Genomic DNA, 72089 nt, shown 5'->3' with positions numbered 1-72089 from the left:
CCATCCATGTCTCGGACAACACTGGTGTCATCCATGTCTCGGACAACACCAGTTCCTTTGGACATCAACAGCACATTTATACCTCGGACAACATTCCACCTCAGCTATCAACTATCTCGGACATCTGATCTCGAACTTCGGACATCGGATGTAACTTCGCTCGGCCAGACACAACTTAGATCGGACAGACATCCGTTAGCTCGGCCAGACACAACTTAGTTCTGAAAGACATCAGTTAGCTTGGCCAAACACAAGTTAGCTCGGAGTGACATCAGTTAGCTCGGATAGGCCATGAGTTAGCTCGGACATCAGGCAGACATAAGTTAGCTCGGTTGAAGATATAATTCCGCCTAGATGTCAAAGTCAACTCGTTACTTAATTTGCGATTGACTTTCTTTCTTTTTGGGTTTTATTTATTTATTTTCTGGACAAATAACTTTAGGAAGGTTTTTATTTTATTGTAAATTAATTAATTCCTAATTTAATATAAAGGAATTAATTAATCAAACTTAGATTGGGAAAGGAAGTATAGTTGTGGCCAACTAGGTTTCTTTATGTGTGTGGCCGGTTTTATCTAGGGTTTTTAGGGTTTATTTTGTTTTTTTCAAAGCCTATTTAAAGGCTTATTTTTCAATAAGAATACAACTTTGATTTGATTGAGAAAATACTTGTGAGATTAATTATCTCTTTGTTCTTTGAGAACACCTAAAACACCATTAGAGAATTGGTTGTTTTAGCTTGACTTATCAATAGGTTTTCCATCCCCTATTGTGGCGTCTACATTATACCAAGGTTTCTAACCACAGGTTGGTTAGGGGTTGAGGTCCATTCCATTAGAATTTGAACTTAATTAAAGATCCAGGCTAATATAATACGGGTTTAGGAGCAGGTCGTCCTAGGTTCGTATCATTTGGTATCAGAGCTAAATTTTGTTCAGGTTTGATCTATGTTTATTTGCTTTATTTGTTTTTGTGTTATTCTGCAATTTTAGCATTAGGTTAAGGTTGCATCCATCCCCCACACGTTCTGCACCTTTAAAAAAAAAAAAAATTCATTCCTAGTTTTACCGTATTGTTTTCTTTGTTTCCTAGTTTGTTGGTTGTCTTTCATTATTGTTCTTGTTAATTTTGGTTTTTGTTGATTTTTCTTTGCTGTTTTAGTCTTAAAAATTTGCATTCATATATTCCAAAAAAAAAAAAAAAAAAAAGAGTTTGCAGCAACATATATATATAAAAAAAAACTGCACATTGGTGTTTATTTAGAGATCATGGGTTTGGTGAATTTCTGGAGTTGGAATTGCAACTTTGGTAATTATTCTTGCTACTGCAGTTGTTTATGTTCTGTGAGTAAAAAAAAAAAAAAAAGAAGAGGTAAAGCCGAATAAAAATAATAATAATAATAGTAATAATATTTCGGTTTGTTGGAGTTTGACCTGTTTGCTGGAAATTTGTTGGAGCTGCTGGTTTTTTCATTATTTATTCAATATTTGAGTTGCTGGGGAGTTATCTTTGCTGCTGGATAATTGGATTTTGGGTGCTTAAATTATTTGGATTAAAATCAGTTAAAGGATTTGATACAAAACTTGAATTACAAAGAACAACAACCAACAACTATTCTATATTTTTGTTCAATTTGATTCGTGTTCGTATTTGAATTTCTTTTTCTGAAATTTTATTCTTGAACTCATCATCTGCTACCATCTCGTGCAGTTTTCAAAAATTCCAACGTTTTCCCATTATTTTATGTGTTTTCTTGTCTAGAAAGCCGAAAAATTAGGATTTGTTGGATTCTTTCGATATTGCCTACCTTTTGCTTTTTGTTTTGTTGATAAGTTTAATTAAAACATACTAGTGATCTAATTGCTGTTTTATGGGTGTTTAAATTAGAACTTTGAGATAATCCATTGAGTGGAAAAAGGCAAGAGTGTGTAAGCTTAAAAGAGGGTAAAAGCCGAAACAAGTGTGCAAACACGAGTGTCGAGTCCTTATTTGAGTGAAACACGTAAGGGAATGAAATTGGTAAGGTCCTATTTTATTTCTATTGCATTATTATACTAACATGGCAGATTCTAGAATAAGAAGAGGAGATCCGCCCTTGAGGATCAATGAGGAGGAGTCCGTAGCATTCCATGGTGATGCCCAAGCTACCGGGAGTGGAGATCAAGTGGACATGAGAGCTGTTTTGGAGTCAATACAACGGGTTAGTGCTCAAGTTGAGCATATGAATCAAAGAATGGGGAGGCTAGAAGTTTCCCAAGGAATTCCAAACACAAGAAATAGGCAAGAATTCCATGCAGGGCGAGGCCGAGGACGAGGAGGTCGCGAGAGACCGAGAGAGGAATTTGATGAGGAGCCATTCGGTGGAGACTTCGAAGAAGGTATGGATGAAACTTTTGCTGTCCAAGATAGAGCTGGCCATGGAAGATATAGGAGGGATGATACAGATGATGATTTGGGAAATATCAAGGTTAACATCCCACCTTTTATGGGTAAAAGTGATCCCGAAGCTTATTTGGAGTGGGAAGAAAAAATGGAGATGATTTTTGACTGCCACAACTATTCGGAAGGTAAGAAGGTGAAGTTGGCAGCAATGGAGTTTGGCCATTATGCACTCCAATGGTGGACAAATGAGCAAAGCACCCGAAGGAGAGTTGGTGATGACTTGATTACAACATGGCGACAAATGAAAGGAGCCATGAGAAAGCGGTTTGTTCCGTCCTATTACCATTGATTGCTGCTTCAAAGGCTTCAATCTTTGTCTCAAGGAAACAGGTCCATGGAGGATTATTACAAAGAGATGGAGATGTTAATGATGAGGCTGAATATGAATGAGGATAGAGAGGCAACAATGGCGAGATTTCTTGGTGGTTTGAACTATGACATTGCCAACCAACTTGAATTACAACAATACTTCGAATTGGAGGAGATGTTGCATGTAACAATTAAGCTTGAGAACCAATTCAAGAGGAGGGGTGTTAGCACACTGTTTGGAGGAGTTTCTAGCAATGGAAGGACAAGTTCAAGTGGCTGGGAAAACAATTCCACCTATGAAAGCAAGCTGAAGCCGAAACATGGTGAAGAAGCTACCAACCGGCCGAGGAAAGAATTTAAAATCGAATCTGTCCAAGCCATTAAGGGTGAGATAAAATCTGAACCTAAACCTCAAAAGTCAAGAGAAATTATTTGTTTCAAGTGCCAAAGAAGAGGACATATATCCAGCCAATGCCCAAATAGAAGGATAATGGTAATTAGGGGTAATGGAAAGGTGGAATCCGAAAGTGAGGCTAGTGAGGCTGAAATTGAACAAGAAGATGAAGGACTTGATGAAGAGGCCGAACCATTAAACACATCAAATGTTGAGCTAAATTTGGTCTCAAGGAGGGTATTTACTGTCTACAAGGATGAAGAACAAATTCAGCGTGAGAACATCTTCCACACTCGTTGTGAAATACAAGGTAAAATTTGTAGCATGATTATAGATATTAGGAGTTGTACTAATGTAATAAGTAACCTTGTGGTTGATAAATTGGGCTTAAAAACAATAAAACATCCTGAACCATATAGATTACAATGGCTTAATGATAGTGGTAAGATGAAAGTAAACAAACAAGCCAAAGTAAAATTTAATATAGGTAGATATGAGGATGTAGTTTTATGTGATATTGTACCCATGATTGCTGTACATATACTATTAGGTCGGCCATGGCAGTTTGATAAAGATGCTACTTATTTTGGTCGAGAAAATAGTGTTGTTTTCAGGTTTAAAGGGAAGAAAATCAAGCTGGAGCCATTATCTCCTAAAGAGGTTTACAAAGACCAATTACAAATGCAACAAAAGAGAGAAGCCGAAAAGCTCAAGGATAAAGCAAGTATGGTACCAACGACTTCACCATCCTTGTAAGAAGGTAAGATTGAGGTTGCTGATCAAGGTAAGCTTTCTAAAACCCAAATTGAGTCGAAGAACCAAGAAAAAGCTGAGAGAGGGGTGAGAAAAGAGAGCAAACCCGAGAGCACAAAAAATCTGGAAATTTCCGCCAATGAGAGCCAAACCGATGAAAGAAAAAGAAAAGAAAGAAAAGAGAGGAAAAACCAAAATTTTTATTTGAGTTTTAGGAATATTAATAAGGCTATTGAATGTACAAAACCCTTGCTGATCATGATTTATAAAGAAAATTATTTTAATGATCAAACTAACTTTGAAGAACTTGAATTGCCAAGTTCAATGATTTCTCTTTTAAAGGAATTTGGAGATGTCTTTCCAAATGAAAGTCCAAGTGGACTACCATCCAGTCAAGAGGGAAAAGGTGAGCTTGCTATCCAAGGTAAGTCTTCTAATACTCAGGTTGTGTGGGGAGATTTTAATAAAACCAAGAGTGAGAAATTTTGTGTAAAAGCCGAGAGTGAGGAAGGTGAGATGGCCATGAGTGAGAAAGGAAAAGGAAGACAAGAAACGAAAAATATAAATTTTTATCTTAGCTTTGGTGATGTTAATAAAGTGATTATGAATAAGCAATCATTACTGACCATGAATTTCAAAGATATTTATTTAAAGATGTCTTTATTGCTTAGAACTTTATCTGCATTGTTGAGAGCTTTACTTAGTAGCAATTTGAAAATTTGGAAAAGATTATTTGTTAACTTTAAAGAAAGTCATTTTTGCTATAATGAGCATGAATTTTTAGTCGTTGTTGTGATAGTGTTTGATCCAGGAGATTTGCACCTAAGAAAGGAAAGGTTTCCCGAGCAAGGGAAGTCCAAGCTTATGCTACGTCGAGATGGAAATTTGATTTGGTTTGATTTGCTGGGTGAGTCTAATGTTCGTACTACATTTAATGTTGCTGACTTATCTCTTTTTGCTATAGGTGATGCTCTTTATTTGAGGACAAATCCTTGTCAAGAGGAGGGGAATAATGTGATTCTGCCCGCGCCCATACATCCATCCATGTCTCGAAGGATATCCATACTTCGGAGGGCAACCATATCTCGGATACCTCTTCTGCCCGCACCCACACATCCATCCATGTCTCGAAGGATATCCATACTTCGGAGGGCAACCATATCTCGGATACCTCTTCTGCCCGCACCCACACATCCATCCATGTCTCGAAGGATATCCATACTTCGGAGGGCATCCATACGTCGGAGCACATCCACACCTCGGGGAGCATTTTTACCTCGGACAACATCAGTCCATCCATGTCTCGGACAACACCAGTTCCTTTGGACATCAACAGCACATTTATACCTCGGACAACATTCCACCTCTGCTATCAACTATCTCGGACATCTGATCTCGGACTTCGGACATCGGATGTAACTTAGCTCGGCCAAACACAACTTAGCTCGGACAGACATCCGTTAGCTCGGCCAGACACAGCTTAGCTCGGACAGACATCCGTTAGCTTGGCCAGACACAACTTAGTTCGGACAGACATCAATTAGCTTGGCCAAACACAAGTTAGCTCGGAGAGACATCAGTTAGCTCGGATAGGCCATAAGTTAGCTCGGACATCAGGCAGACATAAGTTAGCTCGGTTGAATAATTCCGCCTAGATGTCAAAGTCAACTCGTTACTTAATTTGCGATTGACTTTCTTTCTTTTTGGGTTTTTATTTATTTATTTTCTGGACAAATAACTTTAGGAAGGTTTTTATTTTATTGTAAATTAATTAATTCCTAATTTAATATAAAGGAATTAATTAATCAAACTTAGATTAGGAAAGGAAGTATAGTTGCGGCCAACTAGGTTTCTTTATGTGTGCGGCCGGTTTTATCTAGGGTTTTTAGGGTTTATTTTGTTTCTTTCAAAGCCTATTTAAAGGCTTATTTTTCAATAAGAATACAACTTTGATTTGATTGAAAAAATACTTGTGAGATTAATTATCTCTTTGTTCTTTGAGAACACCTAAAACACCATTAGAGAATTGGTTGTTTTAGCTTAACTTATCAATAGGTTTTTCATCCCCTATTGTGGTGTCTACATTATACCAAGGTTTCTAACCATAGGTTGGTTAGGGGTTGAGGTCCATTCCATTAGAACTTGAACTTAATTAAAGATCCAGACTAATATAATACGGGTTTAGGAGCAGGTCGTCCTAGGTTCGTATCAGAGAGAGAGGGGGAGAGAAAATCGTTGGCCATCAGAGTTGTGAAATTTTCCAGCCGATTCTTACCACACGCCCTGGCTAGACGGGAGCGCCTCCCCATTCCCGGCCAAACCCTAAAATTTCACGGCCAACCGACCAGCAACGCACCCGGATCGGGGGTTTTTCCTATGGCGGCACCGATTCCTTCAACCACCTAGATCTCCACATTCCGGCCTCCATTCTTGTCACCACTGGTACCGTTGAGACCCTCTCCCTTCAAGCTACAAAACCCCCAAAAATCTCAGCCACTAGCCACCGCATGCGCCGCCGGCAGCGACGGTTGCCGGTGACCGCGATGGCTCGTCTTTGGTCCCTCTCCACTAATTCCGACCCCCTGAATCCAAATCCAGTGTCCTTTTCCTCCAATTCGTGACGGGTTGAGAGAATCGAAGAGTTGAATCCCAAAAGCTTTCAGGCGAGATTCCGGCCACCTCGGGTCCGATCTCCGGGAAGTGAGACAGGATTTGTAATCCTCGTCACTCAAGCTTCGATTCGGTATATTACTCGTCAATTTTGGTTGTCGTTTGTGTTCGCTCCCCGGGTACCCATTTGGGTGTTACCTAATTAAAATATTAATATAATTGGTTTGGTGTATTGTGGATGTTTTAGGTGCACATGTGGGTAGTGGAGTTGATCCTGCGGAGGATCTTGATTGATATATGTGCTTAAGGTGAGTGACCCACCTTTAAAAATATTTTGGGGTAATTAATTATATTTATTTGGTGTTAAATTGATATCTGGAATTATGCTCATGTGGTGGAAATTTAATTATAATTGTGGAAAAATATTATTTTATAAGTACATATATGTTTGCTGGTGCTAAACGGAGTTTTGGGTTATTAAGAAATCCCCGATTTTTATTATTGCGATTTAATTTTATTTATTACGCATGCGCAAGGTATTTTCAGTAATAAATTGTATCTGGATTTTAATATTATTTTTGGGCATAATTGGTTTAAATATTTTAAGGAAATTATTTGTTTAAATTGGTGGTTTCAAATTTGATAATTATGCCCGTGGAATATTATTTGTTGAATCTCGCATTACGAGAAAAATTATTTGTATATCGTTATCGATGGTTTCGTACCGGAAATGTTAAAGGAAAATGTGGGATGGTGAATTTGAAGACTGGTATATTTCCCACGGTGATTTTTGGAAAATCGGTACGGTAATAAGAAATTTAATAATTATTTTAGACGCACTCATACAATATTGGTGTTCTGGTTGTATATGTGGTTAGCACGCAAGTTATTATGTCTCCCGTGAGTTGCCATTGGACTGAGGGCAGACAAGTTTTATATAGTGCACATAGCCGCCTCCCTCCGTGGCCTGGATGACGGTTTCAGCAGCGGTACTGTCGGGACGCCGAAGTACCGTATGCAAGTTTCTCTCTTTAACCTCCCCGCCAGTCGGTGCTCGGGACGCTGGGTATCGGAGGGCATCACTGGTATATGGTGTGGTGCGTCAAGTATAAATTTTCGATTAGAAATTTCAAACCCCAAAGTATTCAAAAATTATTTATTATATTTTATTACATTTTATTTATATTTGGGGTATTTATCTATTGTTTATTAAATTAATTGATCCATTGGTTTTCGGGAAATACAAATAACGGGTTTTGTGAAAATGTTTTAAAAATGGAACATTTCCAACAGAGTGAATAGTGAGGGTTTCGAGTGAAATTATTACTTTCAATTGTTTATTATTTTTTTATCTATTTAATTGTTGGTGTTAATTAAGTTCCTTTATTTGTTATATTATCAGTATTAAAAGTGTTCAGTAGATAGGGTCACTCACTAAGATGATTAGCATCTCACGTTTTTAAATTCCGTTCCCTTAGGTGCAAGGGGTGGTAGATGTTCTTCCGGAGCGAACCAAATCTTCGTCGCTGTCGTAGTTCAAGAAGTTACCTTTGTCTTCGTTTATTTCAATTGTAATATTTCTTTCATCCTTGTTGTATTCTATACTTAATAGTATTTCATGAAGCTCTATATACTGTCTTGGACACTTATGTATTAATTATGCACTGGATTACTGTTATTCATTTGAAGTGCTATAAATTTGTGGAAATCAATTTGTAGTATTGTGGGAGGAATAAGGGAATGAATATAGAAGTGTGTTTTCAGTGCAGGAATTTGTGGTAAATCCAACCCTTAGGGGAGGTTCTGCTGGATTTTCCATTGGAGGGTCCCGTAGGGTTTCCCTGGGATCAGGGCTTGTCTAGGGTTCCGGTGAGGAATTTTGGATGGGTCCTAACACAGTGGTATCAGAGCCAGTACCCGGATCGGTGTGCCAGCGAGGATGCTGGGCCCCAAGGGGGGAGGATTTTAACATCCCACATCGGTTGGAGAGGGACACGAAGCGGTCCTTATAAGGCTGTGGATACCTCTCCCTTTAAGATGCATTTTGACAAAACCTTGAGGCCAGGGGGGAGAGAGGGAGTGAACTCTAGGCTAAAGAGGACAATATCTTGATGCAGGTGGACTGGGCCGTTACAAATGGTGAGTCAACGGGACTGGCGGTGAGGCAAATGGAGATCAGAATGGAGAGAAATCTGGGTTTGAAGTAATTGGCGCTGCCGCCGGAAAATGTCTCGATCCGGGTACATTGGCGATCGGTTGGCCGTGATTTTTGGCTAGCCAGCCAATTTTCAGGTGGGCTTCAAGCTAGGATGATGCGTGTACTGTTCTGGTGGCCGGAAATGGGTGAAAGGCGGTTGGCCGGTTAGGTTTCTCTCTGTCTCTCCTCCTTCTCTTTCTCTCTCCTCCCTCTCCTTCTCAACCAATCAAAATGCCCGTGGGTGCCACCGTACACTCATGGGTGGGTCCACTTTTTTGACACGTGGCACCACTGTTCACACACATACAGATCCATGAATAGTAAATGATGTCTCGGAAATATTTCACAAGTCCACAACTTTCAAACCACATGTCCAAATCAGACGTGCTGATAGTCTATAAACTCATATCGATGAGTACTTCACAACCATGCATAAGTCAAAGCTCAATTTTGCATGAACAAAAAGTCAACTCGGGCACCCCTTGGACAGTTTGGACCTCAACTTGTTTTGCCCATAACTTTCAAACCGTAACTCCGTTTTCAACGTGATACTAGTCTATGGACTCGTGACAACTTCTACTTCGTAATGGTACCTCGGTCAATGTGAAATTCCATCAAAAGAAAAAAGTCAACATTTGATCTCTTATCAGTCAACGATGGTCAAACCTGATCAACCTTGGTCAAATTTAAGAAATTCCGATGTACTTCAGGACGGGGTGTTACAATCATTATCAGCAAAAACATTCTCTTTCTATTTTTTATGCTTTTCTTTGCTCATTGTATCTCTTTGGTCATTATTATTGAAGTTATGGCTTAGGATTCCATTGGTGAAAACTATTATGGCTTAGGATTCCATTGGTGAAAACTAAGGATGACTGCATATATGCATGCAAGCTTTGATCATTTGGCATGCAAATCTCCTTTCCAATTTATTATCCCTTTTATAGATTTCAACTTCTGCATGGATGTAAATCATGATAGTAGAGATTTGTAGTTCTTGGCCATTGAGATTTGAAGAAATTGATTCATGAGGAATGCTTCAAATGTTAATCTTAACCTTCCTTTTATGTATATTTGTATCAACTGTAAATATGGATTGTATCATTTCCCTACCTATAGGCTCAATTATCTCACTGTAATCTTGTGAGGTCCTTTGTAGCGTATGATACACGTCTATTCTCCTCAATGAGATAAGCATGGTATTTTACCAATCTCTCTATTTTACAATTTGGTTTTTGGCTCCTTTTCTTTTTATGTTTGGTAGGTTCACATTATCTAACCTTTGATTGAGATGCTTCAATATCGAGATGTACAATTTTGGAGTAGATTTCTTAAACCTACTATAAATTTCATTTTAGTGGGGTCAAATTTCCTTCTTGCTGTATGATCAAGTCTTGAAACATGCTGATCATGTTATTTATAGTTCTTAGGTTCCCTCCATTGAGATTTGAATAAATTGGTTGGAAAGGAATGCTCCAAATGTATTTGGATTTTGGCACCTTTTTCTTTTTTATTGATATGGCGAGATGTTTGGTAAGTTAAAATTGTATAACTTTGATTGAGACACTTCAATACTCAAATGTACAATTTTGGAGCAGGTTTCTTAAACTTGCATTAATCTCATTGCTGTGGGGTCAAAATCCCTTGTTATTGTATGATCAAGTGCTGAGATATACTGATAGTTTCAGAAATTTGACTTCACATATCTTTTTGTTCTCCAAGCTTGTTATAAAGGTAAATTTGTTCTCCTGATTGTCCTTAAATGTAATTGTCAGGACCCGTCCAAGATTCCTCCCTAGAACCCTAGACAAGCCCTGATCCCAAGGAAATACCACCGAACCTTCCAACGGAAAATCCGGCAGCACCTCCCCTAAAGGTAGGACTTACCACAAATTTTCTGCACTGAAAACGCACTTCTATAGTCATCCCCTTATTCCTCCCACAATACTACAATTTGATTCCACAAATTTACAGCACTTCAAAGAATAACAGCAACCCAGTGCATAAATAATAACTACATGTCCAATACAGTATACAGAGCATTATACAATAAATGTGGAATTTATACAATGACAGATAAAGAAGCAATACAAGATGGAGAGGAAAAAGGGAAGAAATACTTCTTGGACTTTCGGCAACGAACTGAGACGTTGGGCTCGCCCCGGACGATCAACGTCTCCCAACCTGGACCTAGGGGAACGGAATTTAAAAACGTGAGATGCTAATCATCTCAGTGAGTGAACCTCTCTACTGAACACCTTTAATATTAATCACATAACAAATAAAGGAATTTAATTAATACCAACAATTAGATAAATAAAATAATAATAAACAATTGAAGTAATATTTTCTCTCAAAACCCTCACTATTCACTCCGTTGGAAATGTTCCCCTTTGAAAACATTTTCACAAAACCCGATATTCGTACCTCCCGAAAACCAAGGGATCAATTAATTTAATAAACAATAAATAAATAAATACCCCAAATATAATTAAAATGTAATAAATTATAATACATAATTTTTGTACTCTTTGGGGTTTGAAATTTCTATCCGAAAAATTTGTACTTAACGCACCACACCATAAACCAGTGATGCTCTCCGATACCCAGAGTCCCGAGCACCGACTGGCGGGGAGATTAAATAGAGAAACTTACAAACGGCACTTCGGCGTCCCGACAGTACCACTACTGAAACCGTCATCCCGGCCAAGGAGGGGGGCGGCTATGTTCACTATATCAAACCTGCCTACCCACGGTCCTGAGAATAACACCCCGTCCGAAACTACATCGGAATTCTTGCACATTGACCGAGGTTGATCGTTGGCCGAGTGGGTCAAAAGTTAACTTTTTGTTCCAGTTGAAATTTCTAGTTGACTGTGGTACCGTAGTGAAGTACATGATGCCCCCGAGTTCGTAGACTAGTAGCACGTCAAAAATGGAGCTACGGTTTGAAAGTTATGGGCAAAATAAGTCGAGAGCCAAACTGTCCAAAAGGTTGTCGGGAGTTGACTTTTTATGGTTGTAGAATTTTGTTTTGACTTTTGTATGTTGTAAAATACTTATTGATACGAGTTCATAGACTAGCGGTACACTTAAATTGGACATCTGGTTAAAAAGTTATGGATATGTGAAGTTTTCCAAATACCGTAATATTTTAATATATTTGGCTTAAGTGAATAGTATGTGCCACGTGTTGCAATTTCGCGCTAGCCGATGGAAGGAGAGAGAAAGAGGGGAGGAGAGAGAGAGAGAGAGAGCTAGATAGAGAAATCGATCAGCCATCGCCACTTAGCCATTTTCCGGCCACCTTTTTCTCACACGTGCCACCCCACCTTGAAGACCACCTGAAAACCGGCCAGCCAGCCAAAAACCACTGCCAACTGACCGCCGACGCGCCCGGATCGAGGCTTTTTCTGACGGCGGCACCGATTCCTTCAAACCCCGATTTCTCCCTATTCCACCCCCGTTTGCTTCACTGCCAGTCCCATTGAGTTACCCATCACTAGATCTACCTTCCCACCAAAAATCACGGCCAGCAGCTATAGGATGCGCCGCTGGTGGTGACGGGTTCCCGTGACCACGGTGGGTCGCCAGGAAAATTGACTTTCTGGCCAGTTTTCGACTACACCGCCTCTCTTTTCCCATTAGTTCCGACCCTTTGAACTCAAATTCGGTGTCCCCTTTCCACAAATCTCAACGGATTGTGAGAATCGAGGGTCTAAAATCCGTGAGCTTTCTGGCGAGATTCCGGCCACCTCGGGTTCCATCTCCGAGAAGTAAGACCGGATTCGTAATCCTCGTCACTCAAGCTTCGATTCGGTATATTAGTCATCAATTTTGGTTGTTGTTTGTGTTTACTCCCCGGGTACCCATTTGGGAGTTACCTTATTAAAATATTAAAATAATTAGTTTTGTGTATTGTGGATATTTTAGGTGCACGTGTGGGTAGTGGAGTTGATCCTGCGGAGGATCTCGATTGATACACGTGCTGGAGGTGAGTGACCCACCTTCAAATTAATTTCGGGAATTAGATTTGCAAATATTTTGTGTGAATTGAATATTTGAAATTTATATTCTATGTGATAAATACTTAGTGGATTTATATGTGGAAATTTGATGCCCAATTGAGTGAATCAAAATATTTATATATTAAGAAATATTTTGATTTAAAGAATTTTATGAAATGGAAAAAAAAATATTTATTTTAATTATTGATAATTTCATCGATGGGTTTATTATGTGTTTGAAATGTATATTTATGAGAATTTTGATTATTGTGGATTTTATGAGGATTAAATGACATATTTGATTCAAATTGGTTTTTGAATATTTGAGAAAGAAATATTGATTTAATTGATTATGTTTCCAAAATATTTATGCCATTGGAAAATTTGAATGTTTAAATTGATGGAATTGAGAGATGGGGGATTTGAAATTGATGGAATTTATTCGATGAATTTATGACGATGATTTATAAAGGAATTGTGGAAAATTTATAGGTTTAATTGGATGGAATTAACCCGATGATATTATGAAATTTTGAGATAATAAAATTATTGATTTATGATTTACGAGTTTTAGATGCACCATACATGTACTGGTGTTCTTTATGCATGGGTATGATTAGCGCCCAGGTGGATGTGATGAATGCGCAGGTAGGTGTGAGTAGTGCATAGGTGATTATGAGGTTGTCCTGTGGTTGCCATCGGATGAGGGTAAGCCGCCCCTCCATGGTCGGGATGCCTATTTGCAGCGGCGTGATGGGACGCCACGCGACCGTATACCGGTTTCTCTCTTTAACCTCTTGTCTAGCGATACCTCGGGACGTTGGGTACCGTTGGCGCCACTGGTATATAGTGGGTGCATCAAGTGATTTTCAGAACTTGGATTTCAAAATAAATATTTTGAAATTGTATTTAAATTAAGAATATATTTAATGTTGTTTTTATTATTTATTTCAAATGGAGGTTTTAATTTGATTTAATTTTTCCTTTGCTTAATTATTCAATAAATTGATTTATTTTAATTATTTAATTATTTCCTGAATTGTCTTAATGTAAGTTTCATTAATATTTTTGTATTATTTGTTTATGACATTTATTAATCATTTAGTAATTGTTACGAAATTATTTTTTTATTTCTATTCCTATTTTATTTTCATTATAAATTTTGGAGGCTTGATTTATTATATTTTATTTCATATTTAGTTAACTAATTGATTCCTTGGTTTTCAGGGAATACAAATAACAGATGTTGCGAAAATGTTTTAAAAGTGGAACTTTTCCAACGGAGTGAATGGTGAGGGTTTTGAGAGAAAATATTATCTTCAATTAATTATTATTTATTTACTTATTTATTCTTAATTGACCAAATGTACTATAATTATCGTTACTTTATAATTGTACAGTAGATAGGGTCACTCACTGAGATGATTAGCATCTCAGATTTCTAAATTCCGTTCCCCTAGGTACAAGGATTGGGAGACGTTAATCGTCCGGGGCGAGCCCGACATCTCAGTTCATTGCCGAAAGTCCAAGAAGCATTCCCTCCCTTTTCCCTCTTCATCTTGTATTACTTCATCTGACATTGTATTAATTTCATATTTATTTGTATAATGCTCTGTATACTGTATTGGATACATTTTATTAAATACTGCATTAATTTCCTGTTATTATTTTGGAGTGCTGTAAATTTGTGGAAATAAATTGTAGTAAGATGGGAGGTATAAGGTGGTGTTTATAGAAGTGTGTTTTCAGTGCAGGAAATTTGTGGTAAGTCCAACCCTTAGGGGAGGCTCTGCCGGATTTTCCATTGGAAAGGCCAGTAGGATTTCCCTGAAATCAAAGCTTGTCTAGGGTTCCAGTGAGGAATTTTGGATGGGTCCCGACATTAAATGTTCATGTTTGATGAAATTTTCTTATCTTGAATGGTATGCATTCTTGAGATGCATCGAATTTGTTATTTTATAAGAAATTAACTTGTCCGTTTGATTGACATATTTTATTGACAGCACATTTTGACAACTGTGTCCTGTTGAGATTGTCAACATCTGCTGAATGCTTTCTAGGCTACATACAATGTAGAATAAGGTGCAAGACTGTGTAAATAAGAAAGTTTGTAATGATAACTCTATTTAATAATATATATATATATATATATGAAATTTTGGGTGTTTGGGTGAAGAGAAACGTTCGGGGATTGCCCAAGCCCTTCCTTCTTGTGTGGGTTGGTGTGCTATGTGTGTCTCTCTTCTTGTCTCTCATTTGCTTTTCTTACCTTTCAATTTTTTTTTCTCTTGCCAATTTCACTTTGTTTCTGTCTATGCATTTTGTTCTGCTTTTCTTCTCCTCTTTCTTTATGCTTTCTCGCTTGACTTTATTTTTCTGTTTGGTTTTTTTTCTTACTTTCTCTCTTTTTTGTTATATCTTTACTTTTTCTCATTGCTTTTTCTTTATACTATTTTTTTCCAGTTTTTTTTTTCTTTCTATTTTCTTTCTCAACAATACCATCTACTTTCTTTCTAGTTTTCTACGCTGTTTCCTTTTGACTTTCTCTTGCTGCATTTTTTCTCTCACTTTTTCTTCTACTTTTCTCTTATTAATTTCTTTCTGTAGTTTATGTCAAGTTTGCTTTCAAAAATTTTTTGTTCCATGTGCTACCGTTGTTTAGCTTTGATGTCCTTAAAAAATTGAAAATAGAAAAGGAACTATTATGATAATATGTGCAAAATAGAAAAGGATAAATTAAAAAAAAAAAAAGAGTAAACAAATAAGAAATTGTGAAGACAAGTAAAGAAACGATGCATTTGATAAAATTTTATAAGAAATTAAAATGATAGTTTTTTATTTTTTTTTCGTTTTTTTGGAAAAAGACAAGTCAAGAAATCTTTTTTTTTTTTTTTCAAAAGCTAAGAAAATGAATGCAAAAATAAAAAAACTGAAATCGAAGGGACAAGTGAAGAAACTAGTAAATGTTAAATAAGGTAAGAAACTAGTAGCTAAAGTAAGAAATCGACAAAATTTTGATATTGTGGTAGACTGAATAATGCTAAATTTTAATATATTTTTTTATGCTTTCATTAAAATTTTTTTCAAAGAAACTAGTAAGCCATAAAGTAGATGTTAAGGAAGTTCGAAAAGTTAAGAAATTAGATGCTAAAATAAGAAATCAACAAAATTTTGATATTTGTTTAACTGAATATTGCTAAATTTTAACATATATTGTTATTCTGTAATTAAAAATTTATATATTTTGTTTAATTTTTGAGGGAAAATACCTTGTATATTTAAAAACATATTCTAATTTATTATATATTTTAAATTTTCATATGACTAAAACTTGGGTAGATTCTTTCATTACATGTAGTAATAATTAAGAAAATAGCATTGAAAAAAACATTAAAACTAATAGATATATCATGTTCATTTTAGCTCATAAGTTTAAAAATAAATAGGAAACTAAAATTTAACTTAAAAAAAAAAATTGGATAGAAGACTTGCTAGATAATTATTTTTAATAATCATGAAAACAAATAGAAATTTACTGAAACATTAAAAAATTTAGTCCAGGAGAATACATAGCGGTAATTAATTGATGTAATTAAGGACATGAAGTAGGATTTTATAAGAAAATATTGATAGCGTGTAGAGTAAATTGTTTACTTTATGGCAATAGTCAAATGGAGAAAGCAACTAAAATAAGAACTTAATAGTAATTAGAAAGAGAATGTAGTAGATAAAGTGTAGAGAAAAAAACTAGAGATAGAGTTTAAAAGATAACAAGCGATTGAGGTCAATGGAAAAGGTTGTAGAATAGAGAAAGTATAGAGGAAGAAAGTAATGGAAGGTATAAGATAAAGTAAAGAGAAATGTAATAAGAGAAAAATTGAAAGAGTAAGTGGAGTTAAAATTTAGATGTAGAAGATGGTGCAAGGGAGAAAATAAAAGAGAAGGTAGAGACAAAAGTAGAGATAGAATGCTGAAAAGTAAAGAAATGGTGGAAAATAGAGAGAAAAATTGGGGAGAGTAAGTAGATAGAAGACAGAAAAAATAGAGTTAAAGAAAGGGAGGGGGAGTTTTTAATTTTTTTTTTTTTTAAGGATATATATAATTTACATTAATTGTAAATTCAATTGCGATAATATTATTTTATTATTCAAAAACAAAATTATTATTCTTCACCAGAATACACGATTTCATTTTTCGATAGTAAAAAATTAAACTACCAGTTAATTTTCTATATAAAATTAGACCTGGCAATTTGGATCATGACACGGCAACACGACTCGAAAACGACACGGAATAAATGGGTTTGGGTTTATTATAAATGGGTTCGGGTCATAATCGGGTCAACCCGTTTAACACGATTATTAATTGTATCATTTTCGGGTTGACCTGTTTAACTCGAAATTGACCCGTTACAACCCATTTATTAAACGTGTCAGTTTCAACCCGACACGATTATATACCTATTACAACCCATTTAAATTTAATTTTAAATTAATATTTTATCATTAATATAATATTTAATAACTAAAAAATATTATAAATTAAAAATTTTATAAAAATAATTTTCTATTACTAATTTTTTAAAAACAAAAAATACATCTTTAATAAAACAAAAACATAAAAATAAAAAATAAATAAAAAAAAATTTCGGATTAATAGGTTAATTTTCGGGTTAACGGGTTAATTTTCGGGTTAACGGGTTAATAGGTTAGTTTTCGGATTAATAGGTCAATTTCAGGTTAACGGGTTAATAGGTCAACACGATCCGTTAAAATAATCGTGTTAAACGGGTCGTGTCGTGTTGACCTGTTTATAAACAGGTCGGGTTAGTGTTTTAGGTACCTGACACGATTAATAAATGGGTCGTGTTCGGGTTAGGCATTTTTGACACGATTATTAAACGGGTTGACACGAACACGACCTACCAACCCGAATTGCCAGGTATATATAAAATATATGTAGAAGACCTTGATCGGGTGGCTATCATATACTTAAATAAATTGGGGCCACTACTTCAAGGACGATGATTCTTTTCTTTTCTTTTTATAATTAATAACTCCAAGCATGATATGATGAATTCGATGAACAACCACCAATTTTATCAATAAGAAGTGCATTGTCAAAAAAGGGAAAAGGCCTCTTTTTGTCTGAATTCAATTTTTTTTAAAAGCCAAATTTAAAAGAGGACTAATGCGCTGTTTGACACAGTTTAATGTTATGCTTTTGCTTCTTCTTTCACTTCTCCAAAGTTGCTTTTTAAAAAAGCTATTTTTTGTTGGCTTTGGTCAGAAATGCTTTTGAAGGTTAAAAATATTTCTAAATAATTATCCAAACACTTTCATAAGTAGTTTTTGAATTTCAGAAATTACTTTTAACTTCTTGAAGGCTATGCCAAACAGGCTCTAAATCTTTAAGTGATAACCATCAATTGAATTTCAATATAGGCTGCATTTCTAGTGAAGTAAAAGGTTTTACTTCCAACCAACAAAAAAATAAAAAAATAAAAGTTATTCAATGAAAAAGCCAAGCATCGACTCATTTAATGACTTTGAGGAAGAAATTCATGATAATTTAAAGATTTGTTTACACTTTGGAGTATTACATGTAACTTGAACCATATGTATGTTGATATTTAAGAAAGACCTTCGAATTTTAATTTAAAATCCCACTATTAAATTATAATAACATTATGAACTGTACTAATGAAAACAGGTTCTATGTTGTATGTGAAACCTATCATTCATAAAATTGGTAAAAAAATAAAAATAAAATAAAATAAAATAATCTAGAACTTTAGACAAAATAATATAGCTTTGTGATTCTAGGAGTTGATTGTTTGGAGTTCTACATTCTTCAAAATCCTTATGAAAAGGTTGTCATTCTTATAAGGTGGATATGTCCCTCCTCAAACACTATGGTTTCCATTTAAAATGCTCCACATAATATTTTTGGAACCATTACATAATGGACAAATGAAAGGCAATGTTTTGCAGTTTCTAATGCTCTGGTGCAGGAGATTGTTGAGCATTAGAAAATTCTATTTCCTCTATTGTCTGAGCTTCTTTATTTTATTTTCTTTTTTTTTTTTCCATTTATATTTCCATGGTTTGATAAGGTAAAAATGAATTATGAATACAAAAACATAATGACTTTACACCTTATTCGTTCACATCACCTCTATGATTTAATTAGTGTATGGATTCTCAATCTTGTCTTGTTGGATTGCAATATAGATGATTGTTTGGGATAGATCAGGTTGCAAATATATTAGGAATGAGCTAAGCACCTAAAATGAGTTAAATGGTTATCCATTTTTTCTTTTCTTTTCTACTTCTGACTGTAAGTTTGTTTGCATTTGTTTTATGGGTTTGGGTTGCATTGGCATTATAAATTCCACTTTGGAAGTTTCCTAGAAAAATTCCGATGCCTTTGCTAAACGGAAGTGGGGCAAAGGGAAACAACAAACTGCAAAATTTCATTTCTTTCATGACTTCATATAAAAAAAAATGTAGAACAGAGGGATATTGTTATTTTTCACTTTCCATGTTCACAGTTGAGTACTTGGCTCATATGAAAAACCAAATACTGAAGAGGAATGATATACAAGGCACGCATATAATTAAATTAATTAATATTATTAAGTTATTTCTCAAACTTTGATTTTTAGTGAATGTGCATATAAGATGTAGAAAGCTTGCAAACTTCCTTTCCCTCAATATTTCTTTCTCTTTCCAGTGTTGACGTTAGTGCCTTGCATGTTAATTTGGAATTATTTCAGGTCCTAGACAGCAAAATGTTCATCTCCGAGATTTACATTAAACTATCTTTCCAATTTTCAGGGGTTATTCAATTGTAGATTGGGAAATTAAGCAAAATAACAACAAACTAAAATTGAACCACTAACCTTATTGACAAGAAAGACGAACTTATTTGGCCACTAAAAGCACATAGGCATTGCTAACCGTTATAAACAGAATACATAACCACTGTCCTGGGAGATTCACTACGAATAAATTGTTTTTAAAAATAAATCATTTATATCATATTCTTTAGTTTTAAGAAAATAAAATCGTTAAAGTGTTGAGACTTTTTTTTAGGTCATCCATCAATTTTTATTTTTTATTTTTTTACTGACTTTCAATTACTTTGATGCTCTCTTTATTGAATATATGTAATCGCTATTTAATTTTTTCAAAGTCCATAACTACAAAACACATTTTTAATTTTGTAAATCACCGCAAACAATCTTATTTATAAGACAACTTGTTTTATAAATTTAATATTTCTTCATGGAGGCACCACATAGCCCATGTGATCACATGACTTCTTCGTCAACTCTGGCTGCTAGTGCAGACAAGTTCAATTTTTAAATACTTGAAATCCTGCAAAAATTAAATTAAATAAAGATTAGAACCTAGATGTTATCACCAAAAAAAAAAAAAAAAAAAAATTAATTAGATATAATCTAAGACAATGACGGAGTATGCAGCCAACTAATTAAGCCAGTAACAAACAGACATGTGAATTTAACTACTAGAAATAATTAAAGGAATAAAATAAAGATCTACTTGGTAGATCTTTCCAAGTCTTATTAGAGTTTAAGACATTGAGTATCCATTATCAATTTTCCAAGACTATTTCATTATGCTTATCAAATTGGTTTCATTTTAACTGGGTAAAAACTTTTCATTTCTGTATCAAAATCCAAAAGACGTAATTGAGAACATAAAGGGTTATCTGGTTTATTTGAGCATCATTCGAAAATGACTCCACTTTTTCCTCAATATATATAGCATAATAAAAATAAAAATGCAGCTACATCAATAACCCTGAATGAATTCTTTGTTAAATTAAGGAGAAGTTTATTGGATTTGAATTAATAAAAGGGTATTTAGTCATTTCAATTATTGACTCAACAAAATTTCAACACCATTCAAGCTAAAAATAAAAAGATAAAAGAACGTTCCTCTACATTTCTCAATACATGATCTTAATCTTTTCATTTGGGTTGAGAGTAGTAAAACTTCAAACTAGAAAAAAGCAGCAACAGATAGTGGGATTAGTACTGTAAATGTGGTTGACAAAGGATTATTATATATTAGACTTGCAAAAAAAAAAAAAAAAAAGTCAAAATTTGTTCAAAAAATTATTATTCATTTTCTTGTTATAAAAAATAAATCAATGAAAAAATAATGATATATTTTCTTAGTTTTAGAATCATTTAAAAAAAAATGATTGTTCTATTCATGCTATGAAATTTAATACGCACACTACATGTTACATACTCTTAGTTTTATTTCAATTTTAATAACTTACACCATTTCAGTAATCCCTAATTTATCCTTAAATATAATTAAATACATATACTACATATAATTACCCCTAATTCCTTTAAATTAAGTACACATACTACATACGCTACACTATATCCCTAACTTCTAAATCCTTGTTATTTCATCTTCAACAATCTTTTTCGATCCAAATTAATTCATCCAAATGAAATAGGATACATCTCATATACAAAATTCAAACAAGTTCAAATCGTCTAGATTATGTTTATCGAATAACTATTTTACATAATGTTCATTTTTGTCTGAATTATACTAGATTAAACAAGATATATTTAGTACTTATCCAGAACTTGGATGGTTTCAAATTATTCTGGTTATATATGTCACATGAATACTTCACGTATCATCTATTTACTTCTAGATTACATAATCCGAATGAAATAAGATGTTTTGATATATAGAATTCAAACAATTTCAAATCATCAAAATTATGTATACCAAATAAGTACTTCACGTATTGTTTATTTTCATCATGATTATATAATTTGGATAACATTACTGAAACTCACCAATTCAACCTCATTCATACTTTTACCAACTTTTAATTACTTGATCCTCTTTTTATTAATTTACTAACTAATTTTTTTTACAAATTCTATAATCACTAAACACATATATTTTTTGATTTTTTAAATCATCATACATCAATATTAATTCATAACAAAAGTGATCTTAGGATATTAATTTTATATCCCTTTAAATTTCTTGGCCCACTGCATAAAGCATGTGCTCTTCATAAACTTTTTTTTCTTTCTTTCTTTTTTTTTTTTGGGTAACTTGCTCTTCATCAACTCTTGCTACTATCTGGAGTAGACAAGTTCAATTTTCAATTGCGGGAGTCTAACAAAAAATTAGTAAAATAAAATAAAGTTTCAAGATGGCTATAAGAAAGAAAGTCAAAAAAATCATGCCTATTTGTGTCTTTTAATTTTATTTTTCTAAGAATTTATTTGTCTTCTTATACATTGGAGCACTAATTTAATAAGCCCGCATGCTATTGCTCTGATTAAGGAAGGCATCTAAACTTTATCAAAAAAGCAAGGCATCTAAACCTTTTATCAAAAAAAAAAAAAAAAGGAAGGCATCTGAACCCAGCCTAAAATTTCCACCCGGAATAAAATATATGTTAAGATCTAACACCAAAGCTATTGCTCTAACACATTGCATTCAACAAACCACAAACTCTCTGTTTTTTCCCTTGAAGCTTTCCCTTTTCCATCTGGCAACAATCTTTGTTGTGCGATTACTACCATACCCAACCATGGCTCTCGAACTGGTTGGTGAAGGTTTGCTTTCTGCTTCCCTTGAGCTGTTGCTTGATAGGATGGCTTCTCAAGATGTCATGGACTTCATTCGTGGAAAGAAGCTTGATCAAGGGCTGTTCAACAAGTTGAAGATCATGTTATTGTCTGCTAACAGAGTGCTTAATGGTGATGAGATGAAGCAACTCACTGATAGAGATGTGAGGAAATGGCTGAACGAGCTCAAAGATGCAATCTACAATGCAGAGGACTTGGTGTACGAGATCAACACTGAAGCTCTACAATATGAGATTGAAAGTCAATCTGGAAGCCACACATTATTTCAGGTATGCAACTTCTTCTCGTTTAGAATCACTATTAAGAATATAGAAGCCAAGATTGTGGAGATTCTAAACACCCTAGAATTTCTTATGGAACAAAAGAAACATCTTGGTTTGGTAGAAGGTAGTGTTCAAACCAAACCTTTCCCAAGATTATCTGCAGCTACTTTGGTTGAAGAATCTGATATTTATGGGAGGGATGCTAATAAGGAAGCCATCACTAAGTTGTTGCTATCTGAATCTGATGAAGCAAGTGGAGGTAGCGACAGAATATCTATGATTTCCATTGTCGGTATGGATGGGATCGGTAAGACCATGCTTGCTCAATCTGTTTACAGGACTATTGGTGATAGGATCATGACCAAACCCTTTGACATCAAAGCTTGGATTACGGTGTCAGAAGAATCTGATGTTTTCACATTAACAAAAGCAATTTATGAGGCATTCACTAATTCCGAAAATTGCACCATCAAGGAAAATTTTCAACTTCAACTTAAACTGAAGGTTTCGTTGGATGAAATCAAAAAATCAGAGACAAAAACTGAAACAGAGCAGCAAAACAGAGAGCAATCAACCGAAGAAGGGAAAAAAAACTACTGCTGGTTTATTCAATGTTCTCAGCTTTTGTGGCTTGCAGCACCCACAAGCAAAAACATAACAATATTTATACTAATAATTAACCCTGCCTACATAAAACATTATAAAATTACCATAAAAGAAGTTTCTAAAACTTGGACCCTAAGTAACCAAGGCCCACAAAATAATAACCTAAAAATCAAGTTTATATTTCAACACCCCCCTTTAAACTTAATTTGTTATGCCAATTAGACTTCTCAATTTGACAAAAACTTCATGTTTAAAAGGCTTGGTAAAAATATCAGCTATTTGATCGTGTGACTTCACATACTCCAGCTGTACATCTCCTTTGACAATGCACTCTCTAATATAATGATAATGTGTATCAATATGTTTACTTCGATCATGAAAAACAGGATTCTTGGCCAAGGCAATTGCTAATTTATTATCCACATATATCTTGGTTGGTTCTTCTTATGGACAACCCAACTTCCTTAACAAGTTTTGAAGCCAAATTGCATGACAAACACATGAGGTGGTAGCTACATACTTCGCTCCACATGTTGAAAGAGTAACAATTTGCTGCTTCATTGACATCCATGTAAAAGCTGTATCTCCCAAATAAAACACAAAGCCACTTATGCTTTTACGACCATCTATGTTTCCACCCCAATCACTATCACTATATCCAACAAGCTTGTAATCATTGGAAGTTGAATAATACAAACCAAAACTTGTTATACCTTTTAGATATCTAAGAATTCTTTTTGCAACCTTCAAATGAGTTATTGTTGTATTCTCCATGTAACGACTTATAAATCCTATTGCATAGAGAATGTCTGGCCTTGTACATGTCAAATATATTAAGCTTCCAACCAAGCTCTTAAAAAATGTTGGATCCACTTTTTCTCCTTCCTTATGCTTCGATAACTTGACTCCACATTCCATTGGTGTGCCAACCGGATTTGCCTCATCCATCTTAAACTTCTTAAGTACCTCCTTAGCATACCCTTCTTGAGTAATTAGAATGCCTTCACCTCCTTACTTCACTTCAATGCCAAGATAGTAAGACATGAGCCCAATATCGGTCATCTCAAACTCTCTCATCATCTCCTCCTTAAACTTGGCAAACATACTTGGATTGTTGCCCATGAAAATTAAGTCATCTACATACAAGCACACAATCAATATATCATCTCTTTTAATTTTAATGCAAAGTGCATGCTCATATGGACACTTAATAAAACTCCTTTCTTGGAGATTACTTGTCAATTCTATCATTCTAAGCCCTTGGTGCTTGCTTCAACCCATAAAATGCTTTCTTCAACCTTAAGACTTTGTCTTCATGTCCCTTGATTTCATATCCTTGTGCTTGTTCGATGTAAACTTCTTCTTCAAGAACTCCATTTAAGAATGCAGACTTCACATCCATTTGATGTATTTTCCAATTGTGTTGAGCCGCCAATGAAATGATTAACCTTACTGTTTCTAGCCGTACAACAGGTGGAAAAGCTTCATCATAGTCTATACAGCCCTTTGACTATAGCCTTTTGCTACCAACCTTGCCTTATACCTTTCAACCTCACCTTTAGCATTCATCTTGGCTTTATACACTCACTTCACACCAATAGCCTTGGATCCTTATGGAAGTAAAGCTGGTTTCCATGCTTCGTTCTTCTTGATTGCTTTTATCTCCTCATCCATGGCATTCTTCCAATTCTTGTCTTCCATTGCCTCTTGGAAGTTCACGGGTTCACAATCAGCAAATAAACAAAACAAAGTGAGATCATCTTGGTTTTTGGTTACCTCATATATCTCTTGTAAAATCTTAAACCATGGGGCCCTTGCACTTGAACTTCCTTCTTCTTCAAGACCTGTGGTTGGTGAAGCTGGTGGGGTGATCAGTTCCTCTCTCATTTACTCCATTCCTAGCTATTCTGCTTCTTCCTCTTCAAGATATGGGAAAAAATTGTAGCTTTCATTATGTGATTCCCAATTCCACTCTTCTTCTTCATTAAATATAACATCTTGGTAGATTTTTGTTTTCCCACTCTTAAGATTGTAGAGCTTGTACCCTTTGGAGTTTATGTCATAGCCAATGAATACATACTTCTCATTTTTATCATCCAATTGCTTCTTTTCTCATCGGGTACATGTGCATGAGCTATGCTTCCAAACACTCATAAGTGTGAAATACCAGGCTTCCTTCCACTCCAAGCTTCGTGAGGTGTTTTTCCCCACACACTTCTTATTGGAGATCGGTTAGATAGGTAGACAGCACATGCAACTGCCTCTGCCTAAAACTCCTACAGCAATCTCTTACTTTTAAACATGCTTCTCGCCATATCTAGGATCATTCTATTCTTTCTTTTTACCACACCGTTCTATTGGGAGGATCTTGGCACCATTAGAAACCTCCAAATTCCATGTTCTTCACAATATTTTTGGAATTCATTTGATGTAAACTCGGTCAGATCTCATGGATTTGATCAAAAGGCCACTTTCCTTCTCAACAAGAGCTTTAAACTTCTAAAAGTTTTCAAACACCTCTGATTTTTCCTTCAAAAAATACACCCATGTCTTTCTTGAAAAATCATCAATAAAAAAAAAAATAGTTACTCTTACCAAGTGAGCTTGGCTTTAAAGGATCACACACATCAGTGTGAATGAGCTCCAATGGCCTTCGGGCTCTTGAATTTGTCTCCTTTGGAAAACTTTTCTTGAATTATTTTCCAAGTAAGCACCCTTTGCATACTTGATCTGGATTGCGAATACTAGGTACTCTTCTCACCGTCTCCCTGTTGGACAGCAACTTTAAACCTCCAAAAAAGGTCCGAATCTAAGATGCCAAAGCCAATACCCATCTTTGTAGCACGCCTTGAGACACTTGGTAGCATCATTATGAATGTTGAACATGAACATCCTATTTCTTGACATCGGCACCTTGGCTATTAAGTTGCTTGCATTGTCCCTTATACAAAGATGGTTGTCTCTTAGACAAATATCATAATCTTTCTCCAAAAGCTATCTAAGACTTAAGATGTTACTCTTCATACTCAGCACATAATATACATTTGATATCAATTGGTGTTTTCCACTCCTTAACCGAATGAGGATGCTGCCTTTTCCTTTTACTGTTACCTTAGACTCATCCCCAAAAGACACATTGCCTCTCACAGATTCATCCAGCTCCACAAACATGCCTCTTTTTCCGTACATGTGATTGGTTGCACTGGTATCCAAATACTATGTATTGTCTTCATTTCTTTCATTATCTTTGTAAGCCAATAGTAAGGTACCATTTTCTTGACTTCTTTCTTTGACATAGTTCGCCTTCTCTTCAATCTTATTGTAGCCAAAGGTTCTACATTAGGAAGCATAATGATCGAATTTTCCACATTTGTAACACTTTACATGGGACTTATGATCATACCTTGGTGCTAAAAGGTCTCTCCCAAGGCCTCTTGTTGATCCTCTTCCTCTATGAAAGTTGCTGTTATGATCATCAACAAACTTCTAGCCCTGTCCAGGTCCTTGCCCGTGGCCACGTCCTCTCGCACGGCCTCATCCTTGTTGGCTTCGATCATTGTGATAGCTGCTAGTTTCCTCTTTAGTTGCATCAATTTAGGTCTTAAACAATTGTTCCACTATTCCTTCCTTCTTCTTCTTCTTTTCTTCATAAGCTTGCAATAAACCCAAAACCTGCTCCAATGACATAGCTTCCAAGTCTTTTGTTTCTTGGATAATGGCAACAATATGATCAAACTTTGAATCTAATGATCTAAGAATTTTCTTCATGTTCTTAACATCATTCAATTTTTCACCATTCCTTTTTAATTGATTGGTCACCATCAAAACTCTAGAAAAATAATCAGATATGACTTCTCCTTCCTTTATATTCAGCATTTCAAACTCAACTCTCACGGTCCGAAGCCGCACCTTCTTGACTGGATCAGCTCCCTTGTAGGAGATTTGAAGCTTCTCCCATGCTTCTTTAGCCGATTTGGCTTTCGAGATCTTCTCAAATGCATCATCATCTAATCCTTGATAGATTAGATAGAGAGCTTTCTTGTCTCTCTTTCTTGAGTCTCTCAAATTTTCTCTTTGGTTTTGAGTTAGACCACCTTCATTCCCTGATTCGATGTAGCCTTTCTCCACTATCTCCTACACATTTTGGGCACCAAGCAAAGCCTTGATCTTGATACTCCAATTATCATAGTTGTTCTTGTTGAGTGTTGGAATTTGGAAGGGAACCATACCATTATTGGCCATCTTTTGGCTACACAAACAATTTTATCATCGGGGGTACTGTTCATGCAGTATTATTCATTCTACTGTTTCGGGTAAGCTACTATTCATGCACGCACTGTTTATGCTACTGTTCATGTAGATATCAAGCTCTAATACCACTTTGTTGGATGAAAGTAAAAAACCAGAAGAAAAAATAGAAATAGAGCAGCAAAACAGAAAGCAATCAACCGAAGAAGGGAAAAAAAACTACTGTTTTATTCAATGGTTCTCAGCTTTTGTGGCTTGCAGCACCCACAAGCAAAAACATAACAATATTTATACTAATAATTAACCCTACCTACATAAGACATCATAAAATTATCATAAAAGAAGTTTCTAAAACATGGAGTCTAAGAAAACTTGGACCCTAAGTAACCAAGGCCCACAAAATAATAACCCAAAAATCAAATTTATCTTTCAACAGGTTTTTTTGGAAGGGAAAAAATTTCTCTTAGTTCTCGACGATGTTTGGAATGTGAATTATAAATGTTGGTATGATCTAAAGAGTTCATTTGAATCAGCTACACCTGGAAGTAAAATTATTGCAACAACACGCATTATAGAAATTGCTTCAATAATGGCTGGGGCTCCAAATCAATATCAACTAAAAGAAATCCCAAATGAAGATTGTTGGAGACTATTTGAAAAACATGCCCTCGGCAACGTACAGCCAAGTGTTTATCAAAAATGGGAAAAAATTGGTCGACAAATTGTTCAAAAATGCGAAGGGCTTCCTTTAGCAATAAAATCAGTCGGTGGTCTTTTGCGCTCAAAACAAGATCCTAAATATTGGGAAAATATACTAAAGAATAATATATTGAATTTGCACAGTGTGATATTCTTTCAGCTCTGTGGTTAAGCTATTATTATTTGCCATCGCATCTAAAAAGATGTTTTGCTTACTGCTCGATTTTTCCTAAAGATTATCCACTTGAAATGGAAAAGCTAATTTTATTATGGATGGCACAAGATCTTCTACAACCACAGGAAACTAAAGCACCAGAAGAAGTTGGAGAGAAACATTTTAAGGATCTAATTTCAAGATCATTCATTCTTACCAATCAATATGGCTTATTTACTATGCATGATCTTGTAAATGATTTGGCAAAATTTGTCTCAGGACAATCCTATTTAAGATTAGATAACCATTGCTCAAGTGTCATTGTAAGTAAGACTCATCATTTCTCCTATAAAGGACGTAAATCCCATAATAGCAAAAACAATTTGGATTGGGGTAAAAATAAGGTGTTGCGCACTCTTCTAGTATTGGATAAATATTACGAAGTTAGAGAAAAATACTTGATGCATCCTGAAGAGTTGCAATCATTGCAATACCTAAGAGTTCTTTCTGCAGATGCATATTACTTCAATGAAGGTCATCTCATCATGAAGATAGTCAATTTAATTGGAAATTTGATGCTATTAAGATATTTGAATATATCTGGGGCCCAAATTAAAGAAATACCTGATACAATTTGTTCTCTGTACAATCTGTAGACTCTACTATTGAATGGTTGTACTGTGTTTATTGGGTTTCCTAATTCAATTGGAAATTTGAAACATCTAAGCTACATGAATTTGACTTCTTCTTCTATTGAAAAGGTACCTGAATAATTTGCACGAGTTGCATACACTAAAATTGTCCAATTGTCATAAGCCTACTCATTTACCAAGCAATATCACAAAGCTCATCAACTTGTGTCATCTCGACATTTCTGGGACAAGTTTAATAGAGACGCCACCATAAATGTCCACTTTCAAAGGTCTGCAAAGATTAGAAAAGTTTGTTATAGGTAAAGACAATGGATCTAATATTAAAGAATTAGGTAAGCTTCAAAATCTGCATGGTCATCTTGGTATTAGAGGACTTGAGAATGTAATAAATGTTGAAGATGTTTCAAAAGCCAATGTGAAGGATAAGAAATGTCTCACTAGTCTGAGATTAAAATGGAGCGGTTATACTGATGATCCACTTAAAGCACGCGAGGTTCTTGGCAGGCTCCAACCTCATTCAAATCTCAAGCACCTATCTTTTGAAAATTATGGATGTTTAAGTTTCTCACCATGGGTTGGACATCGATTATTTTCTTGTATAAAAAGAATTGAGTTGTCTAATTGTAAAAATTGTTATTTGTTGGCTCCACTGGGACAGTTAACTTCCTTGGAAGGCCTCATAATTCGTAGATTTGAGATGGTGGAGAAGATTGGCAATGAATTTTACAGCGATAGTGATGGTGATGGTTCTTCCTCTTCTGTGATCACTAAGCCATTCCAATCCTTAAAAAAGTTAAGATTTTCAAATATGGTAGAGTGGAGGGAGTGGTCATTGGTGGAAGTGGAAAGTGCTGTTTTTTCAAATGTTAAGGAGGTTTTTTTGTCGGATTGTCCGAAGCTAAAAGAAGCATGCTTACCGAATAATCTTCCATCGTTGGAAGCTCTTCAAATATGGGAAAGTGATCACTTGGTTGCCTCACTCTCAATGTGTCAATATCCGTCACTGGGTTTGCTTAAAATACATTCATGTCTAAAGATGAAGACATTTCCGAAAGAAAGATTGCCCTCCAATATTCATACCATTCAAATTGACCAATGTAATGAATTGGTTTTGCTATCAAAAGAAGGATGGCCTTTAAATTTAAAATCACTTGAAATTAGATACTGTAAAAAGCTATTTGCGCACACCAACAGCATGAAGTGGAATCTAGGAATGCTTACATCTCTGACAACCTTACAACTCTCGTCGGTAGGTGAAGTGGTGGATACATTTCCAGTGGAGGAAGGATAGCTTCCCACCTCTCTCACATCTCTTGAGCTATTTGATGTTCCAAACTTGAAATCTTTAAATGGAAAGGCCTTTCACCACATCACCTCCCTTCAAACATTGCGCATTTGGGATTGCAAATGGTTCCAGTCCTTGTCAGAGGAAGGGCTGCCCACCACTCTCACTACTCTTGAGCTATGGTGTCTTCCAAACCTTGAGTCCATAAACGGCAAGGCCATTCAACACCTCCCTTCCCTTCAAAACTTGGATATTTATAAATGCCAACAGCTCTAGTGCTTGCCAGAGGAAAGGCTGCCCGCATCTCTTTCTCACTTGAATATCGTGTAGTGTCCTTTGCTAAAGCCACGGTGTCAGAGAGGAACAGGGGAAGACTGCCCCCAAGATCCAACACATCCTAAGCATACAAATAGATGATGAAGACATATGATCCATGCCTTTATAAAATTTTCAGGTATTTCATTTCCACAATCTTAGTCATATAAATATGCTTTTATTTATTTTTCTTTTAATTTTGTTGATGCTAGTTAATTAGAATTGTTTTTTTTCAACTTCTAATCAAATTCTAGTGTTCTAATATATGTGCACTAGTCATGGTACTTGTTTCCTCACAATGGACCAAACGTGAAGCTATTTCCACGAGGGAGGAGGGAGGGATTGCCTTTAAACTTACCACATTCTAAATGCTCCTTGTTCCTGCTATCCACTGCAATGCTTACCAGCAGACGGTCGTCTCATTTTCTCTTTTCTTAGTTCAATACCCACCTAGAAGGTCCTTAACTACAATTTATATGAGATCACAACATGTTTCTCTGTTTCAGTTCAAAAATTATTTTCAATTCAATGCTTTGTTTTATATGCATGCTTTTCCTTGTCATTATAGATTGCTTACATTCTTATCTAACAACTACTAATTAAAAGATTCTATTCTTTTCTTCTTTAACTAGTAATACTTGGTCTAATGTTTAGTACCAACTTAAATGTTGTCCATTTCTTGTAAAATATCCCCTGTAATCGGCCTTGCTTTCCTGGACAGACAAAGAAATTCTGTGCATGTCTTATTTTGCTGTTGTTGGTATGTTAGAGAACTCTTTTGTTCCCTGTTTAAACTAACTGGTGCTAAGGTTATTTCACAAGTTGCTTGCCACGTTGGAGCTGCTGGGATTAATTGAACGCACCGTTTTGTTGTTTCTGGAAATAAATATATATATTTTGGTCTTCTTCTTCATATATCAGATATAGAAAAACAGAGAGTGGAAAAAGTTGCAGACCCGAGAGAAAGCTTTGTGCGAGGTGAGTCCCTTTGAGTTTTGAAAGCCATTCTTTCTTGTTTCTTTGTATTCTCAATGTGGGTTTAAAAGAGATCTCTATGGAGATCGAAGAGTGAATGGGTGTATTGGGATCTTGGATTCTTGGTTTTGGTATTCTTGTGTGAATCCACCATTGATGGTTTGTGAGTAACCTTGTAAACACTACATTTACATAGTGCAGAAAGCTCAACACCTGAGCAACGAGGACGTAGGTCGATTTTGACCGAACCTCGGTAAATTTGTGTGTTTTTTGTTCAGTTTCTTTATTCTAGAAATAGTTCCAGAATTCTACAACAATTGCAATCCCAACTCATGATTGCAGGGGTTTGAGCTTCCTTTTTTCACTGCTATTCGACTGTGGCTCTGGTGTATTGCAGTCCGCATCCCCTACATAACCGATTGTATTTCAGATGTCTAATACCAAAGATTTAACTTTTTTTAATTCATTCAGGTAATAAAACCATGTATTACACATTAATGAGATAATATTGTGCATTTTATATTCCCTTGCTAATACTGCGGATTTTTCTGCAGGGTATTTGAAGAATGTGGAAGACATACTTTTAGCATGGAACTGCTAACTGTGATTTTCTGCAGAGATATACTTCTCTGTTTGTTACCACAAGCATCCTCATGGAATTTTCTATTTACTTGATGTTTATTGGAGTTTCAATATGCCATTATTTAATCTCATAGCATGGCCTCTGTCTTTTAACAATCCTGGTTTTTGCTCTTGCTCTTTATGTCATAAATTCTTAAATTTTCACTTGTAATATTTGGAGGTAAATTGGTAATTTTAAATTTGTTTGATACTTTGAACTGATATATCTTATATTAATATCATATGGGTTTTTATTTTTCCCCCCCACTTTTGGCAGGGTTTCAATTCCCAATTCACTCCTTGTTTGAAATGAAATCTTGTCTCTCATCAACTTGATTTCAACAATGCCAAGCGTCTGTTTACGTGGGGGTGATCTCAATTGCTGTTGTAGCACTTTATTGAGTGCTGATACTTCAGTATTGGAGAATTTTCTGCATGCTACCGGTCTCTAATTGCGTTGAATAGTTAACAGAATCTAAGCATATATATTAACAAACTGCAAAACTTCCGCTGTTTCATTTCTTCATTTTCCATTTTTTTTAATTAAATGTTGATGTTCTACGATTAAGTGTAAGTAGAAGACAGTGTAATTCAGTTCTATCTTTAAATTTTTTTTTTCTTTACGTGAATGTACATAACCTTGGCCATTGCAAAGGCCTGTGTAGTTTGTTGCAGCAGAGAAGTTTCTTCCTCTTTATTAAATATATTTTTCAGGTTGAATTTGTATGAGGGATCAGTGCCTTAGGTAAAAGCTAATGCAGAAGCTAAACCCCTGAGGCTGCAATAAAATTTAGGATTGCTGTATTTTGTCATAGTTTCAGACTCAGTACGCAATTTAGGATTTTAACAACTATAGTTTCAGACCAAGTATGCATTTTTATTTTGAAGTCCTTTTTTTATTTATTTTTTTTCACCTTTAGCTTTCTCTCAACCTTCTTCAGAACCGGTAAGCATTATGATGGTGATATTCCTTTTTATATTTAAAACCAATACTATCTCCTCTGTGTAAAACATGATTTATTTTTGCAACCAGCTCTATGTACGCATACAAGCTTTGGCCTGGTCAATTTCCCATTATTTAGTTGTTAAGTTTTTACTTCAACTTTCAAAAACAGAGCAATAAACGTAAGACAGGGCAAAGACAAATTAGGGGCTTAGGTAAGCAACAAAATTTTCAACGACAACAAAATGCTTGCATTGCTGCTAACTTGTTAAACAATTAATTCATTAAAAAGTCTATAAATTGATCCAAAAAAAAAAATGCAGAAGGTCATTATAAACTACCAAAAAAAAAAAAAGATGAAAAAGCACAACGTCATTATAGTTTACAAACATAATACTTAGACAAGCATCATCATGTTACACTACCAGAAAGAGTACCCAGAAGCTACAACTGGGCTATAAAAAATAAAATGAAAAATGCCTTTGTATTCATTTGGATAGAAATACGTAATCATAATAAAACACTTTAAACTTAGTATGGCATATATATAGACAGCATAGATACACATTTACAACACACCTAAACATACTTTTCGAGGGCTAATTTGGAGCTTTCCAATTAAACTGAATTAAAGTTAAGTATTTTTTCATCATATGGAAATGTAATAGTGCTATGTTAAAAAGTCCTTCAAACGCTATGAGACTCACTATACTGGTCTTCCTTCTGAGTCTGTCACCTAACATTCATGGAAGCTTCCCACATATTGTTAGTGATATTGTTCAAGACTTTAAAACCTATCAACTACAATAAAGCTGAATGCTCTGAGCTATATATACACAATATACTTATTTCATCAGTTCTGCTATTTGTTTGAATAAAAAAACCGTGTTTACTTAAAACATGATTTGTTTCTTAGAAGTAGCAGTAGCCTGCTCAATTTCTATCATATATTGTTTTGGATATAGGCTTTGTGGTTTGGATGATAGGTTTCTGGTTTGGATGAAACCTACTTGAAACATGGTTTATCTCCCAACTTTTTTTATATGTTGCTCGGGTCCTTCAGGATATGGGATTAATGGATTTGGTGGAATAAACTTGAACATGTTTATTATTTCCCAGTTAAATATATAAAAGCTTAAGCCCACTGAGACAGATGAGTTTAGAACAATGACACGTTCGATTCCGTTGTAATAATTCTCCTATCTAGCTGATGATGCTTGTCCAGAACGGTCTGCTCTCAGAACGGTCTGCTCTCAATTGTCCTATCTAACTGTTGTAATATTTCAGCTCCTGAAAACTGCCTTGGAGCTAACCTTCGTTCAAGCTTTCCATCATATTGTCGATTATTTCTCCATGCATGATTTATGGATAAATATCGACGATGTCCCATGTAACAAATCTTACTTCTTAAAGCTTAGAAAGAAGTATCTTCATTACAAGTCGGATGTAACAACCCAGTACCACCCGTATCAAGATATTGTCCTCTTTGGCCCAGGGTTCACTCCCTCTCTCCCCCCTGGCCTCAAGGTTTTGTCAAAACGCGTCTTGAAGGGAAAAGTATCCACAGCCTTATAGAGACTGCTTCGTGCCCCTCTCCAACCGATGTGGGATGTTACATCGGACATGCTTTGTATCCTTTGGTACTCCATCCAGAAAGTGTTCCATATACTGGAAAGTCATGTATTGTCCACAACACTGCTGCATGCATTGTAAACCTCTCCTTCTTAGAGATGTCATAAGTGGTGACACCATTTGTCCATAGATCTTTCAATTCATCAATCATAGGCCATAAGTACACATCAATGTCTTTTCCAGGTGCTGTTGGGCCTGGTATTAATAGTGACGTCATTGAAAAAGTCTCTTTCATGCACTTCCAAGGTGGTAGGTTATAAGGCACTAACATCATTGGCCATATGCTATACGAAGTACTCATGTTACTAAAAGGATTAAATCCATCAGTGGCAGCACCTAGCCGGACATTATGAGGATCCATAGCAAATATCGGATATTGTTCATCAAAGTGCTTCCATGCTTCTCCATCTGCTGGATGCCTCAATACTTCATTTGTGTTAGGATGCTTCTCTTTGTGCCATCTCATATCAATAGCAGTATGGCGAGATGTGAATAATCTTTGCAATCTTAAAGTGATAGGAAAATATCAAAGCACCTTTTGAGGGATCCTTTTCCCCTCAGTACCTTGAAATTTGTATCTCGGTTCAGCACATATTGGACATTTATCCAATTCAGCTGATTCTTTCCAAAACAATGCACAATCCCATTTACAAGCATGAATCGTTTCATATTCTAATCCAAGTGCATGAAGTGTATATTTTGCCTTGTAGTAAGACTTTGGCAATTTACTACCCTCTGGAAGTGCTTCCTTGAGAAGTTCAAGCAACATACTAAATGACTTGTTACTCTAATGGTTTAAAGCTTTTATATGCATTAACCTGACCAAAAAAGTTAATACAGAGAACTTTGTACACCCTGGATATAACTCGCTTTCAACTTCAGCAAATAATCCTGAAAATTCTTTATTTCTATGATCTTGATCTCCAATGTGACCTTCATATGCATCTACATCAATATCCATGTCACCTGCAGCATCTTGCATTGCTACCATCATATCATCATTATCATCTTCTTCCCTATCATGTTCAACATCTTCATCATCTTCCTCAAAACCTATTTCAATACCTTGAAAATTCAATGCCTCTCCATGATAAATCCAATTGTGATAATCTGGTGAAAATCCTTTCACCCATAAATGTCGTTCAACTACACTTATATCTTGGAAATACACATTCCGACAATATCGACAAGGACATCTAGTCCTATTATCTTCATCTAAATGATGTTTAGCCAATTCAATAAATGATTTAACACCATTTGTGTATTCATCTGACAGCTTATCATGACACCATATCCATTTTTTTTCCATAACTTCCTAGAAGAAACCAATAGTATAGTTATAAGGATATAATATATCAAGCACTTAAAATAACTTAACTTGTACAATATTGAAGCTAAAATGGGTTTAAGTGTCTCAATACACAGCAAGATAGCATTAAAGGATAGGAAATTAAAAGAACAATAAGCTAGTTAAATAGCAAAAGGAGAACAGATATTGCAATATTCATATACTCAAAGACATGAAATGGTTTATTTAAAAAGAAAACAACAAAAAGAACAATGATAGGTATACTAAGCATTATTCATTCCACTAATATTTGTTTTTGGAGTATATTCATAGCCATCTAGAATTAACATTGATAATCAACTTCACTTTATCATAATAAAGATAAAACTTCAATGACCTTGTGTCCAATGTGTTTTCTTATAGCATGATCATTTTTAAAGGTGACAGCAAGGTAGTGGAAGCACAATGTCAGGAGCTGCTAATATATATTTATGTATCACATAAAAATTATATGTATGTAGATATACTTTCTTGAAAAAAATAAGAATAGAAATTTCCAGCTTACTAGGCATTAAGTTATGGCTAAACCGTGTGATATAGAGTTATCTTGTAACATAATATTTTAAATAGAATGTGGACAATGTTATTATGTTTCTATGATGACTTGGTTTACAAGCTGATTTGGAGTTTGGCAAGTATCCCTACATTTGGTTATTTCAATTGCTCTGCCATATGATTTTTGGGCTTAAGTTCGTGTAGATGCACTACTTTTATTGTTTTTGCCAAAATAATAAATTAGTTTTTTCAATCTTATTGGAGGGTAAGTCAAATGGAAAAAACCACCTCATCCACGAACAACCAAACCATAATTCCAGGAAATGACATATAATTACGCTTAGAAATTATGAAAACCAAATAGGATATGGAAATGTAATTTGTATAAGTCATAGTAACTAAAAGTATTCACCTAATCCTATATATGCTGCAATAAGCTGTAAGTTGTTCCAACAAAGAATGCAGATTACATATATTTGTTTTCCTATTGACTCATCATGTAGTTTGGTATGAACCCAAAAATAAAAATCTGATATATTTTTCAATATTTACAGTACTAGAACTCTGTCATTTACATAAAGACACCACAAACTCAGAAAGAAAATGTCTCTTACCAAGAATGCCTTCCTTAGGTTATGAAGAACCTTTTCCCTCTCGGCTCATCACATCCAGCTGAAAATCCAACCAGCTCCTCAATTCAGTTGCTTTCGTTTGATATGTATAAAACCCAATCATTCACGTACAGAAATACCTTACAAGCTGAGCAAAAATACATATGAAGAATGACTTCTTCATTCAGCCAAAATTCTGGAATTGGATGAAATTTGATAGGTGGTAGCAGAGGTAATAAGCTGTATTTTGAAAAGAAGAAAACAAAACTGAGAGAGAGGTTGAGAGTGTTACCGGTCGAAATGGACGCACAGAGGGGTGGACTCCTATCACACAAAATGTTTCAAATGGGGATTTGCTTTTGCTAAAACGTAAACATAAGAGAGAGATTGGGATTTTAGCAAAATGAAATAAATGGGAAATATGGAAAAAGGCAGCAAAACTTCCTACCAAAGTAGAAATTCATATTTGGGTTTCACTTTCCAATATAAATTTTCGTTTACTTTCTCTATTTTGCTTTCTTTTCTTTCTTTTTCTCTTTTTCTCTTCTGTCCAAATCATATGAACCTAAGAATTAACCATATAAAAATTTAATATTCATATGACAAATATTGTAATATACATTTTCTATAAAACAATGTCCATATATATATATATATGTTAAATAACAATGAAAGCTATATGGAAGGAAAGTGAAAAATGTATTTTGTCCATCTTAATTAATCAAGTGTAAATTATTAGGAAACATATTTATAATGTGGTTAAGTATCAGAAAAGTTTATGTGCATTTGCAATTATTTTATATCATGATCATGAGTTTGAATTTAAACACTAATGATAATATATATATATATATATAAATGTACAAGTATCTTTGTAGATTAGTATGTAAATAACATCTTTCTTTGTATGATAAAAACTATAATAACATAACAAATGTTCCTTGAGAAATCAAAGAAGGATCAAAATCATAATAATTAAACACATATTTTATATTAATTATACGGCGACATATAGTATCTCAAATAAATTGTGGACTATATATATATATGGGGTCGTGTTTATCAAAAATATTTGACAAATATGTTTGGCAAATCGCACTACCAATTGCAAGATCATTCAATAGTTGAAAATTGATAGATTTTAAATATATTATAACTTTGAAAAAGAATTATTTTTAATATCTATTTTAATAAAAATAAGCGATTATTTACCATTAGCTAATAACAGTTAAGGATCGCTAATATGTGTCAAACCCCTAATTTGTACACAGTACATTCCCCTATATACATATAGTTACTTATAAAAACTATGCTATAATACATCTAAGCCCTTAAGATTTGTAATAAGGTTTGTTATAATTTGATGTTAGAAAAATACACTAAGACCGTGAATGTTAGATGTTTTCCATCAAACTATTTGTACAATCAAAATATCTTCCAACAACTTATAAATATAAATTTCACAATTAATCATTAAGGGAGTAAGAATTTGTAAATTTTATAATTAATTATTAAAATAAAAAATGTATAATCATAAATAATTATTACGTTATGTCGGTAATAATCGTGGCACTAATTTGCGAAAACAAAAAAATGATAAGAATATTAAGTAAAACAAAAGATTTGACAAATAATAATCAATTACATTAAAAGTGTTTTTGCTGGCATAGAACCAATTATTAATTCACAACACGTATATTATAAATTCATAGTCAAAAGTTAAGCATTCATTGAGGCACAAAATATATATATACATATATATATATATATATGTGTGTGTATACATATAATTTTGCCTATGAACAGTTAAAAATACATTAAAAATTAAAAATAAGTTACTTCAAAAATAAGTATAACATTAAAGTTAGTGAAAAAAACAAAAAAAAATTTGAACTAGTGCAAAATAAAGAAAATGCAGCTTGCCTCCTCTCGAGTTTAAGCAACATTAATATAAACAAGCTTTTTTTTTTTTTTGTCTCATTATGTTTATTCTTGTTATTAAGAATAATAAAATGTAAAAAAAAACAAAAAAAAAAACAAAAAACAAAATTAAAATCATGTAGGGGAGAGATGGAATCCCACAAACTATTTTTCATTTTGCATTTTTTATCCTTAATTTAATTATTTAAGTTTGCATGTTTGTCCTCAAGTTCGTTTAACCTCCTAAACCTTTAAAACATTGTAGTTAAATGTTGTTCTACCATGGAGAGGGCATAGTATAGGATTATAAAGTAGTGTCCTTGCCTACACATAATTGTCATTGCATACATTTATATACTTATACTACAAACATAAAGTAGTGTATCAAAAAGACTGTAAGCTGAGCACTTGTGCCTGTACATGCTTTGCAAAAAGACTTGTGATTGCAAATGTCTATAACCATGCATAGTGCCAAAAATTCACCTGTGAATGCAAATATTTTGCATTCTAACTATGTATACTATCAAAAAACTATGTATAGGTGAATTTTAATGCTATGCATATCACAAGCAGAAACCATAACATCAAGTCATTGTTGCAGTAGGTGGTGGTGGTGGCGGCGACTGGCTGGGGCTTGAAGGATGCTGACTCACATCCAAAAATGCAGAAAGTCTGGCAATGAGTTCTGCCTGTTGATCCACAACTTGTGCAAGTCTTTTTACCTTAACCTTGTAATCTTCAAACTCTGTAGCCAACTGAGGGGTAGGTTGGTTAAGCAGCCTGCTGTAGCTCTTTCTTGGAGCTGGTCCAACACCAGAAATAAATCCAGCATTTCTACCTAGGACTTGTGCACGAATGTCAGCTTCTGTCAAAAAAATCGGTGCACCAGTATCATTAGGAGAAGCATCATCTTATGTCTGCTGCGTTTGTGCTTCTTGTAGCCGAACCATCTCATTCTAACAACATGAAAGGTATAAAAATGTCATTATAAGATATTACAAGTATGTCAAACCAGTTAAGGAGTGATAAATAAAACTTACATATCTTGATTCAGCTATAACATTATTCCATCCTTTTTTTGGTGTCCAGTGTGTTCTCTTGAAAAACTCAATCTCACCAATTGGTTCATTTGGAAATGACTAAAAAATAAAAAGAAAGATAATTTTACTTGCATGCTTAAACAAAGGGAAAGTCACCTTCACATTTGGGACTAAACCTTCTGTATATATATATATATATAGACATTTATATAACATTATAATCATAATCTCCAACTTCAATTCAACATCCCAATGAATCACCAAGATTCATAGCTTAGAAATAGCTCACAAACAAAGGTAACAAGAAATCAACAGAATCACGTAGAACTATAGCTACAAGGCAGTAGAAATCCAATATCAACAAAGTTGAAGCATAAAAGGTTTGTCGGAATAACAAAGGTAGTAATAGTAAATGTCCTTTTTAACTGATACTGTTGACATTTTTGCCTTTTTATCATGGCAATGAAACTAAATAGTCATTAAAGCCATGGAATTCTAAGCTCAAACCCAATTCTGCTATAGATACATGACATATATTATAAACTGTCAAAGGACCAAAACTAGTAAAAATCCATTAGCATCTAATGACAACCAAATTTCAATAGACATAAGATGCATGAGCAAGAGGTTTATCCTTAAAATTGCTAAGTAAACACTAAGATATCAAAGATATTAATGCAATTGGAAATTTCACTTACCAAGCACTTTATGAACCGACTATTTACCATAATATGGAAAAATAATAAAGAAAAAATAATCCATTCTCAAATATAACTAAAGTAATTGTTGAAGAATGTCAAACCAGTGCTGCCCTTGTTGCAATAAACGATCTTGATCCAGCATGATGATTATAGAGCCTTTTAACCCTATTACATTGCCCTGCTTTAGAACGTTTCTGTATATATAAAATAAATGGTTTAGAATATGATAAGATATACACATGAATTTAAAAAAAGTTTGAAACAGTTTAAATAGTTCTAACTCACCAAAAATTCTGGACTCTCAAAATGAGCACACAACCACTCCCAATCTTCTTGACATCGTAGTCTTTTTGGTCTAAATTGCAATGGGTCTTTGCCTCGCATCTTACACAGCTTGAAATGATTGTTGCAATAACTCCTATTGGTTTTGTACCTATCATGACAATGCCTCTCAACAATCTCTATCCATTGAGGATCATTCAGATCAATGTCAAACCGATCCTTATACATAAAAGGAAAATAAAACCTTGTTAGTTATTATAATACTGATATGGTATATTAATGATATGAGTCTAAATTTTACTCACAGCAATATGTTTGTAGACAATTTTCCTTTCATCATCAGAAGCATATTTCCATCCCTTCAATCTTGGTGAAACAAAGTTATGCACAGCAATACCAATCTGATTGGCAAAGGGAGAACAATGGTCACCATATGCATGCATATCCCCATCACTTACTTGGACGCGAAGTTTAGTATTGGATGCCATTGTTTTAAGAATTTCCAATCCTCACGTAATGCCACGTGTATTTTTCTTCATTAAACCTACAAAGTGAAATAATGTTAATTAATAATACTATGTAATATAGATTCTCAATTTACATAGCATATATGATAGATTACCAACATACCAGTGGATACAGGTGTATCTTCAGTACTCTCATCTACAGGATCTATAGGAGAATGACCTCTAGACGATGTAATATTTGGAATTGGTGTTTCCGCATACTCTGGACCACTAGGTATTGATGTCTCACTAGACGTTGGTGTTGTGGAACGATCTGGTGTTTGCATAGGTTGTCGACCTCTAGGGGATGGTGTCTCCATAGGCGATGTAGTCCTTCTAGATGATGCTGTCGTCCTAGGAGACCTCCTAGGAACCAAATTCTCTCTTTGTGATGGTGTCCTCCTAGGGACCAAAGTCTCTCTTTCTGCTGGGGTTGTCCTAGGAGACCTCCTAGAGACCAAAGTCTCTCTTTGTGCTGGGGTAGTCCTAGGAGACATCCTAGGAACCAAAGTCTCTTTTCCTGGTACATATCTTGATCTCTTAGGTGGCATATTTAAAGGAATATTTTGGCAATATTTGTTTCCCCTATATTACCATCCTGCAAGCATAAAAAATAATATCAATACTATATCTAAGGGATTGATATTGTCAATAATCTTAATCATTCAATCCTTTTGTTATGCATATATATATATACATACATGTATATATGCATAAATGAAGCAATCACTACTGATCCTGTGGAAATGTTATAGTCCCTTCTTATTCTATTTCTCAAACCCACATATTTATATATGTATATACATCTATATAGATGGAGGATGCCATCAGTATTCCAATCTCCACAAATTATGCACCATGCCTACACAAGGTGATCATAAATAATAATTAGACAATTAGTTATATATATTCAACAGAAGTTATTCTAATTTGATTTCTCCATTCAATTCCCAATATGCAATAATATTATATATTGATATTCAATTACATTTTGCTATGTTATGGGTGTTTATTATTAGACAAGTTACAGAGTCCATTATTCAACATTCAACAATTTATAAGTTCTTAAAAGTCCCAATCCAAAAAAACCAAAATATAGTAAAAATCTAGAAACTATCTTATTTGTTTATAGGTTGGAAAACCATATTTACTTCTTTACCTCAAGTTTTTTACCCATTTTCGGTTACCTTTTTTTTTTTTTTCTTTCTTTTTCCTTTTCTTTTTCTTTTTCTTTTTTTTACATTTTAATTCAGGATCTCTCAAAAGAAAAAAATCTCAAGCAATCAAATTACGATGCTTGTGTTTTTTTCAAAAGCAACAGAGCAGTTTAAGAAAATTCCAATCCATGAAGGAGTTAGGAACAGGAACAAGGAGAAGCGAGAACCACTTAAATAGAGGAATCGATTGTATTTCGTCCTTTGTTCTCCATAGCAATTGGGGATCAAAAAGCACCAATTACATTATGTTAAGAACATAGGAAAAAAGATAAAAATGCAATTATGTATCAACATGTGGGAAAAATTTCTAGAACTTTATTGTTTGAAAATATCAACCACATTGCCAAAAAAAAATAACATATAGGGCCAGAGACTCCTCTCACTCAATGTACCTATCTCTCACAAAACACCACAACAAACATAGAGGGAAAAAAAGAAGAAGTTATAGATGTCTCTTACCAAGAACATATTTGCTTCCTCTCACGTCCCTAATAAATCGTTCAATCCTTTCTTTATCAGCTCATTAAATCCGGTTGACTCTTTTTCATACGTAACAAAGAACTAACCCATCTTTCACCTACATTTCATGGAATGAGCAACTTAGGGAAAAATGAAGAAACAGAGAAAAGAAAAAGTACAGAGAGAAAATGGGAGAGGAAACACACCAGAGATGGAGCTTGAGAGAGATGCCAATCCAAGCAGTCAGAAGCAACGAAAGGCCAGAGAGGTGAGGCAATCCAAAAAGGGTAGCACAACTCTTGGAGAGAGTTTTAGAAAGGAAATAGGGCCGGTGCAATTTTATCATCTAAAGGGTTTTATGGGGATCATCCATCCAAAAATGGTTCTATGGGGATTGTAACCAAAAATACAAAAAATAAATAAATTGATCTATGGGTCTATATGGAGCGTTATCAAACCATCCACTGGTTTTAGCTTTTCACCTAAAAAGGATATATTTGCAATTTGGTTGTAAACATTTAATTTTTTTTTTTTTTAGAAATGTCAATTTTGATATTTTGTATGATAAATGCTTCAATATAAAATATTCATATAATAATGTTATTAGTTATATATAAAGTATCAATTGTTAACTAAAGTTATATGTGTGGACAGTGGTTAATATAACTACTTCACACAAATTTAATCAAGTATACAATTATTAAGAAACATCTATTTAAACAAGGTGGTTGAGTATACCATGATTCACACTTTGATTTTAAATTTTTTTTCTTATCATTTTACCCTAAACTCTATTGCCTACTATCATTAGTGCATAATGAATTTCATCCAAAAATATTGAAAAAATTGTCAAGTAAGTACAAACTAGAAGGGAGCAAATGCAGCTTCATATAGGTTAGGGACTATATATGTAATCAAATCTAAAATAATTATAAAATCTGTTTTTTTTTTAAGTAAATATTTCTTTACAAAATGCAGCTTCATTGTGGATTATTTTATTAATATTATTATTAACACCGTTCGTATCTATTTAATAGCCACTGACATGGTAGCTCAAACCATTAAATTACGAATTTCATGTTTCTTTTTCTTACATTTAGTCAAGGTTCTCACTTCCCCGCCAAAATGGAAAAGCATGTGAATGGTTTCCCACCCTTGCATTTACTCACCAAACATAGTTGGTCGCTGACGGCATTAAACTAAACCTATTATAAACTTTTTTTTTATATTTTATTATTTTAAATTCTATTTAGTGACCAAGATTTTCATCACAAATATAACATTTGACCACCCAAAATAATTTGGTCGTGGAATGCCTCATGCTAACATTATTTGCTATTTTTCCTTAAAAAAAAATTTAACTTATATTATTAGTGATTAATATATTGGTCCTTTATAAATACTTTTAGTGACCAACAGTGGTTGGTCGTTGAAACTTTATGTTCCTGCCAAAAAAAAAGGTGGGAAAGCTTTCCGCCCTGCTTTTTTAACTACCAAATAGTTTTTGGTCAGTGAAAATTTATAATTGTGACCAAATTTCTAGTCACCATAACAGGTCAACCAAAATTCTACACGTTTCTCTTACTATCGTTTCTGCGACTAAATATCAGTTGTTGTTTTATTCATTCAGTGACCATTACTTTTTCGTCACTGATAGCATAGTTTCTAATTCCCATTTTTTTTGTAGTGACAACATCAAGCATCTTTTCCTAAGAACCCACAGCCTCAAGCCTATCATACCAACTCCATTCTTGGACCTGCCCCATCAGAACCCAGCGACTCTTCTTGGCTCATTGACTCTGGTGCCTCCCACCATGTAACCTCTGATATTCGAAATCTCTCTCTTCATACAACATACGATGGGCCTGACAAGATTGCTGTAGGAAATGGTAGTAAAATACCCATCACTCATACTGGTATTACCACTCTAACTACCTCCTCTAATTTTTTTCGTTTAAACAATGTATTATGTGTTCCTGCCATGAAAAGAAACCTCCTATCTGTTTCAAAATTCTGCCAAACAAATAATGCTTCCATTGAATTTTTACCTCATTGTTTTCTTGTCAAGGATATACAGATGAGTGTGGTACTTCTCAAAGGCCCCCTTAATGGTGGAACGTATGAATGGCCGGAGTCTCAATCTGTTTCTCCTATTGTCTATTCCAGTGTCAGAACCAGTTTAAATGATTGGCATCACAGACTTGGTCATCCCTCCAATAGAGTTCTCCATCAACTTGTCTCACGTTTTTCTCTTCCAATTTGATCCAATTTAAATTTCAATTGTAATCCATGTCATTGTAATAAATCTCACAAATTTTTGGTAATTCTTCTTTCTCTACAATTTAACCTATTTAGCTTATCTACTCTTATGTTTGGGGGCCTACCTCAATTATATCTCTAGATGGATCAATTATTATGTTATTTTTGTGGACCACTATTCTAAATATATCTGGTTTTATCCTCTTAAAAATAAATCTGATGCTTTTTCAACATTTGTTAATTTTAAAAATCTTGTTGAAAAATATTTTCAGCTTCCCATTATTTCTTTTTATTCGGATAATGGTGGTGAATTTACTACCTTAAAATCATTCTTCCAAAACCATGGCATTTCTAATTTTTTCGCCACCCCATAACGCGTCAGCATAATGGCTTTGCTTAGAGATGTCACAGGCAAGTTCGTGAGACAGGTCTTTCTTTACTTTCCCATGCTAGTCTTCCACCTCAATTTTGGACGTATGCCTTCTTTACAGCCACATATCTCATAAATCGACTGATTACACCTACACTGGAAAATAAATCTCCATATGAAATTTTGTTTAAAATAATTCCTAATTATAAATCCCTCAAAATCTTTGGGTGTCTATGTTATCCATGGCTCAAGCCATACACAACCCACAAACTGGAGTCTCAATCTAAACCATGTGTTAATCTTGGACCTTTACGGTCTCAAAGTGGCTTTCTATGTTATGAGCCCATATCCCACACTTTTTATTCCTCATGGCATGTTGCCTTTATAGAAAACATTTTTCCTTTTACAACCATAACTTCATCTCTTTCCTCGTCATCTACTGATGCTGTTGATAACTCCATATACAACTTGGACTCTACCCACTCTTATCTATCCAAGTCAAGTCACGTTAACCATACTCTTCCTCCTCATTTACACAAACTCCATCTCTCTCTCGAGTTCATCTCCACTCCCCACGATCATCCTCACCAACTGTCAGCTCACCGACCCATTCACATGGTTCACACGACAAGGACCCACGGGTAAGTTTTTCACCTACACGTAATCCTCATTCTTCTATATCACCCATCCTTTCTTATCCACGTCGTACCCACGCCATGCGGACCTGCGCTCTCAATAATATATTCAAACCAAAAAAGCTCTCTGATTTTTATCCAGCCAAGCTCACCCTTTCCTCCACTGAACCTCAGATAGTAAATCAAGCTCTCAATTCTCCAGAGTGGCGTGAAGAAATGAATGCCGAATACAACGCCTTACTTGCTAATAGAACCTGGGACCTCATCCCTCCATCCGTTGGCCAAAATATGGTAGGATGCAAATGGATATTTCGCATCAAACGTCGCTCTGATGGAACTGTGGAACGATATAAAGCCTGTCTAGTTGCAAAAGGATTTCACTAGCAACCGGACATCGATTATTCGAACACTTTTAGCCAAGTTGTAAAACAAACCGACTACCATACAAACGGTGCTTTGCCTTGCATTAACTCAAAATTGGCCGATCCAACAAATGGATGTCAACAATGCCTTCCTGCATGGAACTCTCACTAAGCAAGTATTTATGTCTTAACCTCCAGGATTTGTCAGTGCTACAACTCCTTCGTATGTATGTCGATTGAACAAAGCATTATATGGCCTGAAACAAGCCCCACGGGCTTAGTTTCATGAATTACGTAATTTTATTCTTCAATATGGTTTCACCAACTCTCACTTAATCTCCCTCTATTCATTCTGGAAAAAGGAAAAACTACTTTATCTCTTGGTTTATGTGGATGATCTGGTTTTCATGGGTACTGATAATAATATCCTCGACCAGTTTGTGACTTCTCTATCTAATCGGTTTTCCATGAAAGACTTAGGGCACCTACACTATTTTCTAGGCATCGAAGTTCTGCACACCGACAAAGGTCTATTTCTAACTCAACAGAAATACCTCTCTAAGTTGTTACAGCGAACTCACATGGACAACTCCCATGCGGTAGCCACTCTGATGTCCCTCTTTCCCTTTCTAGGTGCCCAAGATGGCAACCCATTCTCTTCTGCTACAGTGTATAGACAAGTTGTTGGCAGCATTCAATATCTTACCTTCACCAGGCTGGACATCGCCTTCACTGTCAACAAGCTGTCACAATTCATGCATCGTCCCACTGAATTGCACTGGATGGCGGTGAAACGGCTGCTTTGATACCTCAATGGCACTCTCTCATATAGGTTGACACTCCATTGATCTTGCATGCTTTTTCTGATGCCGATTGGGCTGGCAACTACGATGACAGTACCTCTACCACTGGCTACATTGTTTTTCTTGGCCATAATCCCATATCATGGTCTTTTAGGAAACAGTAATCGGTTTCCAGATCATCTACCGAAGCTGAGTATCAAGCCATTGCTCACACCACCTCTGAGGCTTGTTGGTTATAGACTCTTCTTCACGAGCTTCGTGTTCTGCCTGCTTCTTCTCCAGTCATCTATTGTGATAATCTAAGTGCAACTTATGTTTGTAAACTCCATTCTAATATGAAACACGTTCGAATTGACTTTCACTTCGTAAGGGAAAAAGTGGTTGATGGATCCATCCGGGTCTTACATGTCTCAACTCATGATCAACTTGCGGATGTCTTGACTAAACCACTTGGTCGGAAGCACTTTCATACTTTATGTGACAAGATTTGTGTTCTCATCAGGCCCCAAATCTTGAGGGGGCATGATAGGATAACGTAGCTATCTCATGTAACGATGTGTATTATGTCATGTAGTTATATATATATCTGGTAGTTATAGGTTGACCTCTAGTAGTCACAACAGTTACGTCCATTGTGTATATATTTAATAGTAGCATCAATAACAAAGCAAGCTTTCTAATTACTGCATTCTCTTATCTACTTTGTTCATCTCTGTTACAATTACACCAACCACTCTCACTTCTCTTCATCTATTAGTGCTTAGAAACCTGAAATCCTTAAACGGAAAGGCCATTCAACGCCTACCCTCCCTTAAAAAACTGTCGCTTTTCGAGTGCCCCCAGCTACAGAGATTGCTAGAAGAAACACTGCCCGCATCTCTTTTGGAGTTAGAAATCCAATTATGTTCTTCGCTGCAACAACGATGCCGGAGAGGGATGGAAGATTGGCCCAAGATTGCTCACATCCCTCGCATATGTATCGGCTTTGATAGCTATGGGCTTTGACGATGATAATGGTTTATGACATATGATGCGTGTTCTACACAAATATCTCTTTTCTCTTGGATATTTTCAGGTGCGGTTTTTTTGTTTTTTTATTTTTCAAATGAATATAATACCACTACCTCATTCTATAAATACATGTTAGTGTTTTTCTCATTCGTAGCAAATACTGTGCAATTTTTTTTTTTATTATGTTTTTAGCATGTTTTAAAATTTTATCCATATCCTTCAATTTGTTGGTATCCTCAATTTGTATTCAATTTTATCAGGGATCAGACGCTAAAAATTAGATTCTGATCTTTTTATTTTTTTTCTAACATCTAATCTTATTCAGATTTTGTTCGTATATATGTGCAGCAGTCATGATACAATTCAGAATTCATATGAGATCAGCAACATGAAGATGTCCCTGTGTCATTTAATGTACTCTTTTAAATTTAAATTTTTCCAGTTTAAAGTACTTGAATTTGGACTGTTTTAGTATGGGTTGTGTTATATATTATATACAAGCTCTCATTGTCATTGTAGGCGGGTGGCTCATAGTTTGCCCTTCAAAGACATGGAGTAAGATTTTTCTTCCCTTTTTTCTTAATTAAAAGCATTATACTTTTTTTAATTATTTTTACTTTTATTTTAATTATTTTTTGGCTAAGAAATTAAAATTGATTCAATATTCAAGAACCTTTTAAATGCAGTCCATCTGGTCCATTTGGCACAGCCCAGTGGTAATATGTCCACAGTTATCGCCCTTATAGTTCTAGATAGAAAAACAAAATGCCGTGAATTTCTTATTATGCTGTAGGTATATTACAAAAATCAATTCCTCACTATTTTAATTAATTTGGAATAAGGTTTCATGTCCAAGTTCTCTTGGTACGGTTACATTTTTGGAAGAAAAGTTTTGTCAGAGTCTGAAGCAATAATGACAAAAGTTTTCTTGGTTTTGAAACACAGTTGCTGCTCATCTTTACCATTTCCCTGTTCAGGTATATAAAGCATGCTATCACAAACTCTATGATTGTTTCAAAGTGATTTTGGGATTCGAATCCTCATCCAAGAAGCTATGTAATTTCATTTCCTGCAATCCTAGCTCATGATTGGTGGGGTTTGAGCTCCGTACTTTTCACTAATATTCACTCTGGCTTTGGTGTATTGCAGCCAGCATCCCCTGTATAACCGATTGTATTTCAGATGTTTAATACCAAGGATTGGACTTTTTTAATTTATTCAGGTAATAAAACCGTGTATTGCATATTAATAAAACGATATTGTTCATTTTATATTCACTCGCTAATTGCTGCATATTTTTCTGCAGGCACTGAATGATGTGGAAGGCATACGTTTAGCATGGAACTGCTAACTGTGATTTTCTGCAACTACTTGTAAGATATACTTCTATGTTGGTTATACCAAGCTTCCTCATTTATAATTTATTTCTATGTTGTAAGATGCACTTCTACATTGCAGTTTCAATATGCCGTTTGATAATCTCATAGTCGTGCCTCTGTTCTTTTAACAATTCTGGTTGCTGTTCCTATTCTTTTGTTCTAAATTCTTGAATTGCCACTTGTAATTTTTTGAAGTATATCGATGATTTTAAATTTGTTTGATACTTTGAACTGAGACATCACATATTGAATATTAAAAAGATTCGTTTTTTTTTTTTTTTTTTTTCACTTTTTCTCATTAGTTTAATGAACTTTTGCAAGGTTTCAATTTCGAGTTGCCTCCTTGTTTGATCTGATCTCTTCTCACATCTACTTGATTTCAGCAACGCCAAACTTCTGTTTAAATGGGGTTGATCTCAATTGCAGTTGTAGTGTTTGCTGATATTTCCGTATTGGAGAATCTTCTGCTGCTACCACAGTCTCATTCTCTAATCGCGCTGAATAGCTAATGGAATTAAAGCGTATATTCAACAAACTGCAAAGCTTCCTCAGTTTCCTTTCTTTATCTTTTTTTAATGTCGATGTTCTACCATTAAGTGTTACTAGACGAAGTGTAATTCAGTTCTATCTGTAAATTTGTTTTTTCTTTACATGTAATAATGTACATAATCTTGGCCATTGCAAAGGCGTGTGTAGTTCTAGCAGCAAAGTAGTTTCTTCCACTTTACTAAAGCTATTATTCAGGTTGAATTTGTATAAGGTTTCAATGCCTTAGGTAACAGCTAATGCAGAAGCTAATCCTATGAAGTTGCAACAAAATTTAGGATTGTCTATATTTTGTCATATATGTATATGTATATATATGATATTAACAACTATAGTTTCATACTTAGTATGCGTTCTCATTTTTAGGTCTTTTATTTTATTTTATTTATCAATTTGGCCCCTTTCTTTTTTTTTTTTTCTTTTTTTTCTTTTTCGGGGTTAAAATTTTTTTTTCATTTTGTGTCTCAAAATTCTAAGGAAGAGTTGGTACATCTAGGGTTGTATATGTGGTCTTTTTAACACAAAATCAACAGGAAAATGACACCCATGTGTGCTCATGTCTTGTGTAAGAGCATAAGTCATTTGCCATTTAAGAAAAAGAGTATTGGATTTGCTTATTTATTAACTGCAACCAACTCTACTCCCTTTGATCATTGCCATTATTTCTGATAATGTTAAAAGATTTTCAACCAAAAAATAACAAACAAAAGAAGGTTTTCCTCGCTTTTCTCAGTGTTTTCCCAATTTTACATTTTTATTATAAATAATATATTTCAACCACGAAGTGGGCAAAAGTGGAAAATGAACGGTTAGTAATGTACATTGGTTGACATTTCCCTGAGAGTCCATCTAGGAACAGACAAAAGATTTCTAAGTAATTAGGTAATTAAGTTAGGATTTATAAGTTATTAAGTTTAATATTGTATAATAAAATAATAATAAATTTATATTTTTAAAAAAAATTCTAGAACTATTTTTTTTTAATTCTAAAAATGATATCTTAATAGATAAAATAATTTTTATACATATTTTTCCATATCGATGGAAATCTAATTTATAAATTCATATTTTTTTTAATTTTAAAATAAATATTCAATTTTTTTTTTTTGGGGGGGGGGGGGGAACTATTATCAAAACAAGGCCTAAGCTTAATGAAAGTTTTCAAACAATTGCACTATCGATTATTTATGCATTGTTGCGGAGATAGTCTTAAATGATTGGATGAAAAAGAAAAAGAAAAAAAATATATTTCATGTATATAAAACTTGGGTTTTTTTTTTTTTAATTTTAGTTTGGTCGGGAATTACAATAATATTGTTTAAATTATTTAAATAATATTTTTTTAATTCAAGTTTCTTGTTTCTAAAAATAAATAAAGTTTAGGGTACCATATTTATTTGCTTAATTCTAAAATCACCGTTATAAAAAAAATTTAAAAAAAAAAGACAAAATTGTTGAGACTCACCAACTTTTTTTAAATTCATTTCTCATTTTAAAATATTTAAAAAAAAACTCTTTTTCTCTGTTTTATAAATAATAATTATTTTTTAAAAAAATAATCTCATAAAACATTTTTAAATGCAGTAATGCACGTATTAACGTTTAAATGCAAGGGCAAAAATTCTGACGATTCGATATTTTCAAATTTTGAAAAGTTGGACCGTTGAGAGCTGTGTTCGACTCTGTAAATGGATTCCTCTTCGTTCGATTTTCTAAGGAACCATAAAATGTTGTAGACCCTAACCTTTCACATGGCGATGGCTGAGGAAATAGGAATCGGACTCCACCACCGGAGCTGGTTTGGTTGGAAGCTGATCTCACCTATGCCCCTTTCTTGTAAGTTCGTCCCCACTTCTTTGTTTTGTAATTTTTGACCTTTTTTTTTTTTTTTTTTTTTCTTTTTTCTCTCCTCTCCATCCTAACCTGAGCAATTTTGACTCTGATTTCATGGGCAAACAGATAAAGATGAGGCTAATCAAAGAACCAAAAAGAGAGAGCCGACCCTAATCGCCACTCAGAGACCGAAGGGAAACCAAACCCTCGAAACTTTCCGTACAGTGTGAAGCAGAGCAATCCTGTGTCAATGGCAGCGAAAGATCAAAGGGAACCCACATCTTTGAATATTCATGAATTCTACGATGAAATGGAACCGATGTCCCCTTCTCTCGTAAGTTTGTCCCCCCACTTCTCTGTTTTCTTTGTTTAAAGAATTTCTTGCCGAATTAAGTTTTGTTTGGAGTTTGGAATCTCTTGGGCCAAGAGCAAACTACGGTTTTGTTTTCATTTTTTTAACGACGTAGTTCAACTAAACAAGGGGGAAAAAAAAATCTTTAATGTTTTTGTATTTTATTTTATTTTTTCCTCTTAAGCCCTTTGGCGTATTAGCTCTTAGCTCTTGGTTATTTGTGTCTTTCCTAGTTATTTTAATTTCTGTTGCTTGATTTTATAATAATTGTGCAAGTTTTGAACTTGGGAAACTTGCTTTTCAGTTGTCTTTGAACTCAGAACATTGGCATGCTAAAAAATAAAAAATAAATTCCAAACCCGTTACATCCATATTAGCGACAATTGAATGCTAGGAAAAGGGTTAAAAGAAAAATCTATTGTAAGTTGTCAAAGTATCATTTATGCAATCTTGCATTCTTGCATTCTTGCTCCATTTTGTCTTCTTTTTAAAGATTGTCCGTAGTTCTCTTGGTCATCTGTGCATTCATTCTTTAGACTGCCCAAAAAGACATGTTTTTTTTTTTTTTTTCATTCATAAACCTTTTAGAATTAAGCTTACAGCTTGCCTATGCTTATTATTGGTATCCAAAATCAAATGGGTTTTGGTTGAAATAAGATACTTTCAGCCTGCTTTAACTGATTGCGGAGATGATAGGAACGAGATTCCCTGTGCTAAAGATCAAACCATGGACATGGTAGAAACCTTAGAAATTAGAGAGATGCATATCCTTTGTAAGTTTCTGATCTCTTTAGAACTTCTTGGGTTTCTAACTAATTTTATAAAATTGCAAGAATAATGTTAAAGTTTTAGACTAAAAAAATAACAGTCACAAAAAGGATAAATTGTTTTTATAGGATAGATGATTTGATGGAACAAATTCAAGTCTTATGATCTCGAAAAATTAAAATGTGTGCATATATTTTATAAGTATCTTATGGATAATGGTATACAAATTTTATTACTAGCATCTCCAAATTTATTTTTTTAAATTTCATTTATAAGCCTTGATAGTTTGAACTTACAAAGCTTTCTTTCAGTTATCTTTGGACTCAGGACCTTGCCATGGCAATCTGATCCGTAGAAAAACAATTCCCAAACCAATTACATCCATATTAGCTGCAATTCAAATTTGGGAAAAAGTTTAAAAGAAAAATCTAATATAAGTTATCCAAGTATCATTTATGTAATCTTTGTGTTACAAAAGAAAAAGTTGCTCGATGCATTCTGTCTTTTGTACTTATAAAGTCATAAACCTTACTCATTTGAAGTTTGCTTTCTTTTCTGTGATAAATTTATGATGGCTTATAAGTGCGAACGCGTATTGCAGGGAATGCCCTCTTTCAGCTACTGTACATCTGATCTTATAGAACCTAACTAATATTCAGGTATCATTCTTACCAGAAAATCATAATCAGCGAAACCATTCCCTTTCTCTTTTTTTATGCTTTTCCTTGTGCATTGTTATCTCTTTTGTCATTATTTCATTATTCAAGTTGTTCCTTAGGATTCATTGGTGAAGACTAAGGATGACTGCATGCATGCAAGCGCTGATCATATGGTAAGCAAATCTCCTTCCTAATTGAACTTTACCGCATGGATGTAAATCATGATAGCAGAGTTTGCAGTTCTTGTATTCTCTCTGCTTCAAATGTTATTCGGTTTTTGGCTCCTTTTCTTTTTTATTGATATGCTGAGATGTTTAGTAGGTTCACATTGTCTGACCTTTGAGTGAGATGCTTCAATACCCAGATGTATAATTTTTGGGACAGATCTTTTAAACTTACTATTACTTTCATTTCAGTGGGGTCAAAATCCCTTGTTGCTGTATAATCAAGTCATGTTAAAAAATTCAGCTTCTGAGTATCTATTTGTTCTCGAAACTTGTTACAAAGGTGAATATTAACTCTTAATCCTTGCTTAAAGTGCCAAAGTTTATTTACTGTACATTACTTAAACATCCCCTATAGTTTAAATTATTTTCACGTATTACATTGGGTTTTAATTTCCTATGAAAATATTCTTTTGGATTTTATTTATGTTTCAATGTGAAGAAACATTGTGCAAACAAGTAGAAAAATAATGAAAGAATTTTGTCAGCTTCATTTTAAATATTACATAGTTTCATATATAGTTTTTAAATCTTCATGTTAGATGCATTTTTCTTATCCTTAACGATATGCATTCTTGAGATGCCGCAAATTTGTTATTTTATAGGAAATTAACTTGTCCGTTTGATTGACATCATTTATTGACAGCGCATTTTGACAAGTAGAAAAATAATGAAAGAATTTTGTCAGCTTCATTTTAAATATTACATAGTTTCATATATAGTTTTTAAATCTTCATGTTAGATGCATTTTTCTTATCCTTAACGATATGCATTCTTGAGATGCCGCAAATTTGTTATTTTATAGGAAATTAACTTGTCCGTTTGATGGACATCATTTATTGACAGCGCATTTTGACAACCATGTCCTAATGAGATTGCAAACGTCTATGAATGCTTCAAGGCTGCATACAAAGTAGAAAAGATGGTTCAGGGCTGTGTAAATAAGAAAGTTTGTACTGATAACTCTGTTTGATAAAAAAAAAAAAAAAAAAGGTATGAAAGTACGAAATTACGCTCGGGGATCGCCCAAGGTTCTCTTCCCTATTGTGTGGGTTGTGGTGTGCTGTGTGTGTCTCTTTTCTTGTCTCTCATTTGCTTTCTTTCCCATTCCATTTTCTTCTCCCTCCAATTTCACTCTGTTTGTATCTCTGCATTTTGTTTCTGCTTTTCCCTCTCCTCTTTCTCTGCATCTTTTCTTGCTTGACTTTATTTCTCTGTTTGGTTTTTTCCTTCCTTTCTCTTTTTTGTTATCTCTTTACTTGTTCTCAGTGCTTTTTCTTTATACTTTTTTTTTTATTTTTTTATTTTCCCTAGTTTTTTTCTCTCTATTTTCTTTGTCAAGAACCCCCTACTTTCTTTATAGTTTTCAATTCTGTTTCTTTTTTACTTTCTCTTGCTGCATTTTTTTCGCCCTCACTTTTTGTTTATTTTTCTCTTATTAATTTCTCTATGCACTTTATTGCTAGTTTGCTTTCAAAAATTATTTATTCCATATGCTATCGAAATTTATTTTTGATGTTCTTAAAAATTAAATATAGAAAAGGAACTACTATTGTAATACATACAAAATAAAAATAAAAACATTAAAGGAACTAACTAGTAAACAAATAGGAAATTATGAAGACAAGTTAAGAAAACTATGCATGTAATAAAAATTTATAACGAATTTAAAAAAGAAGGAACTAGTAACCAACATTAAGTAATTTTTCAAAAATTAATGAATAAACAAGTTAAGAAAAAGTAAAGAAGAGTGAAGAAACTAGCAAGCCTGTAAGCTAGATGTTAAGAAAGTTAAGAAAAGAAACTGATAGCTAAAGTAAGAAATCAATAAAATTTGATATTTTTAACTAGTAATTAAATATATGTTTTTATTATTTCTTTAAAAAACTTATATATTTATTTTATTTTTGAAGGAAAAATACTTATATATTTAAAAACATATTCTAATTTTAATATGACTAAAACTTCTGGTAAATTCTTTTATTACACGTAATAAGTATTAAGAAAATAACATTAGAAATACTTAAACCTAGTAGAAATATTTTATTCATGTTAACTCTTAAACTTAAATATGAATAGGAACTGAAAATTTACCTTTAAAAAACAATTATTGGATAAATGACTTGCTAGATTACACTTAATAATTGTCAAAAATAGAGATGTAATAGAATGAAATAATAATAATAAGAATAATAATGATAATCATAATAATAATAATACATGAGAATACTTAGTGATAATTAATTGATGTAATTAAGGACATAAAGTAGTATTTCATAAGAAAGCATTAGCCAAATGGAGAAAGCAACTAGAATAAACAGGCAAAGTAATTAGAAAAAGAACATAGTGGAAAAAATGTAGAGGAAAAGAGTGGAGATAGAAAGTTTAAAAGATAATAAGAGATTAGAGGTCTATGAAGGAAGTGGTAGAAGTATAGCGAAGATTTAGAGAAGAAAAGGGTGTAAGGTATAAGATAAAGTGGAGAGAAATTTAAATAAGATAGAAATTAAAGTAGTTGAAGTATAGCGAAGGTTTAGAGAAGAAAAGGGTGGAAGGTATAAGATAAAAGGTATAAGATAAAGTGGAGAGAAATCTAAATAAGATAGAAATTAAAGGAGAGAGTGGACATAAAATGTAGATGGAGAAAATGGTGCAAGGGAGAAAGGAAGGTAGAGTAGATAAAAGTAGATATAGAATGCAGAAAAGTAAAGTGGAGAAAAATAGAGAGAACAATGGGTAGAGAAAGTAAGAAGATAGATGAAGATAGAAGAGAGATAAATTAGAAACCTAAAGCAAGGGAGGGGAATTTTGTTCCTTTTTTTTTTTTAAATTAAAAATTAGAAGGCTAAAAATTTACATTCATTGTAAATTCAATTGCGATAAATATTGTCTTTTATTATTCGTAAGGTGTGGTTCTCGATCTTTGTTAGAGATTTAATTATTTTCCATGTGATAACGGTTTTGTGGCCTCTTTTCCTTTTATCAATTTTGGTTGTTGCGCATGTTCTTCATGTTTCTAACTCAAGAATTTTCAATTATGATCTTTGAAGCTATATAGAAAATCTTAGAACTTGTGTTAAACTGATATATTGCATATTAAGCTAAAAATGTATTCTTGCATTGCTTGTGGCAGAAGATAATGTAGTTTAATTATAGTTGTAAGCTTGTGGTTTCCTTTACAATGTGTAAGAAAGTTCTTCGGCACCTTGACAACAAAAATTTCACCTCTGAGTTTTATATTAAAACATTTCCAATTTCAAGCGCTTGAAGTGTGTATTGAATGAAAAAGCATATCAGCAAGTAAATAAAATCATCAAAATCGACCACAATTTCTCAAATTCATCCAACTTCAGGGCCAGGAGAGTACATGTTCATTTGAACGCAAAGGCTCCCTCAATTATGACAGAAGCAAAAGTGTCAGACTTGGAACCAAATTTTTCTTTTTTCCATGTCCATTTGATTGGAACTGTGGGACCAAGAGTAAGTCACATTATATGGGACCAAGAATTATAAAAATATATCCGCATATTTGTACCGACTGCTACATTAATTTTCATTTTGTGAATTGTGAAAGAGAGCAAAAATAAATAAATAAAAGGAAAAGAGAGCATAAGTGAATGAACATTGTTCGTCAGTGAATGAGGCTCAGATGAAAAACTTAGCGCTGATGGGGAATAATATACATGACATGCATGTAATTGAATTAATTATATTAAGTTATTCCTTAAAATTAATTTAATGAATGTAAGATAATATATAACTTCAAAACTTCCTTTCTCTCATTTCTTTCTCTTTCCAATGTTGATGTTCTTCCCTTGCAGTGCCGGCTTAAGGGTGAGACAAATGAGGCGTCTGCCTAGCGCCCACAATGAAAAGAGGACCCTAAAAAAATTTTCCTTATTAATTATATGTATTGTTTACATAAAAAAAAATTTAAAAATTATTTGTTATGTTAAATATAGTAGTTTTGTTGTTATCTTTTTGGAAATATACAGAAAACTAATAATTCTTTAACTTCTAAGTTAGAATCAATCAAATATTTAAATAAATAATTTTCTCTAATTAATTTTTCAAAAAAAGTGTCAACTTTTAATTTTTTTAATTTTCTTTTATATTTTAATTATTGTAAATGTATACTAATTTCGTTTTATCAATAAAATTTTTCATTCTTGTAAATATTTTTCCATATTTTATTATTTTATAATTTTTATATGAATTAATAGATGTGACAATAACTGTCCTTTTTATATGAATTAGGAATGTGACAATAACTGTCATTCTAACATTTTAACTAGCAATTTTTTTCTGTCAAAATTTAAAAAAATAAAAACAAACAAACAAACCAAACAAAACAAATTTTGAATACTTACTTTTTTTTTTCTTTTTTTTATTACTTACCATTTTATTATTGCCTTAGGCCACCAAATTGGTTGAGCCGGCCCTGTTCCCTTGCATGTTAATCTGGAAGTACTTCAGGACCTCGAAATAAAAAAGTTCACCTCTGATATTTAAATTAAAATATCTCCAATTTTCAGGAGTTATTCAAGTTTTTGTGTGTAGTTACGAGATTAAGCAATATAATAAGAAAATTAAAATCATCAAACACAGACTGCAAATTGAACCAGAAATTTCAGGTACAAGAAAGAGAACATGCTTGGCCACTAAAAGCGCATATGGCATTCGCTAACCTTTAAAAACAGAATACACAACCACTGTCTTGGGAGATTCACTAAGAATAAATTGTTTTTTAAAAATAAATCAATTATATTATATTATTTTTAATTTTAGAAAAATAAAATCGTTTAAGTATATATTGAGACTGACCATATCTTTTGTGCTCGTCCTTCAATCTTTTTTCACTAACCTTCAATTATTCGGATGCTCTCCATTGAATATGTAAATGCTATTTTTTTTTTTCCAATTTTGATAATTACGTAACACATCTTTAATCTGACAAATTATCGTAACGAATTTTTTTTTTTAATTAAAAAAAAAAAGACAAGTGGTTTGTAAATTTTGTATTTCTTTCTTGGGGCACTACATAGCCCATGTTGAGCCCTCTTGTCTTCATCCTTGTGCCACTATCAAGGGTTTTACAGGCCTGATTCGTCTTCTTCAACTCCTGCTCCAGTAGTGCAGGCTAGTTCAATTTTCAAATACTTAAATCCGGCCAAAATTTAACAAAATATAAAGATTAAACAGAAACTTTCCAGATGGCATTAAAGATAAGATGCAGTAGTTAGATCCAATCTAGATATTACCACACAAATAAAATACTTAATTAGATATAATATAACACAAAGATGGACCACGAGGCCAATTAATTAACCCAGTAACAATGCAGATGTGAACTTCAATACTAGAAATAATTAAAGGAATATAATAAAGATCTACTTGGTAGATGTCCAAGTCTTATTAGAGTTTCCTTTATCAATTTTTCAAGTCTATATTTCAATTCTACTAAAAAACTGCAGCTACATCAATAACCACATATGCATGAATCCTTTGTTAAATTAAGGAAAAGGATATTTGATTATTTCAATTATTGATTAAGCAAGATTTCACCACCATTTAAGCTAAAAATAAAAGATAAAAGGACGTTTCTCCCTCTTTTCAATATATCATCTTAATCTTTTCGTTTGAGAGTAGTAAAAATTGAAACTATACCAACACAGCAACAATATACTAGTAGTACTGTACAGGGATGACAAGGATTACTATTCATTAGACTTGCAAAAGAAAAAAAAAATTGCCAAAAATTGTTCAAAAAATTATTATTCATTTTCTTGTTTTTAAAAAATTAATTATATTATATTTCTTAATTTTAGAATCACTTAAAAACAAAATCATAACATTATTGAAGCTCACCATTTCGACCTCATCCATCTTTTTACTAATTAACTTCTAATTACTTGATCAATCATCTCTTTATTAAGTATTTACTAAATTTTTTTACTTACAAAACACATTTTTTAATTTTGTAAGTCATCATAAACCAATATTACTTTCAGACCAGTGGTTTTGCAAATAAATTTTATAATTCTTTATTGGGGCCACGGCATAAAGCAAGCATGCGTTCTTCATTAACTCCTGCTACTATTGCAGATAAGTTTATAAATAAAATAAAAATAAAATTTTTAAGATGATTTACTAAAAAAATTAATAAAATAAAATAAAAGCTTTAAGATGGCAATGAGTGAGAAGGCAAATCCAGTTAGATTTTAATAATCTAATCCATTTCATCTTTCAATTTCCTTTACTGTGTGATTATTACCACACCTAACTATGGCTGTCGAACTGTTTGGTTGAGCTTTCCTCTCTGCTTTCAGGTGATATTTGATAGGATGGGTTCTCAGGACGTCATGGACTTGGCAAAATCTAATAGAGTTCAATTGTTGAAAAATTATTTTTAATTTCTTTTTTTTCTAAAAATAAATAAAAAAACTAATTATGTAAAATAAAAATATTATTGAAACTCACCAACTTCATTCGGTCTCATTTCAGTATTTTTTTTAAAAACATAATTTTTTAATTAATTTAAAATTGATTCAATTTTACAAAAACAATAATAACCATGCATCTTGAGAAAATTGGATGACTATTACTAAAAAAGCAAAAGTGCTTTTATAAAAACAATGTGCTTTCACATATGACAATTTTATTACAAGTTTTTACAGCAGTACGTAACCCAAAATGTTGTGGTTCTCTGACCACTTTAGAGAAGAAATATGAGAAGAAAAATAAAAGAATTCTATTAATCTCTTAAAATAGAATACAAAAATAAAAACTTCTCTCATGGAGGATTCTCACGTGGAACCTCTCTCTGCACTCTCCAATTCTCTTTGGAATTGCTCACTCTTCTCTCAAGTTCTCTCTGGAACTTAAACAACTCTCTCTCTTGGAGTTTTCTCTCAATTCTCCTTACTTGGGAGGATTGAGATTGCTCTCTTGGCTTAGTTATCATGGAACGGTAAGGAGCCTATTTATAGGCTTACAAGGCCACAATTTTCAACATCTTAGCCCACAATTGTTGATCGGTGCAGCATGTCAACAATGGTGGCTGTCAACAATGGTGGCTGTGGTTGGTGCGGCTGTGGTTGGTGAGGTTGGTGTGGTTGGTGCGGCTGGACTTCACAATTCTCCCCCTCCAGCCGCATTTAAAACTGATGGTCATCTGCCATCTATTCCAGCTATGTCTCTGCATAGCTTCAGCTTCTCTTGAGCAACAACTTTTGTTAGCATATCTGCTGGATTCTCTTTTGTGTGGATCTTCAACAGTTTCAGCAACTGTTGATCTATTACTTCACGTATCCAATGATAGCGGATGTCAATGTGCTTTGTACGGGAATGATACATTGAGTTTTTGCTCAAATCCATGGCACTTTGGTTATCACAATGTATCTTGTAGTCTTCTTGCTTGATGCCCAATTCTGTGAGAAAACGCTTTAACCACAACATTTCCTTACCCGCTTCCGCTGCGGCAATGTACTCTGCTTCAGTAGTGGATAAAGCAACACACTTCTGCAATCTTGACTGCCATGACACAGCTCCCCCTGCAAAAGTGTAGAGATAACCTGATGTAGACTTTCTATTATCAGGGTCTCCGGCCATATCTGCATCTGTATAGCCTTCTAAGATTGGATCACCTTCCCCGTAGCACAAGCACAGCTTCGATGTACCTTTAAGATACCTGAGAATCCATTTGACTGCTTCCCAGTGTTTCTTTCCAGGATTTGAAAGAAATCTGCTCACAACACCTACTGCATGAGCAATGTCTGGTCTGGTACACACCATTGCATACATCAGACTTCCTACCGCTGAAGAATATGGTACTGAAGCCATCTCCTCTATCTCTTCTTTGGATGAGGGGCACAATCTCTTACTCAACTTGAAATGATTTGCAAGTGGAATGCTGACCGGTTTGGCTTTATCCATGTTGAATCTCTTTATCACCCGTTCAACATACTTCTCTTGAGATAGCCATAACCTTCTATTCTTCCTGTCTCGGATTATTTGCATTCCCAAAATTTGTTGAGCTGGTCCTAAGTCTTTCATATCAAAAGACTTAGACAATTCTTTCTTCAGCTGACTCATCTTCATTGCATCTTGTCCAACGATCAACATGTCGTCCACATATAGCAAAAGTGCAATGAAGTTTCCACCTGAAAATTTTTTAATATAAACACACTGGTCTGCTGCAGTCCTTTTATAGCCTTGACTCACCATAAACGAGTCAAACTTCTTATACCATTGTCTTGGTGCTTGCTTGAGGCCATACAAGCTCTTCTTTAGCTTGCATACGAGGTTTTCTTTCCCTGAAACCTCAAATCCTTCTGGCTGCTCCATGTAGATTTCTTCATGTAAATCACCGTGAAGAAATGCAGTCTTCACATCCATCTGCTCAAGCTCTAGGTTTAGACTTGCTACTAAACCAAAAATGACTCGAATTGAAGTCATTTTTACCACTGGTGAAAAAATCTCATCAAAGTCAATTCCTTTCTTCTGAAGAAATCCTTTGACCACCAATCGGGCTTTGTGTTTCTCCACCCTTCCGCTGCCATCTTTCTTGAGCTTGAACACCCATTTATTCTTTAGTGCCTTCTTTCCTGTTGGAAGCTCAACCAACTCATAAGTATGATTTTTCTGCAAGGATTCCATCTCATCTTGCATTGCTTGCAGCCATTTTTCCTTCTCTTGATGAGAAACAGCTTCCTGGAAACTCTCTGGCTCCCCCTCTTCAGTAAGCAGAATATACTCAGATTCTGGAAATCTCTTTGATGGAATTCGGCCTCGCTCAGATCTCCGAACTTGTAAACCACTGGTTTCAGGAGGTGTACCATCATCTGACCGCTGTGATGGCCCTGCAGCTGCTTGAGAGGATTGAGTCTCCCCCTGCTCAATATCCCCTTCTTCCTCCTGGTCTGCTTCTGGTATATCTTCATGCACCTCATTATCCTCTGTGGCTATCTGGGCTGGTGCTGGATTAGGACAAAAATTCTCGGCACTAGAACTACAATTAGGAGACATTCTGGGCTTTTCAATGTCTTCCATTTTCTGGTTTTCTTGGAATACTACATCCCTGCTTCTAATAACCTTCTTTGTTTTCGGGTCCCATAACCTGTATCCGAATTCTTCATCTCCATATCCTATAAAGATGCATGGAGTAGATCTTGCATCGAGCTTCTGTCTGAGCTCCTTGGATACATGTACATAAGCTAAACAACCAAACACTCTTAAATGAGAGTAGGAGGGAATCTTACCCGACCACACTTTCTCCGGAATTTCAAAATTCAACGGTACTGACGGTGATCTGTTGATTAAATAGTGGGCGGCACGAACAGCTTCTCCCCAGAATGGCTTTGGCAGCTTAGCCATACTGAGCATACTTCTGACCTTTTCCATAATGGTTCGGTTCATTCTTTCAGCTATTCCATTATGTTGTGGGGTGCGAGGGACCGTCTTCTCATGTCGAATGCCGTGTCTTCTGCAGTAGGCATCGAACTCCTTGGAAGTATACTCGCCTCCATTATCTGAACGGAGACATTTCAGCTTCTTTCCTGTTTCACGCTCTACCATGGTATGAAACAGTTTGAAGTAATCCAATACCTGGTCCTTTGTCTTCAAGAAATATACCCACACCTTCCGAGAAGCATCATCAATGAAGGTCAGGAAATACTTGTTGCCACCTAATGATTCCACCTCCATGGGACCACAAACATCAGAGTGCACCAGACTAAGCAACTCTGATTTTCTCGATGCAGAGGAACTGAAGGAGACTCTATGTTGCTTACCAAACAAGCAGTGATTACAAGGATCTAGCGCAGCATCCTTGCAAACAGTGATAAGCTTCTTCCTTGCCAAAGTGGACAATCCTTTTTCACTCATGTGACCGAGTCTCTGGTGCCACAGATTTTGAGACGCCTCTCCTTCTGCAATATTGAGGCTGTCTGCACATATCTTCACATGAGTCTTGTACAACGTTCCACAAATATGTCCTCGGGCGACAACTATGGCACCTTTCGTCATTTTCCATGTGCCTTTGCTGAAATAGTTGTCATAGCCTTGCTTGTCTAAGGCTGCTCCCGAAAGTAGATTAAGCCGAAGATCTGGAACATAACGGACATCCTTCAAAGTGATTGTACAACCAACATTCTTTTTTATCTGAATATCACCAGTTCCCATAATCTTTGCGAAACTGGAATTTCCCATCTTTACCGTACCAAAGTCTCCTGCTTTGTACGTTTTAAAGAAATCTCTGTGTGGAGTGACATGGTAGGATGCTGCAGTATCGACTACCCACTCAACATCTTGGGTTGATATATGAAGGCATGTCTCTTCTTCGGTGGAGCAAAGCGCCACTTCTCCTGTACAAGTGACTAGTGTCTCTCCATCCTTCTTCGGCTGATTACCTTGGAGTCTCTGCTCTCTCAACAACTTTCTGCAGTTCTTCTTCATGTGACCCTCCAGGCCACAATGATAGCACTTATACGATGATTTTCTGCCGTCTGTAGATCTGCCTCTGCTCTTGCTCTTGCCTCTCCCCCTATCTCGACCACCTCTTTGCTGTCTTCCTCTCTCTGTGACGAGGGCATGTGACTGATCCATGCCAATGTCCTTTCTCCTGGCCTCTTCATTAAATAGGGCATCCTTAACCATAGCCATAGTAAGTTTGCCATTCGGGGCCGAATTGCTGAGAGAGACTACCAATGTCTCCCAACTGTCTGGAAGAGAGCTTAGAAGTAGGAGGGCCTGATCCTCATCCCCTAGTTGGTAATCCACAGCAGATAGTTGATTTACCAAGCTCTGGAACTCACTGGTATGCTCGGCTACAGAAGTTCCATTCTGTAATGTTAGATGTACCAATCGCTTAAGCAACAGGGCTTTGTTCCGAGCAGTCTTGGCCTAGTACATGTCCTCCAATTTTGTCCAGAGGGCATATGCATCCGTTTCCTTCGCTACATGATGGAAGACACTGTGGTCGATCCATTGCCTGATCTGACCGATCGTTTTCTTGTTTAATTTCTTCCATTCTGCTACTTTGCTGGGATCGGGGTTTTCGCCTTTAGCTTCTATAGGATCAAACAGATCCTTACAATTGAGAAGATCTTCCATCCGAGGTCTCCAAAGTGTATAATTTGTGGCAGTGAGCTTAACCATAGCTCCCGAAGATGATTCTTCCATTGACATTATGGCTTGACCAAAAATGGAGCTGAATTTGGCAAAACGGAGTTAACCGTTGCGTCCGGAACAGCCGAAAATGGTGGACTTGACACTTCCGGGGTCAAAATATAATTACCAGAAATTTTGGGGCAAAAATGTAATTTCACAAAATTTCTGGGTCAACCTGCAAATACAGAAACTATAGGGGTCAATCTGTAATTTCCAATAGTTCAGGGGCTGCACCGTAATTTCAGAAAACTACAGGGGTCAATCTGTAATTGCCAATAACTCAGGGGCTGTTCCGTAATTTTCGAAACTTCAGGGGCCGTTCCGTAATTTCAGAAAATATTGCTGACGTGGCAGATGGTGCTGATGTGGCACCACGTGGCAGATGACGTGGCAGATGACGTGGCTGACGACATGTCGCTGGCGTGGCAGATGACGTGGCAGGGGTTCGTTGACGTGGCTGCTGACGTGGCTGCTGACGTGGTCGTCTTCAACCTCCAGACGGCGCGTGCGGCGCGTGGGCGCGTGAACAGTTGCAGAAAAATTTCAGTCGGTGCGTACGGGCGCGTGGGACATCCGTTTTCTCTCCGGCGAACTTCGTTGTTCTCCTCTCGTCGGGTACTTTCACCTGGGATTGTCAAATTAATTATTTGAGCAACTTTCCGAAACACCAACTTGAAGAACAGTAGCTTTGTTTCTTCAAATTTTGGACCCAAGCTCTCGACCTGGAGCTCTGATACCATTTGTTGTGGTTCTCTGACCACTTTAGAGAAGAAATATGAGAAGAAAAATAAAAGAATTCTATTAATCTCTTAAAATAGAATACAAAAATAAAAACTTCTCTCATGGAGGATTCTCACGTGGAACCTCTCTCTGCACTCTCCAATTCTCTCTGGAATTGCTCACTCTTCTCTCAAGTTCTCTCTGGAACTTAAACAACTCTCTCTCTTGGAGTTTTCTCTCAATTCTCCTCACTTGGGAGGATTGAGATTGCTCTCTTGGCTTAGTTATCATGGAACGGTAAGGAGCCTATTTATAGGCTTACAAGGCCACAATTTTCAACATCTTAGCCCACAATTGTTGATCGGTGCAGCATGTCAACAATGGTGGCTGTGGTTGGTGCGGCTGTGGTTGGTGAGGTTGGTGTGGTTGGTGCGGCTGGACTTCACACAAAACTCTCTCTGCTTTTAGTCAACCAAAAAAAAACTCTCTGTTTTGCATTCTGAGATCTCCAACCACCATATTTCTTTCAAGCTTTCTATCACCTTTCTGAAAGACCAAAATCAACTATTTGTTTCACACCATATTTCTTTCTCTGCTCGAAAAATCAAATTAACCATGGCTGCCGAACTGGTGGGTGGAGCTTTTCTCTCTGCTTCTCGTCAGGTTCTGTTTGATAGGATGGCGTCTCAAAAGGTGGTTGACTTCGTTCGTGGAAACAAACTCAATGAAGGGCTGCTCAAGAAGTTGAAGATCGTGCTATTGTCTGCTAACAGAGTGCTGAATGATGCTGAGATGAAGCAACTCACGGACTCAGATGTGAGTAACTGGCTTGAGGAGCTCAAAGATGCAATCTATATCGCAGAGGACTTGGTGTTCGAGATCAACACTGAAGCTTTGCGATCTGAGATTGAAGATCACTGTGCAGGAAGCAGCACATTTGTTAAGGTACGCAACTTCTTCTCATCTAGAATCGCTGTTAAGGATGTGGAAGCCAGGATGGTGGAGATCGTTGACACGATAGAAGATCTTATGGAACAAAAGAAACATCTTGGTTTGAAAGAAGGTAGTGTTCAAACCAGACCTTTCACAAGATTATCTGCAGCTACTTTAGTGGAAGAATCTGATATTTATGGGAGGGATGCTGATAAGGAAGACATCATTAAGTTGTTGCTATCTGAATCTGATGAAGCAAGTGGAGGTAGTGACAGAATATCTGTGATTTCCATTGTCGGCATGGGTGGGATTGGCAAGACCACGCTTGCTCAGTCTGTTTACAGGACTATTGATGACAGGATCATGACCAAACCTTTTGACATCAAAGCTTGGATTACGGTGTCAGAAGAATCTGATGTTTTCACATTAACAAAAGCAATTTATGAGACGTTCACCGATTCCCAAAATTGTACCATCAAGGAAACATTTCAACTTCAACTTGAACTGAAGCTTTCTTTGGAAGGGAAAAAATTTCTCTTAGTTCTCGACGATGTTTGGAATGTGAATTATAAATGTTGGTATGATCTAAAGAGTTCATTTGAATCAGCCATCTGGAAGTAAAATTATTGCAACAACACGCATTATAGATATTGCTTCAATGATGGCTGGTGCTCCAAATCAATATCAACTAAAAGAAATCCCAAATGAAGATTGTTGGAGACTATTTGAAAAACATGCCCTCGGTAACGTGCAGCCAAGTGTTTATCAAAAATTGGAAAAAATTGGTAGACAAATTGTTCAAAAATGCAAAGGGCTTCCTTTAGCAATAAAATCACTCGGTGGGCTTTTGCGCACAGAACAAGATCCCAAATATTGGGAAAATATACTAAAGAATGATACATGGAATTTGGGCAAGTGTGATATTCTTCCAGCTCTGTGGTTGAGCTATTATTATTTGCCATCACATCTAAAAAGATGTTTTGCTTACTGCTCCATTTTTCCCAAAGATTATGAACTTGAAATGGAAACGCTAATTTTATTGTGGATGGCACAAGATCTTCTACAACCACAGGAAACTAAAACACCAGAAGAAGTTGGAGAGGAATATTTTAAGGATCTAATTTCAAGATCATTGATTCTTACCAATCAATATGGCAGATTTACTATGCATGATCTTGTAAATGATTTAGCAAAATTTGTCTCAGGACAGTCTTGTTTAAGTTTAGATGACAATTGCTCAAGTTTCCTTGTAAGTAAGACTCGTCATTTCTCCTATAAAGGACGTAAATCCCATAATATCAAGAAAAATTTGGATTTGGGTAAAAATAAGGTATTGCGCACTCTTCTATTATTGGATGAACGTTACGAAGTTAGAGAAAAATACTTGATGCATCCTCAAGAGTTGCAATCATTGCAATGCCTATGAGTGCTTTCTGCAAATGCATATGACTATTCGACTGAAGGTCATCTCATCATGAAGGTAGTCAATTTAATTGGAAATTTGAAGCTCTTAAGATATTTGAATATATCTGGGGCCCAAATTAAAGAATTACCTGATACAATTTGTGCTCTGTACAATCTGCAGACTCTACTATTGAATGGTTGCACTGCTCTGACTGGGTTGCCAAATTCAATTGGCAATTTGAAACATCTAAGGTACTTGGATTTGACTTCTTCTTCTATTGAAAGGGTACCTGAATCATTATGTAATTTGCAGGAGTTGCATACACTAAAATTGTCCTATTGTCGTAAGCTTACTCATTTACCAAGCAGTATCACAAAGCTCATCAACTTGCGTCGTCTCAACATTTTAGGGACATCTTTAAGAGAGATGCCACCGGAAATGTCCAACTTAAAAGCTCTGCAAACATTAGATGAGTTTGTTATTGGCAAAGACAGTGGATCTAATATTAAAGAATTGGGTAAGCTTCAAAATCTGCACGGTCATCTCAGTATTAGAGGACTAGAGAATGTAATAAATGTTGAAGATGTTTCACAGGCCAATGTGAAGGATAAGAAATGTCTCACTAGTCTGAGATTAAAATGGAGCGGTTATACTGATGATCCACTTAAAGCACGCGAGGTTCTTGGCAGACTCCAACCTCCTTCAAATCTCGAGTGCCTATCTATTGAAAATTATGGAGGTTTAAGTTTCTCACCATGGGTTGGACACCGATTATTTTCTTGTATAAAAAGAGTTGAGTTGTCTAATTGTAAAAATTGTTATTTGTTGCCTCCGCTGGGACAGTTAACTTCCTTGGAAGACCTCGTAATTCGTGGATTTGAGATGGTGGAGAGGATTGGCGGTGAATTTTACAGTGATAGTGATGGTGGTGGTTCCTCCTCTTCTTCTTCTTCTTCTTCTGTGATCACTAAGCCATTCCAATCCTTACAACGATTAAGATTTTCAAATATGGCAGAGTGGCGGGAGTGGTCATTGGTGGAAGTGGAAGGCGGTGTTTTCCCAAATGTTAAGTCGCTTTTTATGCAAGATTGTCCGAAGCTAAAAAAAGCATGCCCTACCGAATAATCTTCCATCGTTGACATATCTTACCATATGCAACAATGATCACCTGATTGCACTCTCAATGTGTCGATATCCGTTGCTGGGTTGGCTTATCATACGTGCATCTCCCAAAACGAAGACATTTCCGAAAGGAAGATTGCCCTCCAATATCCAGAAAATTCATTTAACCCGATGTAATAAACTGGTGTCGCTTTCGGAAGAGGGATGGCCGTCAAATTTAAAATCGCTTGATATTATATCTTGTAAAAAGCTATTCGCCCACACCAACAGCATGAAGTGGAATCTGGGAATGCTTACCTCTCTGATGACCTTACGAATCTGGTCAACAGGTGAAGTGGTGGATACATTTCCGGAGAAGGAAGGACAGCTTCCCACCTCTCTCACTTCTCTTTGGCTACGTGATGTTCCAAAATTGAAATCCTTAAATGGCAAGGCCTTTCGACACATCACTTCCCTTCAAATATTGTGCATTTCGGATTGCAAACAGTTCCAGTGCTTGCCAGAGGAAGGGCTGCCCACCACTCTCACTACTCTTACTCTACGGAATCTTCCAAACCTTGAATCCATAAACGGCAAGGCCATTCAACACCTCGTTTCCCTTCAAAAATTGGATATTCATAAGTGCCAACAGCTCCGGTGCTTGCCAGAGGAAGGGCTGCCCGCATCTCTTTCTGACTTGGATATCAGGCAGTGTCCTTCGATGAAGCCGCGGTGTCAGAGAGGAACAGGGGAAGATTGGCCCAAGATCCAACACATCCTGAGCATACAAATAGATGACGAAGACATAAGATCCATGCCTTCTCTGTAAACTTTTCAGGTATTTCTTCTCCACAATCTTAGTCATATAAATATGCTTTTATTTATTTTTCTTTTAATTTTGTGGATGCTAGTTAATTAGAATTATTGTTTTTCAACTTCTAATCAAATTCTAGCGTTTGAATATATGTGCACTAGTCATGGTACTTGTTTCCCCACAATGGACCAAACCTGAAGCTATTTCCACAAGGGAGGAGGGAGGGATTGCCTTACCACATTCTAAATGCTCTTTCTTCCTGCTATCCACTGCAATGCTTCCCAGCAGAAGGTCGTCTCTTTTTTCTCTTTTCTTAGTTCAATATCCAGCTAAAAGGGTCCTTTACTACAATTTATATGAGATCACAACATGTTTCTCTGCTTCACTTCAAAAAGTATTCAATTCAATGCTTTGTTTTATATGCATGCTTTTCCTTGTCATCATAGGTTGCTCACATTTTCTTATCTAACGACTACTAATTAATGTTCTCTTTTTTTTTTTTTTTTTTTTTTTTTTAAGTGGTTATACTTGGTGTAATGTTGAATACCCATTTAAATGCAGTCCATTTCTTGTAATACATCCCCTGTTATAGGCAGAAAGAACATGCTGTGCATGTCTTATTCTGCTGTTGTTGGTATGTTAGAAGACTGTTTTCTTCCCTGTTTAAACTAACTTGTGATAAGGTTTCATTTCTGGAAACAATGTCTTTTCATTCGCAGTAGCTGATTCATTAATGGTGGGATTTTTGTTTGCAAATTACATTTATTGCTCTTCTTTATTTTTTCAGTCTTCAGATGGATGAATACCTGCTAACACACATTCGTTGACTGTTTCAAAGTGCTTTTGAGAATCAGGAATTGAAACCTTATCCAAGAAACTGTGAAACTTTATTTCTTGTACCCCGAATGCGTAATTGCCGGGTTTCAAGCTCCCTATTCTGCATAAATGATTGTATTTCAGATGTTAAAGTTCTCAAAAATGGACTTTCTTAGTTCATACAGATAATACAAACAAAATATTTCACGTTAACGAAAGATAATTGTGTATTTGACACCAGCTTCGACGGGATTTTTTCTGCAGGAACTAACAAAATGTTTAAAGCATATGACAGCAGCATACTACTGAGCCAATTGTATTTATCTTCCAGCTATTTGTAAGATAGTCTTCTCTCTATGTAGCACCAATCTTCCTCTCCCATATTACATTTGGTTGCAGCTAGCATCGTTTCCTCATGAAATTAATTATTTAAATGATCTTAGTTAAGAGTTTCAACGAGCCATGTGGTGGTCCTGTTGCGGTGCCTCTTTCCTTTTTATCAAATCATGATTGTTGCTCATGCTTGTTATGTTGCAAATTTCAGAATTTTCATTAGCAATCTGCGGAAGTATATAT

General features: G+C 34.9%; 4 protein-coding genes and 1 long non-coding RNA gene across 7 annotated transcripts; all 5 read left to right on the top strand.

The window, feature by feature from the left end:
• Positions 1–22054: 22054 nt before the first annotated feature.
• Positions 22055–28369, top strand: LOC125422376 (putative disease resistance RPP13-like protein 1). The gene is made up of 2 exons (XM_060814492.1): positions 22055–23148; positions 27935–28369. The coding sequence occupies exons 1-2, from the start codon at positions 22186–22188 to the stop codon at positions 28367–28369; spliced, it is 1398 nt and encodes a 465-aa protein (XP_060670475.1). The 5' UTR covers positions 22055–22185.
• An 888-nt stretch (positions 28370–29257) lies between these two features.
• Positions 29258–30295, top strand: LOC125422034 (putative disease resistance RPP13-like protein 1). Its single transcript, XM_048472479.2, has one exon. The coding sequence runs from the start codon at positions 29258–29260 to the stop codon at positions 30293–30295; it is 1038 nt and encodes a 345-aa protein (XP_048328436.2).
• Positions 30296–52316: 22021 nt separating this feature from the next.
• Positions 52317–58187, top strand: LOC107429179 (uncharacterized). 3 transcript variants are annotated; one of them, XR_001582406.4, is made up of 6 exons: positions 52318–52555; positions 52679–52886; positions 54274–54331; positions 54451–54504; positions 54748–54838; positions 55402–58187. It is a non-coding gene; the product is annotated as an uncharacterized LOC107429179 (long non-coding RNA). The 3 variants fall into 3 exon arrangements; XR_009635587.1 differs by having other exon boundaries at positions 52317–52555; positions 54451–54838; XR_009635588.1 differs by lacking the exon at positions 54748–54838 and having other exon boundaries at positions 52319–52555.
• An 8872-nt stretch (positions 58188–67059) lies between these two features.
• Positions 67060–67998, top strand: LOC132800549 (putative disease resistance RPP13-like protein 1). The gene has a single exon (XM_060814491.1). It carries the CDS (start codon positions 67060–67062, stop codon positions 67996–67998), a length of 939 nt encoding a protein of 312 aa, XP_060670474.1.
• Positions 67999–68808: 810 nt separating this feature from the next.
• LOC125422374 (putative disease resistance protein At3g14460) lies at positions 68809–70531 on the top strand. Its single transcript, XM_048473786.2, has 2 exons — positions 68809–68857; positions 68963–70531. The coding sequence occupies exons 1-2, from the start codon at positions 68852–68854 to the stop codon at positions 69905–69907; spliced, it is 951 nt and encodes a 316-aa protein (XP_048329743.2). The 5' UTR covers positions 68809–68851; the 3' UTR covers positions 69908–70531.
• Positions 70532–72089: the final 1558 nt, after the last annotated feature.

Source organism: Ziziphus jujuba, chromosome 2 (genome assembly GCF_031755915.1).
Source record: "Ziziphus jujuba cultivar Dongzao chromosome 2, ASM3175591v1".
Classification (NCBI taxonomy): domain Eukaryota; kingdom Viridiplantae; phylum Streptophyta; class Magnoliopsida; order Rosales; family Rhamnaceae; genus Ziziphus; species Ziziphus jujuba.
This window is presented reverse-complemented; position numbering and strand designations above follow the sequence as displayed.

Bases quoted from the DNA above. Each gene is read 5' to 3' on its own strand.
- LOC125422376 (XM_060814492.1), top strand. From the start codon at position 22,186: ATGTTAAGATCTAACACCAAAGCTATTGCTCTAACACATTGCATTCAA. The intron at 23,149-27,934 runs GTTTCGTTGGAT...ATCTTTCAACAG, and splicing joins AACTTCAACTTAAACTGAAG to GTTTTTTTGGAAGGGAAAAA.
- LOC125422034 (XM_048472479.2), top strand. From the start codon at position 29,258: ATGTCCACTTTCAAAGGTCTGCAAAGATTAGAAAAGTTTGTTATAGGT.
- LOC132800549 (XM_060814491.1), top strand. From the start codon at position 67,060: ATGGCTGCCGAACTGGTGGGTGGAGCTTTTCTCTCTGCTTCTCGTCAG.